The sequence below is a fragment of the Meriones unguiculatus genome, chromosome 10, assembly GCF_030254825.1.
Source record: "Meriones unguiculatus strain TT.TT164.6M chromosome 10, Bangor_MerUng_6.1, whole genome shotgun sequence".
Lineage (NCBI taxonomy): Eukaryota > Metazoa > Chordata > Mammalia > Rodentia > Muridae > Meriones > Meriones unguiculatus.
Window position 1 is genome coordinate 46,491,965 of NC_083358.1, and position 72,089 is coordinate 46,564,053.

The following is a 72,089-nucleotide window of genomic DNA, read 5'->3' on the forward strand; positions in this document are numbered from 1 at the left end:
GAATCTTCTATTTCCTCAATTCCAATTATTCTTAGGTTTTGTCTTTTCATATTGGATTTCTTGGATGATTTGTGTCAAGAATTTTTTGTTTTAACATTTTCATTTCTTCCATTGTATCTTCTACACCTGAGATTCTTTCTTCCATCTCTTGTAGTCTGTTGCTTATACTTACCTCTGTAGTTCCTGTTTTTTTCCTGAAATTCTTCCTCTCCATGATTTCCTCCATTTGTGTTTTTTTTTAATTTTTTCAATTTTATCTTCAGATCTTAAGTTTATTTTGTTTATTTCCTTCACCTGTCTGACTGTATTTGCCTGTTTTTATTTTAGTTCCTTCAACTATTTGAACATTCCTCTGTTTCTTTTATTTCTTTCAGTGATTTAATTATTTATTCTTTGAAGGCTACAAACTGTTTGGCTGCATCTTCCTGTATTTCTTTACAGATGGCCATAATCTGTTTGATTTTATTTTCCTCTATTTCTTTATGTATTTTATTTGTTTCCTCTACTAGCTTCTTCATCAGCATAGATGTAAGGTCATCTTCTTGAATTTCAATTATGCTGGGGTGTCCAGGCCTGCTCACCCCTGGATGGCTGTGTTCTGGAGATGTCATATTGTTCTGTCTTTTGTTGGTTGAGCTTTTAAGCTGACCTCTACCCACTGGGCTGTTTTAGGTGTTGGCTGTTAGTTTCTGGTGCTTTCTGGAATCCTGGGGTAGGGAGAATCCCCTTGGCAGGAAGATGATTTTTCCTGTAGGAGGCCTCTTTAGCTTTTTGGGTGTGGTCACTGTATGGCCAGTGTTTCCCAGGAATTGCCACTTTCACCTCAGGCATATAGACCTGTGTAGTAGCTGTTGTCTTTGTTAGTCAGGGGGGCTCTCTCTCACCTGTAGAAGTCCTGGAGACAGCTGCCCTGCTGCTGGTTTTCTCATTCTCAATTTAGTGAGCTGCTGCTGTTGTTACCCTGCTTTCCAGGTACAGTCCTCTTGAAGAACCTGCTGATTCCCTAACTGTGGGGTTTTCTCAAAATAGGGAAACCCTGGGGCACACAGTTCTGTTTGGGAAGGTGAGAGGAGCACCCAGCAAGTCTGTGGGCCAGAGGCTGAGAGCTCTGCTCTGGGCCGGGAGACTGTGTGCCCAAGTTTGAGATGGTGGCTGGGGGTGCTGCTCTGGTCCAGAGGTTGTGCACTCCTCTCTAGGCTGGCAACTGAGGGCTCTTCTCTGGTCTGGAGGCTGGGCGCCTCACTCTGGGCTGGAAGCTGTGTGTCCCTGTCTGGGATGGCAGCTGCAGGTGCCACTCTGTTCCAGAGGCTTTGCGCTCCAATCTGGGCTGGTGGGGTGTTTCCCCTTCTGGGCCAGAGGCTGTGCGCGCCTTTCTGGGCTGGCAACTAAGAGCTCTGCTCTGGGTCGGAGGCTTGGCGCCTCACTCTGGGCTAGAGGCTGTGCACCCCCCCTGGTCTGAGATGGTGGCTGTGCATGCCAATCTTGGCTGGCAGCTGTGCACCCAGCTTTGGGCCAGAGGCTGGTCACTCTGCTCTGGGCCGTCAATTGAGGGCTCCGCTCTGGTCTGGAGGCTGAGAGCCTCACTCTGGGCCAGAAGCTGTGCATTCAGGTCCTGGATGGTGGCTGGGGATGCTGCAGGAAGCTGTGTGTTCTGAGTTGGGCAGTGGGTTTGCCCGCCGGGCCCCAGGACCTTTTCCAAGTATTGATTGGGTGACCTGAGGTCAGTCCCAAATGATTTCCACAGCATAGGCTTTCTTCTCACCTGGAAATCACAAATGTTGGTGTTTTAGGTCACAGAGTTCAGTCTCCTGGTCACTGTGCCAACACTGCTGTCCTGCTTCTTAGATACAGTGTCCTCCTGGCACTGCCATCTTGTGTCCTTACATCTGTAATTCTGTTTTCTTTCCTAAGTTCTCCCTCTCCAAGATTTCCTTCATTTGTTTTCTTTAGTTTTCCTGTTCTATCTTCAGATCTTGAACTGTTCTGTTGATTTCCTTCACCGGTCTGTCTGTATTTTCCTTCAATTCCTTTACCTGTTTGCTTGAACATTCATTCTTTTATTTCTTTCAGTGATTTAATCATTTCCTCTCTGAAAGCCACAGACTGTTTGGCTGCATCTTCCTGTATATTTTTTACGGAAGGCTATAATCTGTTTTACTTTATCTTCCTCTAATTCTTTATGCATTTTATTTGTTTCCTCCATTATCCTCTTTATAAGTATAGATGTAAGGTCTTCTTTTTGAATTTCACTTATGTTAGGGTGTCCAGGGCTACTTGCCCCTGGATAACTGGGTTCTGGGGCTGCCATATTGCTTTGCCTTTTGTTGGTTGTACTTTTACGCTGGCCTCTACCCATCTGGCTGTCTCAGGTGATGTCTGGTAATTTCTGGTGTTTTCTGGGGTTCTGGGGTGGCGAGAATCCCCATGGCAGGGTTCTCAAAGAGATATCCTCAGCTTTTTGGGTATGGTCAACTGAATGCTGTTGCTTCTCAGGAATTGTCACAGTTCACCTCAGTCAGATGGACCTGTGTGCTAACTGTGATCTTTAGGAAGAGTCTCTTCTCACCAGAAGTCCTGGAGATAGCTGCCAGAAATACACAATGGGGAAACAAAGTAAGCATCTTCAACAATTGGAGAAACTTTGGAAAGGTGAGAAAAAGAAGGTATCTTCTCACCTTCCCCTGGGGTGTGTAGCCTTGACAGTTCACAGAGGAAGACAAGGCAACTAGCCCTGATGAGAACTGATAGGCTAGGGTCAAATAGATGGGGAGGAGGACCTATTAGTGGACTAGGGGAGGGACAAAGAGGGAATAGAGGGAGGAAGGGTGGGATTGAAAGGAGACAAGGGAGGAGGCCACAGCTGGGATACAAATTGAATACATTGTAATAAATGATAATATAAAAGTTTTAAAAAAGAACAGTGGAGGAAGGTTTCCTTTTCTCCACAACCTCTGTAGTATGTATTGTCACTTGAGTTTCTGATCTAGCCATTCTTATGGGTGTAAGGTGAAATCTCAGGGTAACTTTTATTAGCATTTCCATGATAACTAGGAATGTTGAGCATTTCTTTCAGTGTTTCTTTGCCATTCAATATTCCTCTACAGAGAATTCTCTATTTAGCTCTGTTCCCCATCTTTTAATTGGATTAATTGATTTGTTGCTTTTTAACTTCTTTAGTTCTTTATATATTCTGGATATTAGACCTCTGTCAGATATAGGGTTGATGAAGATCTTTTTCCAGTATGTAGGCTCTCATTTTGTTCTGACAACATTTTCTTGCTTTACAGAAGCATTTCAGTTTCATGAGGTCTCATTTATTTACTGTTGATGTTAGAGCCTGTGCTGTTGGTGTTCTGTTCAGAAAATTGTCTCCTGTACCAATGAGTTCTAAGGTCTTTCTCACTTTTTCTTCTAACAGGTTTAGTGTGTCTGGTTTTATATTGAGGTCTTTGATTCACTTGGACTTTAGTTTTGTGCAGGGTAATAAATATGGATCTATTTGCATTTTTCTACATGTAGACATCCAGTTGGACCAGCACCATTGTTGAAGATGCTGTCTTTTTTCCCTTGAATGGTATGGCATCTTTGTCAAAGATCAGGTGTCCATAAGTGTGTGGGTTTATTTCTGGGTCTTCAGGGATAGAGATACCTCCAGACAATCTGTTGTTGTACAGGATCATTTTGGAAATTCTGGAGTTTTTTTTTTTTTTTTTCTTCTCCATATGAATCTTTCTTTCAAGGTCTGTAAAGAATTGTGTTGGTATTTTGATGGGAATTGCACTGAATCTGTAGCTTGCTTTTGGCAGGAGGACCATTTTCACTATATTAATCCTACCAGTCCATATCTTCGATATCTTCTTCAATTTTTTTTCTTCAGAGACTTGAAGTTTTTTTCAAACAGGTCTTTCATGTGCTTCATTAGATTGACACCAAGGTACTTTATGTTATTAGTGGCTATTGTAAAGAGTGTTCTTTCCCTAATTTCTTTCTTGGCACTTTTGTCTTTGTATACATGAGGGATTCTTATTTTTTTGAGTTAATTTTTTATCCAACCACTTTGCTGAAGGTATTTATCAGCTGAATCAGTACTCTCGTTGAACTTTTGGGCTCAATCATGTATAGTATCATATCATCTGCAATTAGTGATACTTTGACTTCTTCTTTTCTGATTTGTATCCTCTAGATCTCCTTTAGTTGTCTTATTGCTATAGCTAGGACTTCAAGTACTATGTTGAAGAGATATGGAGAGAATGGGCAGACTTGCCTTGTCCCTGATTTCAGTGGGACTGATTTAAGTTTCTTTCCATTTAGTTTGATGTTGGTTATTGGCTTGCTATATATTGCCTTTACTATGTTTAGGTATGTGCCTTGCATCTCTGATCTCTCCAAGACTTTAAGCATAAATGGATGTTGGATTTTATCAAATACTTTTTCGGCATCTAACAAGGTGATTATGTGGTTTTTCTCCTTCAGTTTGTTTATTTGGTGGATTACATTAATGGATTTCTGTATATTGAAACACTCTTGCATGTCTGGGATGAGGCCTATTTGGTCATGGTGGATGATACCTTTTATATTTTCTTGTATTTGGTTTGTAAGTGTTTTGTTGAGTACTTTTGCATCAATATTCATAAGAGAGATAGGTCTGAAGTTCTCTTTTTTGTTGGGTCTTCCTGTGGTTTAGGTATCAAGGTGACTGTGGTGTCACAGAATGAGTTTGGTAATGTTCCTTTTGTTTCTGTTTTGTGAAATGTTTGAAAAGAATTGGATTTAGCTCTTCTTTGAAGGTCTGGTAGAATTCTGCAATGAAACCATCAGACCCTGGGCCTTTCTTGGAAGGGACACTCTTGATGACTATTTCTATTTCCTTGGGAGATATTGGACTGTTTAATCTTTCTGATTTACTGATTTAATTTTGGTTTGTGGACTCTACCAACAAAATTATCCACTTCATTTAGATTTTCAAATTTTGTGGCATAAACGCTTTTATAGTAAGACCTAATGATTGTATTTCCCCAGTGTCTGTTGTTTACGTCCCTGTTTTGGTTTCTGATTTTTCTGACAGGGACAATTTCCCTCTGCCTTTTAGTTAGTTTGGCTAAGGGTTTGTCTATCTTGTTGATTTTCTCAAAGAATCTGCTCTTGGTTTCATTAATTCTTTTATTGTTTTATTTGTTTCTAATTAATTGATTTCTGCTCTGAGCTTGAATATTTCCAGCAGTCTACTCCTCTTGTGTGTGTTTGCTTCTTTTTTAATAGGGCTTTCATGGAAGCTATTAAGTTGTTTGTATGTGATGTTTCAAATTTTTCTTGAAGGCACTTATTACTATGAACTTACCTCTTAGCACTGCTTTCATTGTGTCCCAGAAGTTTGGGTATGTTGTGCCTTCATTTTCTTTGAATTCTAGGAAGTCTTTAATTTCTTTCTTTATTTCTTCCCCAACTCAGCTGTCACTGAATAGCGAGTTGTTCAGTTTTTATGTGAATGTAGGCTTTTTGCTATTTTTGTTGTTGAGGTGCTGAAAAGAAGGTATACTCTTTTGAATTTGGGTGAAATTTTCTGTAGACATCTATTAGGTCCATTTGATTTAGGGCCTCTGTAAGTGTCATTATTTCCTAGTTTAGCTTCTGTCTGGATGATCTGTCCCTTGGTGAGAGTGGAGTGTTGGAGTCCCCCACTATTAAGGTGTTGGAATTGATGTGTGATTTCAGCTTTAATAATGTTTCATTTACAAATGTAGTTGGCCTTGTGTTTGGGGCATAGATGTTCAATATTGTGATGTCTTCCTGGTAGAATTTTCCTTTGATGAGAATGAAGTGCCCCTCCTCATCTTTTTGATGAGAGTATCCATTTTTCAGTGAGTACATACCATGAATGTCTTTCTGGGTCTGGGTTACCTCATTAAGGATGATCTTTTCTAGTTCCATCCATTTCCCTGCAGATGTCAAAATGTCTTTGTTTTTAATGGCTGAGTAATATTTCATTTTGCAAATGTACCACATTTTTCCATCTGTTTTTCAGTTGAGGGACATCTATGTTACTTCCAGATTCTAGCTGTTACGTATGGGCATAGTTAAGCAAGTAGCTTTGTGATATATTGGAGCATCTTTTAGGTAAATGCATAGGAATCGAATACCTGGGTAGATCTATTCTCAGTTTTCTGAGACACATCCAGATTGTTTTCCACAGTGGTTGTACAAGTTTGCACTCCCACAATTTCTGTGTCCATTTTTTAGTTGAGGGACATCTAGGTTGTTTACCGATTCTGGATATTATGAATAAACCTGCAATGAACATAGTTGAACAAATATCTTTGTTATATGGTTGAGCATCTTTTGGATATATGTCCAGGAATGGTACAGTGGGTCTTGAGGTAGCATTATTTCTCCTTTCTGTATGCTTATTTTCCACTCAAGTTTCAATATGCCTGCCATATTCATGCCTTCTCTAATTTCTCTTGAGAGTTAGTAACTTTCCCCTAATTTCACATGCTTTACTCTAAGAAATTAATAAAAGACAGGAAAACTATTAGGTCCTAACAAGGAAATTCATTCTATAAGCTTTCACTCATTAAAGTGGATTCACAAGATCAAGCATGGTTCCCTATATTTGTCTTATTATGAACTGAATGTTGACTATATATAGCATTGTTGCTTTTTACATCAACCTCAAGCATGGTTCTCTATATTTGTCTTATTATGAACTGAATGTTGATTATATATAGCATTGCTGCTTTTTACATCAACTATAATTAACAGGAAGCTCAATTAGTACAAATAACAACATATGTAATTATTGTGATGTTTGCTGACTATGGTCAGCAGTCTGTCACTTTATCTTTATTTTTATGATGAAGTAGACTACCATGGTTCTTTAAACTATATTTAGAGATCCTAGGTATGGATCCCCATACTTCTGCATTTTTCTTCTAGAAGGAGAGGGAATACAAACATTAATATTTTCATCTGATACTGTTTATTATATACTCAACAATAGTGTAGACATTTAAAAATTATATAATACATTGTCATACCAGCAATCATTTTTTTTCGTTAAAATATATAGATAACTTCACACATTTAAAAGAATCTGATTCTATATGGGAGGTGCCAGATATTTGAAAGTATTATTAATTTTGTGAGAATTTTATATATTGTATTTTGATTTTATTCAACTCCTCCCTCATATCCAAGATTCACCTCCTATTCCATAGCCTCTTATTTCTTTTTTCTTTCTTAAGCTGATCAAGTCCAATTAGTATCATCTTGATACTCTTGGGTACGTGGCCATTCACTGGAGCTTGTTAGATCCTAGATAAAACTAACTCTGCCTCTCTTAGTAACTATCAGTTATCAATAGCTCCTTACCTATTAATGAAACTTCATGCCCATCTCCTTATTCTATATTGGAGTTTTGTCTTGTTTGGGTTTGTTCAGATTGTGTGAATGATGTCAGAACCACTGTGAATTTATATGTGTAGCTTCCATGTGTCAGGAAAACAGCTTTTTTTGTAAACATCCAATACCTCAGGCTCTTACACAGTTTCTGCCTCATCTTCCACAAAGACTTCTGTCCCTTGGAAGAAAGATATAGATATCCATTTAAGACTGAGCACTTAGCACACTGACCAGTTTTTAGTCTCTGTGTTAGTTATCATTTAATTTAAAAAGTAGTGTCTCTGATAAGGTATGAGAGATGCAATAATCAATCTATGGTTATAACAAGAAACAGTTAACAGTTAAATCCTATGACCTATTAGCACAGCAATAGCAGAATGTTCTCACTTGAGGCCATGATCTGTCTAGCCATAGATTTTTTTTGTATATTTTTAAGAAAAGTAATTAATTTTTTAAATTAATTACAGTTTATTCACTTTGTATCCCAACTGTAGCCCCATCCATCTTTCCCTCCCAACCCTGTCCTTCCTCCATCTTCTTCACCCTATGGTCCTTCCCCAGTCTACTGATAGAAGAGGTCCTCCTCCCCTTCCATCTGATCCCAGTCTATCAGCTCTCATCAGGAGTGGCTGCATTGTCTTCTTCTGTGGCCTGGTAAGGCTGCACCCACCTCAGGAGGAGGTGATCAAAGAACCACAGATTCTTAGCCCTGGTAACTGGGCCATGTATGGGTTTCATCATGAGCCACAGCTTTAAATCCAATAAAAAATCTGGTCAGTCATCCCCATGACATTCATGTGGGCATATCTTAACGCGCAGGTCACAGGCTTATTTTAGCTCACGGGTTTCAAAGCTGGATAGAATTGATGATTAGTTTTCTTCCTTGATTGCATGCATAGCACATTCTAGCACTATAAAAGCTAGACAGTGGGGATGAAGGTTCCATAACAATAACAGCTTGATTGCTTCATGTTCTGTGGCTCAGTTATGTGATAAATTCTGCAATAGGATCTCACTGTCAAGTTCTGTAGTGTAGCCAACAAAAATGACAATATTCTGTAATATAAGAGACCTGACTGGCCATCATCAACAATAGAGGCAATCTGTTCCTGACACTGGGATTTTTCTTACATATTGTAGTATCTTGTAGGCATATTGTTGACCTGATCTAGGGAAATTCTATTTAAAAGCTTTATATTTATTTATGTTTATATTTTAGGAAGCTTCTGTAGTAGTAGTTTTTTTATGACTTTTTCAGAAAGTCTTTAGTGTTCATTATCCCATCCTATATTCCCTGTATTCTTAGATTTGTGTTCTCACTCCCATATGATTTAACATTTCCTGTTTCATTATTCTGACACTGTGCATCACTGTGTTCTGTCTTCCCACAGTAAATTCCCAATTATGAACTAGTATTAATTTCCTGACCTTTGTGTATATTCCAAATGAAATGCACATGTCTGAGGAGTCAAAGTTGGCATTCACAAATGAGAAAACAACAAAAACAAAAAGCAAACAAATATGAGAATTTTTGTCTTTTGGGCCTAGATAATCTCACTCAGAATGATTGTTTCCAGCTCTATTAATTTAACTGTGGAATTTATTTTTTCTTAACAACTAAATAATATTCCATTATATCAAGGCATAACACTTTTAATATCCATTCATCTAGCTTGTTTCCATTTTATTACTATTGTGAATAAAGCATCATGAACATATATAAGCAAATATCTCTATAGTAGCATATAGAGTCTTAAGGGTATATGCCCAAGAATTTTGTTGTTGTAGTATAACTATTTCTACATTTTTTAAAGAACAACCACACTAATTTCTAATTTTGTATTCTAAAAAGCAGTAATAAATATTCCTTTTATCCTACATCCTTGACAGTATTTGTCACCTTTTTCTGACTAAGATGAAATGCTCCAACCAAGGACTATACATGGAGATAACCTAAGACCCCTGCACAGATTTGGCCCATGGCAGTTCAGTATACAAGTGGATTCCATTGTAATAGAAACAGGAACTGTCTCTGACATGAACTGATTGGCCTGCTCTTTAATTACCTCCTCCGGAGGAGGAAGCAGCATTACCAGGCGACAGAAGAAGATAATACAGCCACTCCTGATGAGATCTAATTGACTAGGATCAGAAGGAAGAAAAAGAAGACCTCCCCTATCAGTGGACTTGGGGAGGGGCATGCATGTAGAGGGTAGAAGAAGGAAGGGACTGGGATGGGAGGAGGAAGGGAACCACAGGGGGGATAAAAAGTGAATAAAGTGTAATTAATAAAGAATTAAAAAAAGAGAAAGAGGAAAAGAAGACAAGAAGTTGGGAAGAAGTGGGTGTAGATCTGGGAGAAGTTAGGGGTAAGAATAGGAGGTGAATAACATAAAAATGCATTTCGTGTATACACAAAATTCTAAAATATTAACATGTTTTTAGAAGAGAAAATAAAAGGATCATAATCCAAAAAAATGAAATCTTAAACTTGTTTTCATTTGAATTCCTCTGATTCATAATGATCTTTAGTATTTTGAAAATTATTTCTCAGTCATATGTGTTTTCTCTATTGAGAATTCTTAGTTTAGTTACAGATCACATTTTTGATCGGGTTTTTTGTTTTTTTGATGAACAGTTTTCTGAGTTATTTGTGTACTGTCAGTACTAATTTCTTGCCAGATGTGTAATATGTAGAAAGTGCTCTTTATTCTTCAATAATCACTCATTTTAAAAAATTTTGATTTCTGTAAAATATATCATCCATATTTTACATCATTTTTCTCAGTTGTTTCAGTATTGTTCTAAAATACAAAATAAAATATCCTTTGAAAATGATTGATGAACCTCAATAGTAAACTATTATAAAATATGCCTTTTATATTGCTATATGGATAGGTTGATATTATCCCCAAATTATCTCCCCATTTTTTATTTTTATTTTTCTTAAGGTATAATAGAGGTTTGCTACACACAGTTTTGTTTGGTTTATATTCCCCATTGAGCAGTTCTCCGTAGCAGTTTCCTTTACATTTATCTAACATTCTGTTTTCACTTAAGCAAATCCGTTTTTAGCTATGTTACAAGCTTCTTGACTAACAAAGAGACACCTGTCAATTGACTATATTCTCTGCAGTACACAATGCCTGCCCAAAGTAGATGCTCTATTGATAATTTATTCTTCTTATCTTATAAGACTGTTTCTAGTCACACATCATTTAGTTTCATTTTTCTGAAGAATACTATTTGAAATTGAGTTTTCCCCAGAAGGCTGTGCCTCTACTGATTAGAACCTGTCTTTGGAATCAAGACACCTGATCCTGAATCCCAGCCTTAACACTTTAAAGCTCTGTAAATATTTTGCTCTTATTTCTCAGGTTCTTTGTCTTTAAAGTGATGGCATCGATAGTGTTTATTTATAGATTTGTGATGATTAAATGAGTTAAAATTTCCCACTTCTTTCATAAGATTCCATGCACTCTGCCCAACAGTTGGCCATAAGTTTCAGCATCTGCTTTGATAATCTTTAGGGCAGAGCCTTTCAGAGGCAGGTTCCTAATTTGTTTCCTATTTTCTTCTTCTTCTAATGTGCATGGAATCTTATGAAAGAAGTGGGAAATAGTAAGATCTGGAGAGGACAGGAACTCCACAAGGAAAGCAACAGAACCAGAAAATTTGGACACAGGGGTCTTTCCAGAGACTCATACTCCAACTAAGTACCATGCATGGAGATAACCTAGAACCTCTGCACAGATGTAGCCCATGGCAGTTCAGTGTCCAAGTGGGTTCCATAGTAATGGGAAGAGGAACTGCCTTTGACATAAACTGATTGGCCTGGTCTTTGATCACCTCCCACTGAAGGGGGAGCAGCCTTACCAGGCCACAGAAGATGACAATGTAGCCACTATTGATGAGATCTGACAGGCTAAGATCAGAAGGAAGGAGATGGGGACCTCCCCTATCAGTGGATTTGGGGAGGGGCATGCATGAAGAAGAGGGAGGGTAGATGGGTCAATAATACAATGTATTTCAGGCTTATGCATAGAAAAAAAATTGTGCAAGACCATGTGTTAAGTGCCCAAGCACAGCTAATCTGTTTGTTATCATCATTACCTACAAATAAAGAAGCTGAATTCTTGTTTATGATTTGGGCAAATTATTCCATTATTGTTTGTTCTACATTTTTAATGTGTTGCTGACTAGAGAGCTCAGCTACAAAGCAGTTACAAAGATGAAATGAGACAAAAGTGCCAAATTGTCGGCAAGCTACAAAGCAGTTACAAAGATGAAATGAGACAAAAGTACCAAATTGTCGGCAAGTCTATCAAGGTATCTATAAGTAATACATAGGAGTAAAGTTAGTTAATTTTCATCCTCATTCAACAAACTTTTGTAAAATAGTCTGTGCTTAATTTTAACTGTATTTGGGAGTAGTATTGTTAAAAAATTCTGCCATTTTTGTTAAAGTTTTTGATTAATACTTATTGGATATGTCTAAATGATAGTTAAGCAAAATGCATGTTAGGAAGATATCCTGATTTGGTTTTCTATGTTGACATACATCCTGCTTCAAGATTTGTGAAATCTATTGAGGGATTTTTTTGCTTGCTTTTTTTTTGTGCTTTTCAACTAATGTTATATGAATGGAAACCAACAAGCAAACACACTCTACATGCAGACCAAGACATGTAAGCAGAATTTGAAGTGGTTTCTTAGGTAAGGAGCACCTTTTAGGTTTTCCTATCACCATTTGCTCCTACTGGGATGAACTGTAAGGCTATTATGTAACAACTGAATTTTTAGTTTAAGGTGGTTTCCTGTTATCTGTTCAAATACTTCATCACAATGTCTAGCCTTGGTAGGACAATTTAAACTCAACAATTTTCTAACTAGAAGAAGCTATCAGTTGTGAGAGATTTTGTATGAGTGGCAAGAAGAGGTTGCTTTATATTTTTAATATGAATGATGAAGACTAATTCTTTTCCTTGAAAAGTCTAATTTAAGGCTGTTCTTTCATTTCTCCTTCCAACATCAAATCATTCTTCTTCTCAATACTTAGGAAATTTGGTAGGATTCATAATTAGCTTATAAATCAATGCATCATTAAGGAAGATATTAGTTCTGCTTTAAACCATACCTTGGCAAAATTTTGGCAGCAGCAAATATCTAAAATATATCTTGTCTACCATGTATATATATCTAATATACATCATTCATTTTCAGAATTATTTTTAATTCACTTTACATCCCTCCTTCCCTCCGAGTCCCACTCACACTCCCTTTCCTCTCCCCTACCATTTTCCTCAGAAAAGGGCAGCTCCTTTTCCTATCCAGCCCAGCTCATCAAGTTGCACCAGGACTGAGCATGTCCTCTTCCCCTGTAGCCTGGCAAAGCAGTCCTGCCAGTGGAAAATGATCAAAGATTTGGAAAGTGAGTCATTGTTCAATGCAGTCCCACTTTCATTGCTAGAGGACCCACGTGAGCCCTAAGCTACCCGTCTGCTACATCTTTGTAAGGGGCCTAGGTCCAGGTTGTGCATGGTCCTTAATTGATGCTACAGTCCCAGCAGGTCCCTCCAAGCCCTGGCCCTGTTGGTCTTCTTGTGGAGCTCCTGTCACCTCCAAGCCTTTTTCTCTTTCCTTGCATTTTTCCACAAGATGTCCTAGGCATCACCCAATGTTTGGCTGTGAGTCTTGCCATCTGTTTTGAAGTGCTACTGCATAGCACCTCTTAGACGACAACTCTGTCAGGCTTGTATCTCCAAGCTTAGCAGAGTATCATTTGTAGGGTTGGTACTCTCTGATGGGGTAGGACTTCTGTTGGGCCAGGTCTCTGTTCTATTTGTTCTATCTTTATTTCTGCACATCTTGTAGGCAGGGTAAATTTGGGGTTGAAGTTTTTGTGGATGGGCTGATGTTCCCTTCTTTTTATTAGAAGGAATCCTCTTCAGTCTCTATGGCCTCAGCAACTAGGAGTCTCTGCTTGAGTCCCCCTCATATCCTCCCAGGAGCCTACCCTGACTTAGGTCTCCAGATTGCCACAGAGATGTCCCACCCTCAGTTTTTATTTTCTTTACAAGCTTCTGTCCTTTTGCTCTCCACGTCTGTTCTCCACCTTCTTAACTCTCTGTATCCCCTCTCCTACCTTGTTCCCTTCTTTCAGCCACTACCTCTGTCTATTCTATTTCCCCTTCCAAGTGAAATTATGCATCCTTTCTTCAACATTCTATGTTACTTATTTTTTAGTAGTATGTTTATCCTGTACTATATGGCTTAAATCTTATAAGTGAGTACATACAATGTACTTTATCAGATCACTATTAATTAAGCTGGGCTTCAAAAACATAAATAACAAAAAGCCTACACACTCATGGAAACAGAACAATCCTCTATTCAATGACTACTGGGTCAGGGAAGAAATAAGAAAGAAATTAAGAGTTCCTAAAATTCAATGAAAATGAAGGCACAACATACCGAAACTTATGGGACACAATGATAGAGTGAGTGCTAAGAGGTAAGTTTGTAGTATAAAAGTGCATTCATAAAGAAATTTGGAAAATTTCATTCTAGCCACTTAACAGTTCAACTGAAAGCTCTAGAAAAGAAAGAAGCAAACATACCCAAGAGAAGTAGATGGCAGGAAATAATCAAATTCGAGGCTAAAGTTAATAAATCAGAAGCAAAAGAATAATACAAAGAATCATGAAACCAGGAACTCTTTCTTTGAGACAATAAAAAAAAATAGACAAACCCTTAGCTAAACTAACTAAAAGGCAGAGAGACACTAAGCAAATTAATACAATAGGATGTGCTTGAAATTAACAAAATCAGAATGGAAAAGGGGAACAAAGCTGTTGCTATGTTTTCTCAGAGCATTTATCAAGAAAAGGGTCAAAATGCTCGAGTCTCTGCATGTGCAGTGTTGCCATTGTGCATGTCATCTGTTCCTATGTCTCTGACTAATGAGAAGTGGCTCAATGTCTAAAATATTGGGTTTTCTCATCTTCAAACACAAAATAGCTAATTAATAACACTCTGTGACTAAAATGATGAGTGACATATTTAATAAAGACCTACATTTGCTAGTATGGATATCTACAACATACACTGAGGAAATCCAAAGAATCATTGGTTCTTACTTCAAAACCCTGCATTCTATGAAATTGGAAAATCTAAATGAAGTGGACAAATTTTTTGATAGAGTCCACTTACCAACGTGGAAAATCAAGATGAGATAAACGTGTAAACAACCTTATAGCCACTTAGGAAATAGAAGTAATCATTAAAAGTATCTCAACCCAAATCAGCTTGGGGCCAGAGAATTCTGGCATAGATTTCCACCATACTTTCAAAGAAAAGCCAATAGCAATAGTCCTCAAGCTATTCCACAAAATAGAAACAGAAGGAACATTGCCAACCTCATTCTATGAGGCCACAGTCACCCTGATATCTAAGATAGGCAAAGACTCAACAAAAATTATTTTTCAGACCAATTTCCTTTATGAAGATTGATGAACAAATACTCAACAAAATACTTCTAAACCGAATCCAGGAAAACATTCAAAATAAGAAAATACCAAGATTTCTTTCTGTCATTTGATTAATCTGTGCCAAATAGAGATTCAGTGCCTGAAGCACAACACAATAGGATGTGCTTGAAAGAGGAATACTGAGTAAGAACTCCAGTAACATTTCCATGAAGCTGAGAAAATACTGCAGCTAAGAGAGGCAGAGGCAGTGTGCCATGAAAATTCTTTATGCGACTTGGAAGAATCTTCAGAAGGCCTAAAAGAGAAAAGGTGGTTTTAGAAAAAAATATAAAACAATAGTAGATTGAGGGGTAAAATAATTAGAAGCTACGTGTAGGCAGATGTGTATGTCCAAGCTTACTCCAATGAGAGAAAGGAAGAGTTAGAAATAATAAATTCTAGATGCAGTACATTAGAGGTAAACTAGCAGACTTAGGTTGTAGGCTGTTTCTTTGGTGGTAGTCAATGTTAAATTTTTAACATACGGCACAAAGTTCTTCTTAGAAGCTCTTCTATGAATTTGTATCATACTTGAAGAGTGAGATATCTTGCCCTCATTTTTCCTTAAATGTTTCATTGATGCTATACAGAAAAAATCTAATGAAACTTGAAAAGCAAGTCTGGATTTTTCTTTTTACATCTTTTTTTTATTATGAAGGTACACCAAGAATAAAACTGGTTATGTTATTTGGAACTATTTTGGACAAGGGAATACTAACAAGGGATAAAATAATTGAGCCTTTATCATTTCATGCATTATGAATTTATTTACAGTTGACAGAATGGATATTGCACTGTCTCTAGATAAACACCAGAAGATTGATCAAATTGTTAAAATTATTGAACAGAATGAAGCTGTTGCTATGTTTTCTCAGAGCATTTATCAAGAAAAGGGTCAAAATGCTCGAGTCTCTGCATGTGCAGTGTTGCCATTGTGCATGTCATCTGTTCCTATGTCTCTGACTAATGAGAAGTGGCTCAATGTCTAAAATATTGGGTTTTCTCATCTTCAAACACAAAATAGCTAATTAATAACACTCTGTGACTAAAATGATGAGTGACATATTTAATAAAGACCTACATTTGCTAGTATGGATATCTACAAGTATATTAGAAATTCTATCATTCTCTTTATGCTGCCACCAATCTTATCTGATTTCTTTTCTGCCATAAGAAACCACTGTTAAGATCTGACCTCAGATTTCACAGAAATATCCTAAATTCATTGTTTGCTTGAACATTTTGGGTGGAGTCATGCTGTGTCACAGTATATTAGCCCCAACTCAACTTCTATCTCAAATTACACCAAGAATCTCCATTGTACCTACTGAATAGTAAACTGATAAGCAATTAATTCCATATTTTGAAGTGGTAGGCTTCATACTGTTTGAAATAATGCTTTGGTTGCATTTGCAATAATACTTTCATTGGACTACACATTTCATCTGCTAAGCCCTATTCTGGGAATTAGGTAGAACAGAGTCATTCTTACACCTGAGCCTTCTAGAAGCCCTTGCATCTAAGATGACCTTAATTAGAGAAAAGAGTTAATATTTCATGCTTAGAATCATGGCAAATATAGTTGAACACTGCTTTGAAGATTCAAGTCCTGTGAGACCCTGGGATTCTTGTGTGTGGTAGCTAATCGATTAATAATCAACTTGACTATTTTTGAATTCAACTAATAAGCAGGCTGCTAGATATACCTAAAGGTGACTTTTTTGATCAAATGATGTGATGTGGGGAGACCTACTTTGAATATAGGTAGCACCTCCAGGTGGCAGCCTAAATGAAAGAACATGGGAGAAGAAAATTTTGCTTTTTCTTCTCTCTTCTGGCAAATACATCTACCCATTATTGCTTGCCCTAAGCACAGAGCTTCATTGTTACTAGACTCAGTTTCTCTGGTCTTCTAATGAAGACTGAAGACTGGCAGGTCTTTGAGGATATTTCAGTCCTGGTTTGTCTGTGGTGTATATGCAAGATTAGAGTCTCACAACAGCGTAATGCAGCCATGATCATTCTTTACAGGCCTTTACAGCCATTGAAGCAGAACAGTCTCCCCAAGCATGGTTGGCTACCATAAAAAGCTAAAATTTAACGCTCAGGATGTGAGGCTAAGCACTGCACTCAGGGTCAGCCGCTTTGGACCCAGAGAAGAGCATGTCTATTGCATGCGGGTTGATGCCCCAGGTCCTGCCTCTGAGAAAAAGGTATCAGACGGGTCTGATGCTCTTTGGGTGGATGACACCTAAATGAACATTGATACAAAGTCCCAATTTATTTCTAATATCAGAGATCAGACCTCTACTCTTGCCTGATGCATCTAAAACAAAAAGGGGGAACTGTAAAGAGCTGTGTAATGCCGTGCCTTAAAGATGGAGCTGGTTTCTGCCTTCCACCTTCCCGATGGTGAGTGCTCTCTGTCACAAACAACTCTATATTCGGCTAAGGCTGAGGATCTGGCTTGCTTCCATGTATGTGGACCTATCTGCATTGCCCACGTAGCATGCTGGGGTTGGCTACCCAGAGGCTATTTTAAGCTGTGGGCTGGCTTTCCCCAGGGTCAGAAGATTGTTCAAGGTTCCTGAATAAACTGCATTGAGAAGAACAAAAAAAAAAAAAAAAAAAAAAAAAAAGATCAGAAAGAAGGAGAGGAGGACCTCCCCTATCAGTGGACTTGGGGAGAGGCATGCATGCAGAAAGAGGGGAGGGTGGGGCCGCGAGGGGAGGAGGAAGGGGCCTATGGGGGGATACAAAAGGAATAAAGTGTAATTAATAAAAGTTAAATAAAAATCTAAAAAAAGATTTTGAGTGCTCAGACTTCTAGCCTCATAGATTGAACAACAGTGAATTCTTGGCCTCTCTGTTTTGACACATCTATTATTGTACTGCTAAGACCATACTGTTTAGTTTAAGGAAATCTAATAAATTCCCTTTAAACATGTATTAGTTTCATTCCTTTAGAAAGCTATAACTAATACAATGTGCTTATTCTTATAAACTAAAAACTTTACACAGTAGAAACTGAGAAAGAACAAAGACTCTTCTAATTCACATCAGAATTGATCTTTGTGGTGGAATTCTTCTATGGTATTCTGTTTATGTTTTGCTTTTTTCCCCTTGAATGTATTTGGTTTATAAAGAAGTAGAAAAAATTGTCATTGTTCCAAATAATATAAATAAAATGTGATAAGATTGTAACATTTAAAATTAAAATTATCATTGTACAGATACACTCCCCTCCTCCCAACTTCAGCTGTGAATTGGATGGCAGACACTGTAGGTACTGAATGAATTTCTAACATGGAGGTCATTTTTAGTTTAGGAAGTGCTTCATGAATTATGGAAACAAAGCAGCTTAAAATAATGCCATCTCCTGAGCTCCATATTAGATAACTAAAAAAAAAAAAAAATAGGGAGAGATAACTTCCTGAACATAACATGAACAGCATGGGCTCTAAGATCAACACTCAATAAATGAGACAACATGAAACTGAAAAAAAAAGTTTCTGTTAAGCAAAGGACACTGTTGTCAGAACAAAATGATAGTCTACAGATTAGAACAGGATCTTCACCAATTTGACAGAGGGCTAATGTCCAGAATATATAAAGAACTCAAGAAATTAAAAAGAAGAAATCAAGTAATTCAATTAAAAATGGGATAAGAGCTAAACAGAGAATTCTCAATAGAAGAATATGGAATGGCAGAGAAACACTTAAAGAAATGTTCAACATCCTTAGTCATCAGGTAAATGGCTGATATAAAAAACTCAAGTGACAAAACATGCTGGAGAGGATGTGGAAAAAGGGGTAACCTCCTCCATTGTTGGTGGGAATGTAACCTTGTATAACCACTTTGGAAATCAAGCTAATGCTTTCTCAGACAATTAGGAATAGTACTACCTCAAGATCCAGCTATACTACTCCTAGGCATTATCCAAAATATGCTCAAGTATACAACAAGGATATTTGCTCAACCATGTTCATAGCAGCTTATTCGTAATAGCCAGGATCTGGAAACAACCAAGATGTCCCTCAGTTGAGAAATAGATATAGAAATTGTGGCACATCTACACAATGGAATATTACTCGCAATAAAAAACAAGGAAATCATGAAATTTGCAGGCAAATGGTGGGAACTGGAAAAGATCATCCTGAATGAGGTATCCCAGAAACAGAAAGACACACAGGGTATATACTCACTCATAAGTGAATATTGGACATATAATATAGGATAAACATACTAAAATCTATACACCTAAAGAAGCTAAGCTAGAAGGAGGACCCTCGTTAAGATGCTCAGTGTTCATTCAGAACGGCAAATGGGATCGGAAGAGGGCAAAAACAAGAAACAAGACAGAAGCCTACCACAGAAGACTTCTGAAAGACTAACCAGCAGGATATTAAAGCAGATTCTGTGACTCATTTTTTCCCGTCTTTTTTTTTCTTTTAAAAGATTTTATTTTGAAAGCTCTATCTGTATGTACACCTGCATGCGAGAAGATGGCAGTAGAAGGCATAGATGGTTGTGAGCTACCATGTGGTTGCTGGGAATTGAACGCAGGCCTCTGGAAGAGTAGACAGAGCTTTTAACCACTGAGCCATCTCTCCAGCCCCGATTCTGTGACTCATAACCAAACTTTGGGCAGAGTACAGGGAATCTTTTGAAAGAATGGGGAGACAGAAAGACCTGGAGGGAACTGGACTGCCACAAGGAGACCTACAGAATCAAAAAATATGGGCACAGGGGTCTTTACTGAGACTGATACTCCAACCAAGGACCATTCATGGAGATAACCTAGAACGCCTGCACAGATGTAGCTCATGGCAGCTCAGTGTACAAGTGGGTTCCCTAGTTATGGGAACAGAGACTGTCTCTGACATGAACTCAGTGACTGGCTCTTTGATCACCAACCCCTGGTTGGGAACAGCCTTACCAGGCCACAGAGGAAGACAATGCAGAGAGTCTTAATGAGACTTGATAGTCTAGGGTCAGATGGAAGGGGAGGAGGTCCTCCCCGATCAATGGACTGGGGAAGGGGCATGGAAGGAGAAGAGAGAGGGAGGATGGGATTGGGAGGGGACAAAGGAGGGGTCTACACCTGGAACACAAAGTGAATAAATTCAAATAAATAAAAAAATTATAAAAGAAAGAAAGGAAAAAAGAAAAAACAAGTAAACAAAATGTTTACTGAGAATGAATTATATAAATACACAAAAAACAACACAAAATAAATTATCTATTTGTGGTTCTCTTATGTATCAATTTAAAACTCTTACATATCCCACATATGCAGATTTTATAAATTTATTTATTTTCACTAAGGTGATCTTCTTTCCTTGATTGAATTATACCTTTGCTATTTCAAATTTTGTTTAAAGAATTTAAGGTACTGTCAGAATTTATAGAATATCTTTCATACATTCATCATTTTAATATTGGAAAACTCACCTCAGGATAGCTTGGTGTGTGGACATCTATCCAAACAGATCACAAGCTCTGATATTTCTTTTCACAACTATAAAATAAAAATGTGTTGTTGAAGACAGGTTTGTTTTTTTTTTTTTCTTTGATGAGTGGAGCTTTTTAAAATAGAAGCCTGAACTGAAAAAAAAAGAGGTAGAAATATTAGTTCTACAATTTAAAAAATTTCCAAACTAATTGTAGTGTATGAGGATTCTAAGCATGCTTTTGGGTTCTTTCGGGAAGCTTGAGCCAAGGAACTTGTCTGAGGAACATTACAGGTGCAGTATTTCTGTTGATTGGGATGTTCTTTCTCTGGCTATAACTCAGGTGTATTAGAATTAAAAATGAAGCTCTATTGTAAGTATTGAAAGTGAACAATTGTTGTTTCTTGTAGTACTCTGAGAAAATACTTAAAATTGTGTGTTTGTGCATGTACGTCGCAAGTGTGTGCATGTGTGTGTATGTTCTTGTTCCTGGAATAATTATAGCCTTGATGAGAAGTTCTTGTATTAGGATTATAACATAGGGTGTATGAAAAAATTCTCTAGGTAAATTTCCATTTTGCAAGCTTCTCAGTTTGAATAATTCAGCTGTGGAACAAGAATCCCTGTTAATTCTGCAGAGGAAAAATTTAGTGCTTCAGCATCTCCAGACGGCGGAATGGCTTGTTAAAAGAAAATTACTCCTTTCTCTGGAAAAGACACACAAGCCAGCTACAGAATGATCATACCAGGGTTCTGAGTGTGTATTCCATTTGAAGAGCACAGAGCTTGTGCTTTGGTCAACAAGAATCTCTGAAATATTAAGATATCACCTTGCTGGACTGGTGAGATGGCTCAGCCATTACAGTCTAGGCTGTCAATCAAAAAATATATCACTTAACTGGAAACTGCTATCTCAGCCAACTCCATTTAAGGAAGCTGACACTTTGGAATAATGCATTAGTCATTTAACTCTACGAAAAAAAATAACTGACAAATGCAAAATAAGGAATAATTTATTTTGGCTCACAGTTCCATCAGACATAGTACATCATGGCAGAAGAAGCAGTGTGTTAAAATTTACATTGAATTCATAACGAAGTTTCAGAAAGTAATGAATATTTGTGTACACTTGTGAACACTAAACAAGGGATATGGTGCTATTCACATTTAGGGTAAGTTTTTTTCACAGCAATTAACTTAATCTATATAAATCCTTATAGAAATGCTTAGAGGCCTGTCTCTGAGTTGAGTCTAAATCACATGACATTGATGATCAGGATTTGGCTTTTATGATTAGGCAAATGATGTTTACCTATTCTCACACTATTTTCTCTTTAAACGTTAGTGATAGATTTATGTAAGTTCATGTAATTGTTTTGCTGATTAAAGAGTAGGAAATCTCCATTTTTACAAAGGAAAAAGCAGGGGTTTACCTAAATTACCCCACAATTAAAAGAGTTTTTATGGGAACCAAGCTGCTAAAGAGCCTGGGAACTTCTCTTGAAACTACTTTTGAGTCATAGTCTGCTTTTAATTTTGATCAGGATGCTCAGTCCCCTAGGTTTCCTCTTGAAGGCTAGAAGAAAAGATAAGATAAGGAAAGGTCAGGACATTGATTTTGCCTCTGTACACATCCTTCAAGCAGTGACTTTTGTTAAACACATGTATCTGTGAGTCTTACATAAAGTCTTTTTACATAAGGTCTATAATCAGAAAAATGCTTAGAACTGTATCCTAGTCCCTATATCTCCACAGTTTCCAGCACCCATAACTATAAGAATACATTGATATTGTTTAAGCTGAATGGTCAGTGATGTCATTTTGTCATAACATCCCTGTAAATCAAATACATCAAATTCTACAGTGCATAGGTGTCACCTGGGAATTTTGCTAAAACCAGAAATTCCTCCAAGAATCCCTTGACTTTAGGCTTGACCAGGCTTGCTTTGTCAAGATTACAGAAGTCAGGGAAAACAACCTTCTAGGAAAAGCCCTTACATTTTTCTAAACTTAGAACTGTTGAAATTGGGTCTCAGAGAATAATTAGAGCAAGATGTCAGCATGGCGGCATTCTCTTTATCTTTGCAACTGTGGATGGACAGATCTATTGACTGAACATCAAATTTTGTGTTCTTATAAAGTTGCTAGTTAGATTAGATGTGGTCAGATGTGGTCTAGGGATAATATCCTCATTTTATCTTAATTATCTTTAAAAGTTCTTTCTCTAAGTACAGTTCTATACTGATGTATTGAGGGTTAGAATTTTAATATAAGAACCTTTGAGGTACACCATTCAGCTCATAAAAGCATAGTAGAGGACAATGCAGCCACTTTTGATGTGAACTGATAGACCAAGATCAGAAAGGAGAGGAGAACCTTCCCTATCAGTGGACTTGGGGAGTGGCATGCAAGCAGAGGGAGGAGGGAGGGTGGGATTGGGAGAGGAGGAGGAAGGGGCTTATGGGGGGATGCAGAATGAATAAAGTGTAATTGATGAAAAATAAAAAAATAAATAAATAAATAAATAAAAATCTAAGTTCTACTTCAAAAAAAAAAAAGAAAAATGTACTTTAAAGTAAAATGTAAAAATAAACTTGTGGTTTATGTAAATAAAAAAAAGAAGGCATTGTTATAGTGAGAGTTTTGGATTCACTAAAAACCCAGTTATGTTATGTGAATATGTTTTTGTTCTAATCCAAACTTTGGGATATGTGGCTGCTCAGATTATCCACAGTTGATAGCTATGATTTGTTTCATGCTCTAGGAGGGGTGTGATTTTTGCCAGCTTCAGAGAGTTTACATTTGGAATTGTGGGGACTTTTTATAGGATGTAAATATGAGAGACCTAACAGCGTGTATGGCAGTTGTTGCTCACCTGCTGCTGTCCTTGCTGCTGCTTTTGCTATTACTGGACGACTGGTTGCTGATATGCTGATAACAAAGATTGTACTTTCCCCAAGGAACTCAATGCCCATGATCATCAGGGAGTAGTCTAAAGAGATTCATGCTCTACTTCCTTTCTAACCTTCTTTCTTGCTTACCTAGTGTTTGGGGGTTGGAAGGGATTGGGGTTGAAAAGTGTGGCAAATGAGAACCCCACGACTGATACTCCAAGGTCTATGCATGGAGATAACCTAAGATCTCTGCACAGATGTAGCCCACGGCAGTTCAGTATCCAAGTGGGTTCCATTGAAATAGGAACAGGGACTGTCTCTGACATGAACTGATTGGCCTGCTCTTTAATTACCTCCCCCTGAGGAGGAAGCAGCATTACCAGACCACAGAAGAAGACAATGCAGCCACTCCTGATGAGACCTAATTGACTAGGAACAGAAGGAAGGAAAAGAAGACCTCCCCTATCAGTGGACTTGAATGCAGAGGGTAGAGGAAGGGAGGGGTTGAGACGGGAGGAGGGAGGGAACCACAGGGGGGGATACAAAGTGAATAAAGTGTTATTGATAAAGAAAAAAAAATTAAAAAAAAGAACCCGATAAAGGTAGCCTAAAAGCACAGTTACAAGTGGCACCCAGACATGTGGCTAGGTAGAATGAGAAACTTGATTTCAAATGACATAGAGGAAATGGCAAGGGAAGATGAGATGAATATTCTGTTTTAAAACATCAACAAAACAAAGTAAAACAAAACAAAACAAAAAACGTGTATTTAAGTTTCTGCCATTGTGTGCTCTCCAGTTTGCTTCCAGAAGGGATTTTCTATTTTCTCTTCTTATATTCTGTCTCAAAAAATGTTGGGAGAATGGTTGAAGAGTTTGAAAAATTGTGAGTAGAAATGAAGGGAACTGATACGCAACTGGAAAAATTGTGAGTAATGGTGGAAGCACTTGGAAAGCAGGTAGTGCCACAAGAGGGAGAACAAAAGAGCTCAGATATAATGACTAAGTAGGAGAATTCAAATTTCTCAAAAGATGAAGAAAAAAGAAAAACAGGCACCACAGTCCTTGGGTAGGGTGGGCAGCCAGGAGGAGGAGACAGTACAGGACAACAAGATTAAAAAATAATAACCCATTTTGAGAGCCAACTGAGCAGCCAAAGGAAGGGTGGCCTGACATTACAAAATCACTCTCTGTTTTTCCAAGAATTAACAGCACAACCCTGTTAATGGTGCTGATCATGATTATATGAAACAACATGACATCCTATAGAAATGATACAGGTTTAAGATATTTTAAAAAGGCTATTTTTTTTCCTAAAGAATGTAACCCTCTTATGTTAAACAAATATTAAATAACTTGGCTGCCCAAAATAGAATTATTTCCTAAGAATGGAAAGGTCTGAGTAACAGCTGTGCTAGAGTCCAGCCAGCAGTTACAATGGGTAATGTAGTGGAAGGAGGAAGCCACCGATATTGAGGAATAAAATAGCACAAGGGGAATGAATATTGTTAAAGATATTCATCTTAATGATGGTATTCTGATTTGTGCACCCCTGCTGTTAAGGTCAAAGTCTAGCATTTCTGGATAGGGCTTGGTAAAATATGATGGACACTTTTTCTCAGCTGGGTTCCCTGCTCTGGGGAATCCCTGATCTTCTAAGGAGCATCACATACCCCTCAGAGAGATTATAAAGCCTGATAAGAATCCTATTCAGCAAGCACCTGAGGATTTTTGGAAATACCCACTCTATGCTAAAGAGATGTCTTGGTGTCTTGTCTTTCAACCAATGACCTTTAACCCTACCTGAAGTTCTTCTACCACCCATAGGATAAGTAAATACAGTTTTTACCCTCTTCTGATGATTTGCCCCAGCAAATCAAACACATTCACCCTCAAAACCCGTCCCACTGCCCAATGTTTATAAGTCCCTGTTTCACACAACATGAAGGGACCAGTATCATGTATTTCACTATGATTGGCTGAGACTTATCATTCATTCTGGAGGAAGGATGGGCTTCCCTCTTTTATGAAGATTTCATTGCTGGATCCTTGGGGCTTCCTTGTCCTTCAGTCAGCCACTTGCTGCTGGCCATCACATACTTCCACCATTTACCTGGCATGTCAGAGAGGATCACTGCCACCATCTTTCAACCTCTGCTCTGCCCACTACAGTGCCTGTCTGTGGGAGCAAGTGGCTGGCTGTTCCTGAAGCAGCCATTTTGTCTACCCAGACAAAACAAAGCTCTTGCCTCTCTTGGTTTTGGAGCTATGAGTGAGCCTCTTTTACAGGTTGCTCATAAGGCAGCCACCAAAACAACCAAGTCAGGCTGGGCCCTCATTGCCACCTGGCTTGGGTTTCAGAACGCTGAGCTCCTTTGATTCTGCACTTTCCCCTTTTCTGACTTGAGCTTGCACTTCCATTTTCCACCAGACAGCAGTGGTGGGAAACACAGCTGAATCCCAGAACATCCCAGGCTTCCAAGAGATGTTGAACAGCACTGATTTACAAGATCAGATTAAACTTGATGGTGCTGTTATTGAACAGTGTTGCTTAGTGGCTTTGAGAGCTTGGGACAAAGTTGAGGAACTTGGGAAAAGGTCTGTCTTATTTGCTAAGATTGTACAAGGCTCTGTGGAAGCCTTCACAAAATTTTTGCAAAAGTTGCTTTCAATTGTAACCAAAGCCATATCAGATCCTGATGCAAGACAGGTCTTGATAAAATCCTTAATATTTGAGAATTTGAATACTGAATGTGAAAGGGTTGTTAGACCTTTAAGGCACAAGCAGTGCCAAGGGATGAGTGGATAAGAAACATGACTGATAATGGCTCTCATGAGCATCATAATACTATCATAGGGTAAGCTTTTGCTAGAGGTTTCAGATATCAAAATGCCCAGTGCTTTAGTTGCAGTGAATCTGGCCATTTACAAAGAAATTGTGACCAAGCTGCTATAAACGTCAGATCTCAAAATACCGATTGAATTAACTGTGAGAAATACAGTGCTTTCTGCCAGAAAAGTGAACAAGACATTTCTGGCTGCAATGAACATTCAGAAAGAACCCCTAGACTTTCTGGAGCTTGCAGATGTGGGTTAAGAAATATGATAGGAAAAAGTGAATGCAGGTCAAAGGAGATGGCCAAAAAATATCTTTCAGTTGGAAAATGAAACAGGCAACCTGCCAGCTTAAGGTCTAACAATGAAACATATGAGCCTTTTAGAAACAATTCATAGGCAATTTCCTCAATCTATTATTATTTTTTTCTTATAAAGGTTTTTAATTTTATTTAATATTCAAAATCTCAAAGGAAAAATTAAAATGTAACACATCACTAGAATGGATTTCATAACTTCACTCAGTTAAACATCGGGGCTAAGGTTTTACATAATAAGTATAGTAAACAATTAATATGGTGGAAAAATGAATTGTTATAGTTTAGTGATGCAGAGATATCATGATGACGTTTCTATTTGCTCCTTCTACCATACTGTACCTGGGTGGAAAAACAAACACACAAACAAAAAAGGGTTTGGAAGAAAATTTACAAGTAAGGCCATCAGTCAATATTCAGGTTTGGCCTTTGCTGTTGGCCAGGTACTTTAGAGTTTGTCTCATTAAATTATCTTGACTTTAACTCACTAACACAGATTTCCTAGATTTTACTGAGTGTTTCTTCATTGAATAACATGACAAACGTCTCATCCTCAATTTATTATTTGTCATTACATGGATAAAATTTTGTGGGTTGATGGAGATACTGCAGAGAAAATGTTTAAGAAAACACAAAGAATTCTGCCACAGTGAAGCTTACAAATTGCTCCTGAAAATATGTAGAAAGGAGATTATATTTGGGTTGTGAAATAAGTCAACAAATAGTTTTGACCACAAAAGGTACAGATCTGTAGAGATAAGTTGCAAACTCTTAATAATTTCCAAAAATTAACGGACAATAGTAATTAGCTGTGGTCTACAACTGGATTAACTACTCATGAGTTAAATAGTTTGTTTCAAAGGTTATGAGGAGATTCAGGCTTAAACAGTTAAAGATGTTTAATAGTTGAAGCAGAAAGAGATTTAACTCCGGTAGAACAGAGACTGCAAGATGCATTTGTGGATCAAATTGATCTTAACATTGACTGAATTTTGATTATTTTGCCTTCAACTCATTCTCCTATTAGACTCATTATACAAAGAAGGATATTATAGAATAGATTTCCTTTTCTTTTTTAAATTTTGTAGTTTTACATACTGACTGACTGGCCCTCTGGGTACTTCTTTACTTATACAGAACTTAGTAGGCAGGGTTATATGCATGTTGTCACAAAACATAGATCATATCATTTTTGTCCCTGGACACATGTTTAACTTCTGCTTGGACTAAGTTTAGTCATCGTTGATAAATCATGACAGAACAGAATCAATTTCCTTCACCAATCCCACAACTCAATTTTTAAACAATATTGCAGTTTCAAGGGCATATTTTGCCAAAGCATGACAGCCTGTTCTAAAGATGGTGGCTCTTGTGGTTTCAAGGATACTATATAGAAAGAAAACATACATGCCAACCTGGGAAGATTGTCATGTTCCAAGCAGTGTATTATCAACTTTTAATAGTCAGAGTGCTAATTGTCATTAGATGCAAGAAAAGTCTTCAGGACAAAGCTGCTGTAGGTATTATTTAATTTCTGCCATAGTACAATGTTTATACTTTATATATTTAGTTATATATAAAGATAAAATGTTTATAAAATACATAAGTATATATTTTATATATTTGTATTTTATATAATTATATGTGTAATGTTTATTTGTCTAATCTAATTTTTTGTTCCTTGGTTATATAATACAGCACACTGGCCCTGCATGAGTTAACTTTTCTAAGAAAAGAAGGCCTTAATATTTTATCTTTTATCATTTATACACACCATCAGTCCATCAGTAGTAGGAAGAGACTTTTAATTTGATCTGCTGTCAACTTCTCTAGTCCACCACATATTGTTTACCTTTTCAGGTTTACTTTGCTCTGATTGTTTTGTTTCTGAATAAGTTAGGGGCAGATGTGCCAAGAGTATCTATGGGTCAGAACCTCATAAGGATGTTTGAGTCATAACCTCCAGGGAAGACCTTCAAGTAGGCCCAGGTAAGGATATCTCCTTAAAAGTGTGTGTGTGTGGGTAGTCTAGTCAGGACATTCCTGCGAAAGCTTAGAAGCAATATTCTTGGGAGAGGGAGTAAATTATTCATAAGAAAATTTCCATCAATCCAATATCTGCATGTTGTACAAATTATAAAACACACCAAGCATGCAACACCTAGAGATTAAGGCCAAAGAATGGGAGACTGTATACGATGTTTGCATCAATAAGCTCAGCTTTACTGGATCTTTGTCAAGCAGTTATACTGGCTTTATAATTTTTGCTGTCCCAATAGATATGGCTGTGCCAGCAAAGGTTTTACAACATTGGTTAGAGTCATAGTTTTTTTTTTCTCCAGTATGTGTTCTCCAGGAGATGAGTGTTACTTGCAAAAACTTCATCACATTGATTACATTTATAAGGCTTCTCTCTAGCATATGTTCTTCCATGTATTAGCACATAAGTATGATGTGCAAAAACATTACCACATTGATAACATTCATGAGGTTCCTGTCTAGTATGAATTCTTTCATGCCTTTGAAGATGACTGTTACATGCAAAGGCTTTACCATATTGACTACATTCATACGGTTTCTCTCTAGTATGTGTTTTTTTATGTATTTGGAGACTAATGTGATATGCAAAGACTTTACCACATTGGTTACATTCATAGGGCTTTTCTCTAGTATATATTTTTATGTATGTGGAGATTACTGTGATGTGCAAAGACTTAATGATATTGAATGCCTTCATAGGGTTTTTCTCCAGTATGAACTCTTTCATGGCATTGAGGATGAGTGGAATATGAAAAAGCTTTATCACATAGAGTACATTTAGAGAGTTTCTCACCAGTATGGCTCTCATGCCTTCCATATCTTCTAGAACTTTGATGATGTTATTCAATATTACGATCTTCCCAAATGTAGCCTATAGCAGACAGGTTGTTGTCAGTCTGTAGCATCACTTTTTGTAGAGACTCTTCCAGGAAGGATACAGCAAAGCCCATTCTTCTCTAGTGGAGTTCACATGCATATTATTGTAGGTCATTGCATTCATGCCACAACTTCGGAGATTGCCTGAGCTCCCCTCACAGCACCCAGCATCAGTGCTCAGTTGCGACTTCAGAGCTTGCCCAAACTCCTCTCACAGCACTCCTCTCAGAGCACATTACACTGAATCATTCAAGCCTTCTCAGCAAAGGGAGCTGAACCTGCAGTATGGCATCCTCATAGAATGGATTTTCTTAGCACATAAATAAAGTAAAAAGTTAAAGGCTTATGTAGATATGTAGAAAAGGTTTCTAAACTAATCTTCAATGGTAGAACAAGACTACATCAACTGTCAGGAGCAGACCTGGCCAAAATTTTAGTGCCTCTTACTAATGTAGTAACTATTTGGGAGAAATTAATAACAAATATCCTAAAAGCAAGCCTCTGCAGTTTATAAAAATAACTAATTGGATTCTCCTACATACTGTAAAGGGAACACCAATTCCTGAATCACGTACTTTCTATACTGACTGCAAATAAGTTAGGAATAGCAGGCTATAAGTCAGACAAAATGACTAATTCAAAGCCCATATACTTAAATTTAAAAAAAAAAACAGATTTGTATGTAATCCTTATGATATTATTAGATTTTCCTGAATCTCTTAATATAATTACTGACTCTCAATATTCAGAAAGAGCTGATTTGCACATAGAAACTGCCGAGTTCATTACTAATAATTCAGAATTAACTTTGTTGTATATGCAACTGCAACAGGCAATCAGAAATATAAACTGTCCATTTACTCATATTACATTTGGTCTCCTACAGGTTATCCAATTCCATTGGCACAAGAAAAGGAGGCAGTTGACCAATTATTAATAAGAACTGTATTAGAAGCCTCATTTTTTCTCATGAAAAACACCACATTAACAGTAAAATTTTAAAGAAAAAAAATTTCTATCACTTAGCAATAATCCATGGAAATAATAAGAAAATCTCCTACTTGTCCTTTGTATAAGAAAACTCCATTGCATCTCATAAGTAGCCCCAGCAGTGCCAAAAGAAATGAAATCTGGCAGATGAATGTGTTTATTTTTACAGGATTTTGAAAACTAAAGTTTGTATACCACTACTATTGATACATATTTGGGGGTTCAATGGGCAACTCTTTTGAGTTCTGATAAAACTGATTGCAAAATTACACACTTATTGGAAATAAGGGCAATTATGTGGATATCTGCACGAATTAAGACAGATAATTCCCATACATATGTATCCAATAAAATGAAGCATTTCTTTGCATATTATAATGTAAAGCATATTACAGGATACCACACAATTTTACAGGACAAGCATTTGTAGATAGATCAAATTATACTTAAAAAATGCTTACAAAAGCAAAGGAAGAGAAAAGACTCCCCGGGACAGACTAAATAGTGTTTTGATAACTTTAAATTTTCTTAATGTTAATGAGAAAGTATCAGCAGCAGCTTGGAAACTGGATTGATTATAGGAAAAACTGTGTAATTAAAGCAGCCTCTACACTATAAGGATGTGCTCATATCAGAATGGAAACCTGTAATAGTTTTGCATTGGGGACATGATTTTGCTTATGTTTCTACAGGGAATGAAATGATATGGATACCATTAAAAGTTATAAAGATTAGCTTTGACCAAGGAAGAACTCCCGAAAATCTTGGCTCCAGGCTTGGAAGAAGAGACCCAGAAGAATAACAAAACAGATTGCACAAATGCTAATTAATTTTCTTACATTAAAACATATCAGGAGACTAGTGGAGAGACGAATGTCTCTACATAGCCAATAAATCTTTTTGGCTAGTTGGGCTTCATGATTTATTATTACATGCCATCCTTTCATATGAAATGGATAGAGATTTATATTACAGCTTGGTTATGTAGTCCAGATAGACTTATAATATTGATAGATGCCTTTACCTGCTCAAACACAGAGCAGAGAATCATCATTAAATAATTTGTGCATACCACAAATTCAAAATATCTGTTAATGCAGAAATGTCCCTACAATATTACCTTTAAACTTTGTGTGTTTACAGGGCAAACGAACCAGACACCAGTAAAAACAAATCAAGTAACCCAGGTTATCCAGCCTTGTAAACTGCCTGCTTCCCCAAAAATTGCATTCAGAACAAGTTCAAAGCAGCTACTTCAGATGATCCAACTTCTTAGACTGCTTCACCCAGAACTTCAATTGAACCCTGTACTTTCTTATCACACAGAGACTGGGCAGCAAATAAAACAGCTAGCTCTCCTAGAAATAGGCCAATATCCAATATTTTGGGGGTCCCTAAAATAATTTAGCCCCTAGAAAGCAGGAAATAATTTTAAAAGTATGAAGCCCTCATTCCTGAGAGGTGGAATGGGTAGTTTTTGGTCATTCAATGCATTATGATGATTGTTTTTTTAGGGGTGTTGGTTGCAAGTTGTTTATGGTTGCAAGTTGTTTTGGTCAGGGAGGATACAAAGTGAAGGATATATTCAGGGAACTCTTTCCCTCTTTCTCTTTCTCCCCTCTATCCTTATTTTCTCCTATGTAGTGTAAGTAAAAAATGGATCAAAGGAATAAAGGCTATAGGGATATAAGGACAAAAGGATATACAATTGTATCTCCTGGAAAAAGAAAAAAGAAAGGTGGATTACTGTATCTTTTACACTAAGAAAGCAACAACAAGTCAAATACTTTATGGTTGTATGGATTATTGTATATTGATAGAAATTTAAGGTTATATTTTCATACAATGTACTGTGAATGTTTCAACTCTTGTTTAAGGTATTGTACATATGTAATACATTTAAAAATGTAATATAAAGTTCTAGTCCTTGAAAACTACTATTGCAAACTGTTTAGGATACTTGAGAATTAGTTACTTATAAGTAATCAAACTTGTAGTGTTGTTAGATACTAGTTTAATTAATTACAGAAATAAGCTTTATTTAGTGTCCTGTATATATGTTTTCAAAGTTAAATAGTAAAAAGTATAGAGCTAGAAACAAGAAACCTTTGTCCATTTAGATATACTGAGATTTATAGGTGGTCATCAAACACTTCAGAGATCTACAGAATATGGCATGTAAGATGTTGTAAGAATAAAAGGCTTTTCTGACACATCAGCTCCTGGTGTCACCCCAAACTACTTCAAAGAAGATGATGGGCACCAAAGAACCTCCACATGAAGTTTGCTTTAAACAAAAACTTACTCTTACCTTGACTTCTGACGTCATGCTCTCCAAACTGTGGACAAGCAAGACAGTGGGAAGTCAACTGCCTGTCTTTGTCATAACAATGTAGGCCAGTCCTTCAAAATTCCTGCTTCACAGAAAAGCCTGTCAGATATTCTGGGCTTGTTGGCTGAAGATTAGATGCTCTGTCAATACAGAGGAACCTTGGCTGACTGTCCAGGTAGCTAGCAGGTGTAGAAGGAACATCTTATGTAATGTATGGATGTTGCACCTGTCAATAACAAATCTGATGGCCTATAGCTTAGGCAGGAAATAGAAAGTGGGACATCTGGTAGGCAGAAGGGATAAGAGGAAAAATGTCCTACAATATGATGGTGTTCCATTTGTGAAGCATAGAATTCAAACTAACTTGAGAAAAGTCTCAGGTAGAGGCATAAACCTTCCCCAGAATCAAAACAGCTTCAAGACTCTACCCAGAAGGGTATTAAAGTGGATGCTGAGACTCATAGCCAAACTTTGGCTAGAGTGCAGGGTATCTCATGAAAGAAGGGGGAGACAGAAAGACCTGGAAAGGTCTGGAGCTCCACAAGGAGAACAACAGAACCAAAAAATACGGGCCTAGGGGTCTCTTCTGAGACTGATACTCCAACCAAGAACCAAGGACCATTCATGGAGATAACCTGGACCCCTGCACAGAGGTGACCTGTGGCAGCTCAGTCTCCAACTGGGCTTCCTAATAAGGAGAACGGGGGCTGTTCCTGACATGAATTCAGTGGCTGGCTCTTTAATCACCTACTCCTGAGGGGGTAGCAGCCTGACCAGGCCACAGAGGAAGACTGTGAAAAACAATCCTGATGAAACTTGATAGGCCAGGGTCATAAGGAAGGGAAGGAGGTCTTCCACTATCAGTTGACTGGGGAAGGGGCATGGGAGGAGATGAGGGAGGGAGGGAAAGTGGGATGGGAGGGAATGAAGGTGAGGCTACAGCTTGGATACAAAGTGAATAAATTGTAATAAATAAAAAATTATATTTAAAAAATATGATTAAAAAAGAAAAAGAAAAGAGGTTGAGGGGTAAAAAAGCAGGGCTTTGAAAGCTCTGCTTTTACAAACATTATTGGTGGCTCTGCCAAGCACTGCATGTTTCCAGGGCGTCAAAGCTTGTGCTATCATTCAGCTGTGAACCCAGATTGGACCACATACCTGGCTTTGCTATGTTGCTGCCCAGAGCCAGGCTGACCACAGGGCCAGTGGCTGGCAGGAATCTGCTTGGGAGACAGAGCAGTGGCAAGGAGAAGTTGCGGGTTAGGCATCTGGTGAGCAGGGCCCCAGAAGCAAACAAAACACAAGGCTGGCTGGGACTGTGTACCCCAAGTACATGGCCCTTCTGGCTCTTCTGGGCCCTGGTGTTTTGGCTCTGTTGTCTCCTTGTGGACTTCCTGTCCCCTCCAGGTTTTTCTATCTCCCTCTTCTTTCATAAGGATTCTGGCACTCTGCCCAAAGATCATCCAGAGTGAGGTAACCCAGAAACAGAAAGACACATGTATAAGCTCACTTATAAGTGGAAATTAGCCATATAAAATAGGATAAAAATACTATAGTCCTATAGTCCTAAAGAAGCTAAACAACAAAGAGGAAGACGCTTAATTCTTATTCAAAAGGGCAAACATAGTAAACATTGGAAGGAGGAGAAGACAAGGAACAGGACAGGATCCTTCCATAGAGAACCTCTGAAAGACCCTACCAACCAGGGTATCGAAGGAGATACTGAGACTCATAGCCAGACTTTGAATTTTTGAAGGTCAGTGTGACAGGTAGTACAGCTACTAGAATGCACTGGAGTTTGGAGGGGACTGATAAATTGGATTAACATATAAAGATCCTAATTCATAAATGGAAGAAAGGAGGTATGTTACGCTGGAGAGATTTTACACCTGTTCCAACAGGGAAAAAAAGACATATTCTCCATCCAAATTAATAAAACTCAGATTTGAAAGAGGGAAATATCCTATGATTCTTGGCTACAGACAGAAAGAAATCAAGAGGAAAAACAATCAGATAACTTATATTGCTGACTCCACTATTTGGGAACAACTTTGAGATTGGCTGAGACATGAATATTTTTGTGTAGCTAATAAATCCTGTTGCCTACAGAATCTTCATGAGTTTTTAGTGATGCCATCCTTCCACATGATATGGATGGAGATTTATTTTGCATTTTGGTCACACTCCAAACTAGTTTATATTAAAAAAATAGATGTTTGTCTCTTGCTCAATGAAAAAAAAGTTCTTTAACTCATCTTTGCACATCCCCATGAATATGCAATTACAAAACTACATATTACTTGTATGAGCTTATATGTTTAAAGAACAAAAGGACAAACACAAATAGAATGAAGACAGATCTGACAAGACTCAACCTCAGGGAAGCTGAGATACATTTATTCCAGCATCCTGCATGACCCAGCCTCAGACTGCTTCAGTTGCTCTTCTATCAAAGCTTGCTTCCAGGATAGCTTCAAAAAAAGCTGCTGATTTGAACTTGCCCAGCTTTTCAGAATTTTCCAAATAGTACTTCATTTAAGCCTGCATTTTCTCAGTATTTTGAGACTGGACAACAAATATTATTGTGCTTAACCATTTTCCTCATTTTCCTTTGGGACCCCCAAAAGCCATCCCATGCCCCAAATCAGCAGGGAGCAATCTCAAGGAAGAACAGGATTCCATTCCCTTAGGTTGGGAAAGGTAGAATTTGGTTTTTCTATTGGATAATGGATGTTTGTCAAAGCTCCACAAGGACCAAATATATCTGGGCACAGGGTCTTTTCTGAGACTGACATTCAACCAAGGACCATGTATGGATATAACCTAGAACCTCCACTCAGATGTAGCCTGTGTTAGCTCAGTAACCAATTGGTTTCCCAAAGTGAGAGGAACAAGGACTATTTTTAACAGGAACTCAATGCCTGGCTCTTTGGCCTCCCCACCCCCCAAGGGAGGAGCAGTCCTGTTAGGCCACAGAGGAGGGCTTTGCAGCCAGTCCTGAAGATACCTGATAAAACAGGATCAGATGAATGGGGAGGAGGTCCCCCCCCCATCAGTGGACTTGGAAAGGGGCACAGTGGAGATGAGGGAGGGAGGGAGGGAGGGACTGGGAGGGAATGAGGGATCGGGACACAGCTGGGATACAGAGTTAATAAAATGTAACTGATAAGAAAAAAATAAAATTAAAAAAAAAAGATGTTATGCATTATTAGTTGTCTTAGTCAGAGAGAAAATAAGGTATAGGAACTCAGACTCAGGGGTTTCCTTCTTTCTCTCTTTCTTTCTTAGGGAAAGGGAAAGGGGTTGAGAACAAAACGGGGGACTATAATACTGTCATATAAAATAATATGGGAATAATAGGAGAAAAAGCATAGATTATTGAATCTACTTTCCAACTTAGAACTATTGTTATTTTCAGATAAGGATATTTTTGATGTATTGGTATAGACTTTTGTATATTTATTCAGAAATAAGGTTATTTCTTTATGTTAGTAAAGATTATTGTATATTGATACAAATTTAATGTTATTTAGATACACATATGTATATATGTTTCAACTCTTATGTAAGTTCCTTAATGGGAACAGGGACTGTCTTTGACATGAACTGCTCTTTGATCACCTTCCCCTCAGAAGGGTGCAGCCTTTCCAGGCCACAGTGGAAGAAAATGCAGTCATTGCTAATGAGACCTGATAGACTAGGATCAGAAGGAAGGAGAGGAAGACCTCCCCTATTAGTGAAGGGGGGAGGGCCATGGGTGGAGAAGAGGGAGAGAGGGTATGATTGGGAGGGGGGAAGGGAGAGAGCTACAAGTGGGATACAAAGTGAATAAACTGTAATTAATAAAACTAAAATAAAAAAGATATTGGGCCTATACAACTATACAAATTGAATAAATTTTAATAAATGAGAATAATACAAAATACACTGTTCACTATCAGTCCTTTCATAAGCTGGTATTAAAACTGTTTAGGATAGTTAAAAATGCAAGTTAATAGTCAATCACACTCATGATAATGTCAGATACTATTATACCTTACCACAAAAACATACATCTTAGGTTGAACAGATAGTAAAAAGCTAGAAACAATGTTTGCCAATTTAGATATACTATCGACTATAATCTTCCAATCTTACAATTATAGTTATAATCTTACAATTATAATCTAATTATAATCTTACAATTAATCTTAGTTGTTTAGGAGCTAAGAAGATATTTTTAGATAAGTAATACTTGTAAGGATAAAAAGAGATTTAGTGGAAGCTGGAGAAATAGCTCACCAGTTAAGATTCACTTGCTGCTCGTTCAGAGATCCTGAGTTCAATTCTCAGCATCCACATGGCAGCAAACAACTTTCTATAATTTCAGTTCTGGGAGGTGAGCACCCTCACAAATACATACATGCATGCAAAATGCCAATGCAATTACATAAAAAAGTAATAAATATAAAATTTTAAAAACAATGATTTAGGTACACCTAAATTAGGTACACTCTGTGTACACCAAGATAAAAGAATGGTAGAATACTTTCTCCTAAGTTACTAAATGAGTATGAACTGGACATTATGAGAACCATTATGAGAACTATTAGGTAACTATTAGGTAATTGTAAATCTTACCTAATAGTTCTCATAATGGTTTCATAATTATTATTATTGTATATTAGTTTATTATTGAGCCTTTTATTCAACTAGAAAGAGGATATGTAGAAGGAATATCTTGTGTTTTGAATGGATGTAGCACATGTCAATAATAAATCTGATGGCCTATAGCTTAGACAGGAAATTGAAGGTGGGGCATTTGATAGACAGAAGGGATTCTGAGAAAGAGCCAGGCATGATAGATTTCAGCCAAATAGATGTGAAGAAGACAGAACCCATGGTACCTGAGCACAGGTAATCAGTCACGTGGCAAAACGTAGATTAATATAATGGGTTATTTTAAGTTATATTTAAGTCAGAGAAGAGTCCATCGATATAGCCCATATATATATATATATATATATATATATATATATATTATATGGCAGCCACACATATATAATATATTATATATATGTATATGTAGCTCTTTGTAAATTATACATTTTGAGTCTCATCAGTCATTATTCTGGGAACAAGGGACAAGAGTAAAAACTTCATACAACAAATAGTTTCTGTTTTGGAAGATGCTAGCTCTGCACTGTTTGTTTACTCAGGTAAATTTATCCTACTCAGGTCACTGATGAAGCTGAAGACTAGATAGTTATAGTCGTACCATTTTTCTTGTTATTAGATACAAAAAGCCATAAAGAGGTGTAAGTTTATAAAAGCATAAATGCCTAAGTTGTGAAGGATCTAAGAAAGTGTTTTAAGGTCCAACAAGACATTTTAAAGGTGGTAAATGAAAGCTATGATAAGAGAGTGACTTAATATTCATAACCGTAGCAAACTTACAGTTAAGAAGTAGCAACAAAACAATTTTATGGTTGGCAGTCACCATGGCATGAAGAGTGGGGGGGTTGTCACAGCATTAGAAAGGTTGAGAAGAAACCATTGATCTAGAAGGAGCCCTTGCATTTTTCTAGACTTTTTTCTAGAAATGTTGTGACTCAGTCTTAGAGAGTAAGTAACCATATTTATGCAAAATGGAGACTCACTTTATACAGAGTTATTTAAACCATAGTTTTTTCAAATTTATTTATTTATTATTAATTACATTCTATTCATTTTATATCCCAGCAGTACCCTCTGCCCTCCCTTGTCCCCTCCCAACAGCAATCTCCCTTCCTCATACTCTTTCATGCCCCTCCCCATTTCCATTGATATAGAAACTCCACCTCATTTTCCCTCTGACCACAGCCTATCAGGTCTCATGAGGACTGGCTGCATTGTCTTCCTCTGTGGCTTGGTAAGGCTGATCCCCACTCAGGGGGAGGTGATTAAAGAGCCAGCCACTGAGTTCATATCAGAGAGAGTCCCTGTTCCCATTACTAGGGTACCCACTTGGACACTGAGCTACCATGGGCTTCAGCTGTGCAGGGTTGTAAGTTATCTCCACACATGGTCCTTGGTTGGAGTATCAGTCTCAGAAAAGACCCTGGGGCACAGATGTTTTGGTTCCATTGCTCTCCTTGTGGATATCCTGTTCCCTCCAGGTCTTTCTATCGCCGCATTTTTTTCATAAGATTTCTTGCCCTCTGTCCAAAGTTTGGCTATGAGTCTCAGCATCTGCTTTAATACCCTGAAGGTAGAGACTTTCAGAGGTCCTCTGTAGTAGACTCCTGTCTTGTTCCTTGTTTTTGCCCTCTTCTGATGTCCATCCTATTGGCCTTTCTGAATGAGTATATAAGTGGTGCTATTGGCCATAGAGCCTTGTGGAAGGGGGCTGGCTTGTTCTAGTTTTAGAGAAGAGAAATTGGAGAGGTGGATTAGGGCTGAGGGGCCAAAATAGTTCATAATCTGCTGATCTTTGGACTTCAGCTCACACAGTTAATGAAGATTCAGTTTCTTTTTGGAGCTGTGAGGACCAAGGCCAATCAAAAGCAGCAGCATTTATTTCTCCATGATATGTGGAGACTGTCCCAGTAAAGCTCTTGTCTCAGAAGCCCTCCCTCAAAGAAGCACCTTACTCTTCTTTTAATATAATTTTTCTTCACAATTTATTTATTATATATCCCAACTGATGCCTCCTTCCTCAACTACCCCGGTCCTACTCTCCTCCTTCTTTCCCCCATCCCCTTCCCCTAGTCCACTGAAAGGGGGAGTTCTCCACTATTGCCCATAGCTTGTTAATTCTCATCAGGACTGCCTGGATCCTTTTCCTCTGTGGCCTGGCAAGACCGCATCATCAGGGGAGAGTGATCAAAGAACAGTCAACTGAGTTCATGCTAGAGGCAGCCCCTAATCTCCTCACTCAGAGATCCACATGGAGACTGAGCTTCTGAATCCTGTCCTCAATCCTATAGCACATCTTTTATTTCATCTCCTCAAGCTCAGTCCTCCTTAGAATGATCCTTAAAGTCATACTTACACTTATCTCCAGTACAAATCCAATAGATTTTGCCTTTACTACTCACAGATTCTTTGCTGTTGTCCTCCTCCTGAAAATAATTTAAATTTATTCTGGATGGTTTCCTTCCAACCTTAGACATACATATTCTTACCTTCCTCATCTGAAACTGCATTGCAGTGCTTTGCCCTTTTATGTCATGTTCAGTTGGTGAGTGTAGTGAACTTTTTTGAATAGTTGACAATGTTTAAACATGTGGTGGGCAGTTCTCTAGATTAACATGATATCATTATTTGCTGATGCCCCTCCTCTGTTTCTTTTTGTCCTCTAAAGTGTTAGTGACTCTGAAAATCTCCCCCATGCTTTTTACCTTCTCTTCTTATAGCTTTACCTCTAGAGACCTCATTACTTCTCACCGCACAGCACTACTGATGACTCCGTGTTCTGCGTATATGTGTTTGACTACAGTGTAGAGAATCAATTGCTTCTCTTCTTGCTCTGGGTTTTCTTGTTTTTGTCACTATTCTGATGTGAGCTCTTATGAGAGGACTGCCTTGATGTTGCAATAAACACCTACTTCCTAAATGTGTAATTACCTTATTCGCTTTTTTTAAAAGGTTGTCTCATCACCTGTCTTGTTTTCTTGTTTATTTCTTTGGGTTTGTTTATATGTTTGTTTTTATTCTAAATGAATGTTTCAGGAGAGAGGTACACTACAATAGCTTAGAATACAAATTTCAAAGCAAGCTGCTTAAGTTTGAATTTCAACCTTCTCACATACAATATTTTGAATTTGGACAGGTTACTAAATTCTGTATCTTATTCCACGTTTATTTAATGAGGATAAACCTAAGGCTGTTATTTATCATTAAATATCAAGTACCTTCTCTTTTCAGTGCTTTTCTAGATGTAGGAGAAGCAAAAGGCCACAGAGAGTTGTCAATTGATAATAAATATGAGAAGAAAATGAAGTGGAAAGAACATAAAAATTTAGCTCAGTTAAGATGCTTCATAATGGAAGCTAAGGCTGAGGATCTGGCTTGCTTCCATGTATGTGGACCTATCTGCATTGCCCACATGGCACGCCTGGGTTGGCTACCCAGAGGCTATTTAAGCTGTGGGCTGGCTTTCCCCAGGGTCCGAGGGTTGTTCAAGGTTCCTGAATAAACTGCATTGAAAAAAAAAAGAAAGAAAACCAGACCATAAGAAAAAAAAGAAGAAACTCACTAATCTAAAGTAAAACCCAGCTTCTTGATATGTTTAGAGATGTGTAATTCAGAACATAGCTGTTGGCTGCTGCTGTTGCTTGTTGTTTAATTCATCTATGGAGCTTAGACTTCAAGGTTACAAACTTCATTTTTTTTTCAAACTTACACATCAGTAGAGCAAGAAATAAACTATATGCATCAATATCAAAAACTGTCAGCATTTCACTATGTGGCTTCATCTATAGACTTCCTCCTGCTTAACTCTCAAAGTAAGTTTCAGCAACACTGAGCATGCTTTCTTATAGAATCCAGTTTATCAGCCCAGGTATGCCATAATTCACAATGGGATGGACTCTTACCTATCAGCCACAAATAAAGAAAATTTCCTACAGCCAGAAAAAAAAAAGATGCTTCATAATGGATCACAATGAGGGCTCCCTCACAAGAAAGCCCACATGGAGCCTTTAGGTATCTCTAAGCAGAGAATACTACTAAAGGCATTCTCTCATCTTCACCCATGCTTCCTTTTCCTTCCTTTGTTTTTTTAAGTAGAGAAAAGAATAATTGGATAAACTTCAAGAATGTGATACTTGTAATTTATATGTATGTGATGATTAATTCTATGTGATAGCTTGACTAATAGGAATCCAGATATTTTGTCTCCATTATTCTGGTTGTTTTACCTAAGGAATTTTTGAATGATATTAGCATGTGAAATAGAAGTCATTGGTATTAAATTAGACTAACATTTAAATTTATTTTAACATTTATTTATTCATTTTGTGGAATTGAAACATATGTCATGACATGCATGTTGTAGTTAGAGAACCAACCTGTGGGAGTTGGTTCTCTTCTTCCACCACATGAGTTCTAGAGATGACATTTAGGTCCTCAGGTTTTAACAATGAGTTTTTCTCCAGCCCTAGATCAACAGTTTAATCATTAGGATAGAGTAAGTCACTATCTTACTCTATAAATTTCATTCAAACCACCAAATAGCTTAATAAAACTTCTAAAATAATTTTTTCTTACAAAAATATAAAATTCTCAAGAAGCCTGCCTTCAGACCTGACCTGAATCATTGGCTTTCCTGGATACTCTTCATTGGCTTTTTAGACTATAACTGGAATACCAAGTTGTTTTTTGTTGTTGTTGTTTCTGAGTCTCAAGTGAATCCATCAGTTTACTCTATAAGTTGGGACACACCAGTGCTTATAATTACATGAGTCAGTTCCTTATATGAAATGTTTCCCACCCTTTCATTTGTGTTTCTCTGGAGAATCCTGATAAATACAACAAAGTAAAAAGTAACTGACAAACAAAAAGAGACATATCGGCTCTTCTTATCAAGATATAAATACCAGCCCAGGATCAGATGGTTTCAGTGCAGAATTCTACCAGACCTTCAAAGAAGAGCTAATTCCAGTTCACTTCAAACTATTCAACAAAATAGAAACAAAGGAAATACTACTAAACTCATTCTATGAAGTCACAGTCACCTTGGTACATAACACTCACAAACACCCAACAAAGACAGAGAATTTCAGGCCAAGCTCCCTTATGAACATTGATGCAAAAATTCTCAACAAAATACTTGCAAACCGAATACAAGAACACATCAGAGATATGATCTACTATGACAAAGTAGGTTTCATCCCGGGTATACAGGGATGGTTCAATATACAGAAATCCATGTATGTTCCACCATATTAACAAACTGAAAGAAAAAAAATACATGATAATCTCCTTAGACGCTGAAAAAGCATTTGACATAATCCAACATCCAATAATGTTTAAAGTATGAGAGAGATCAGGGATACAAGGCACATATCTAAACATAGTAAAGGCAATATACAGCAAGCCTATAGCCAACATCAAACTAAATGGAGAGAAACTTAAATCAATCCAACTGAAATCAGGGACAAGGCAAGGCTGCCCACTCTCTCCATATCTTTTCAACAAAGTTCTGGAAGTCCTTGCTAGAGCAATAAAACAGTTGAAGGAGATCAAGGAGTTACAAATTGGAAAGGAAGAAGTCAAAGTAACACTATTCACAGATGATATAGTAGTATACATGAGTGACCCCAAAATCTCTACCAGAGAACTCCTACAGCTGATAAACACCTTCAGCAAAGTGGCCAGATAAAAAAAATCAACTAAAAAAAAACAAAAACAAAAACCAAAAAAAAACAAAACATCAGTAGCCTTCCTGTATACAATAGACAAAAGGGCTGAGAAAGAAATTAGGGAAACAACACCCTTCACAATAGAAACAAATGACATAAAGTACCTGGTGTAACCCGAACCAACCAAGTCAAAACTTCTATGAAAAAAAATTCCAATCTCTGAAGAAAGAATTAGAAGAAGATATCAGAACATAGAAAGATCTCCCATGCTCATGGCTTGGCAGGATTAACATAGTAAAAATGGCCATCTTACCAAAAGCAATCTACAGATTCGATGCAATTGCCATCAAATTACCAACAATTTTTTTTTACAGATTTTGAAAGAAAAATTCTCAACTTCATATGGAATAACAAGAAACCCAGAATTGCTAATACAATCCTCTACAATAAAAAATCTTCATTTCTGTTCTTATGCTGTACTATAGAGCAACGGTAATAAAAACTGCATAGTACCGGTGTAGAAACAGAATGGTGGATAAATGGAACTGAAAAGAAGACCCAGAAATAAACCCACACACTTTGGACATCTGATCTTTGACAAAGATGCCAAAACCATACAATGGAAATAAAGATAGCATCTTCAACAAATGGTGATGGTCTAACTGGATATCTACATGTAGAAAAATGAAAATAGATCCATACTTATCCCCCTGCACAAAACTCAAGTCCAAATGGATCAAAGACCTCAACATAAAACCAGACACATTAAATCAGTTAGAAGAAAAAGTGGGGAAGACCCTAGAACTCATTGGTACAGGAGACAACTTCCTGAAGAGAACACCAATAGTACAGGCTCTAAGAGCAACAATCAATAAATGGAACCTCATGAAACTAAAAACCTTCTGTAAAGCAAAGGACACTGTCATCAAAACAAAATGAATGCCTACAGATTGGGAAAGAATCTTCACCAATCCTTTATCTGATAGAGGGCTAATATCCAGTGTATATATAAAGAACTAAAGAAGCTGAAAAGCAACAAACCAAGTAATCCAATTAAAAAAATGGGGAACAGAGCTGAACAGAGAATTCTTAACAGAGGAATATTGAATGGCAGAGAAACACTTAAAGAAATGCTCAACCTCATTAGCCATCAGGGAAATGCAAATCAAAACAACCCTGAGATTTCGCCTTACACCCATCAGAATGGCCAAGATCAAAAACTCAACTGACAACAGATGCTGGAGAGGTTGTCTACAAAGAGGAACCCTCCTCCACTGCTGGTGGGAATGTAAACTTGTACAACCACTCTGGAAATCCATCTGGGCTTTCTCAGACAACTAGGAATAGGGCTTCCTCAAGATCCAGCCATACCACTCTTAGGCATATATCCAAAAGAAGCTCAAGTACACAACAAGGACATATGTTCAAAAATGTTTGTAGCAGCTTTATTTGTAATAGCCAGAAGCTGGAAACAGCCCAGATGCCCCTCAACTGAAGAATGAATACAGAAATTGTGGTACATCTACACAATGGAATATTACTCAGCAATGAAAAACAACGAAATCATGAAATTTGCAGGTAAATGATGGAAACTGGAAAGGATCATCCTGAGTGAGCTGTCCCAGAAGCAGAAAGACACACACATTATATGCTCACTCATATAGAAATATAATATGGAATAAACCTACTAAAATTTCTACATCTGAAGAAACAAATTAAGAGGGAGGACCCTGACTAAAATGCTCAATCCCCATCCCGAAAGACAAAGAGGATGGACATCAGAAGAAGAAGAAAACAGGAAACAAGTTAGAAACCTGCCACAGAGGGCCTCTGAAAGGCTTAGCCCTGCAGACTATCAAAGCAGATGCTGAGACTTATGGCCAACTGTTGGGCAGAGTGCATGAAATCTTATGAAAGAAGTGGGAAATAGTAAGATCTGGAGAGGACAGGAACTCCACAAAGAGAGCAACAGAACCAGAAAATTTGAACACAGGGGTCATTCCAGAGACTCATACTCCAATCATGTACCATGCATGGAGATAAACTAGAACGCCTGCACAGATGTATCCCATGGCAGTTCAGTGTCCAAGTGGGTTCCATAGTAATGGGAAGAGGGACTGCCTATGACATGAACTGATTGGCCTGTTCTTTGATCACCTTCCCCCAAGGGGGGAGTAGCCTTACCAGGCCACAGAAGATGACAATGCAGCCAGTCCTGATGAGATCTGATAGACTAAGATCAGAAGGAAGGAGATGGGGACCTCCCTTATCAGTGGACTTGGGGAGGGGCATTCGTGAAGAAGGGGGAGGGAAGGTAGGATTAGGAGGGAGGGGTTTATGGTGGAATACAAAGTGAATAAAGTATAATCAATAAAAGTTTAAAAATGATATAAATACCAATCATTTATTCCTCAATATGGCTCCTAGGCCAATAACATTATGCTTACCTAATTCATTAATATCCCTGAGCTCTACATTCTGAAACAATGCCTGTGTCACATAGTCCCTGTCCATTCTTCCAAACTCTGCTTACCATAAAGGTATGTGACTTTTTGGTTATTTACTGTGCTTCAATATGAAATGAAAGCTCTTTGGGAGTAGATACTGATTTGAGTCACTGTTATATCCCTAGCACCAATTCTGTATTATACATGATAATAACTAAATAAATATTTATTGTTGAATAAATTATTAGATAAAAAATACTTTAATGAAAGTACTATTAAATTACCTTCTATGAGCGACATTTGAAACTAGTTGACCTACCATTTTATCTCCAGTATACAAATAGAGGAGTACATTTTGAGTCTTGGACTGTCACATTTTAATACAGATATAAAAGCCAAGTTTTTGGAATGGTCATGTGTTGGTATAATGTTCTTTTAAAATGTATATGCGTTACCCTTATAATTCAAATGCTGGTTTCCCCACCCCCATCTCTCTGGTTTCAATCTGGATATTGCATTGTGATACTCACTATAAGCATCCTGTCTCAACTCTTGTGTAAACAGGACACAAATAAAGCAACTAGATACAATGTTGTGCAATGGGAGGAGCCAGAGGACAGGAAAGAGGGGAGAAGCTAGAGAACAGGAAGGGGCAAGAAGGAGGAGGAGCTCGAGGAGAGGAGAGCAGGAGGAGAGTAGAGCGGGAGGAGAGAGCTTGGAGGACTTGGAGCAGAACCAGACCTAAGATTTCACAAAAAGCAAGTATAACGTGGGAAATCTAAGTGTTAAGAAACTGAGGGCTTGGAGGTTTAGGAGGGAGTAAATATTGCCCAGCATTGTTTTCTAGGTTAACTAAAACCCAGTCTCTGTGTGGTGATTTGGTTATACAGCTGCTGAGGATTAACAGCAGCCTTATCAGAAGTTAAACCCATAGTAAATTTTAATAACCGCGTACAACAGCCATGCCACAGCTGTGCACCAATGGCATAGTTGTACACTTTGAGCTAGTAGTTGGAGTAGGAATATGTCCTGATTGTGGGACACAGCTTGCTATTTCTTTTCTCTCAGAATTGAAGAATCTCATTTCAGGCACAATTTCATTAAAAGCATTGATGTATGGATTGTTAGAAAATATTTTTTTGTGCACTCAGGTTCATTTTGCTTATGATAATCCTTGCCGAACTTTAAGCCAAGCAGACTGAAATTGTTATTGCCATCCTGAAATGTGATTACACCAGTTGCAGAAATTAAACTCTATTAATCTCTGTATGTTGACACAGAAAATGCTAAAACAAAACAACAACAAAAACAAAAGCACATAGCATAATATTGAATGAATAAAAATCTATCTAAAAACAGTTACCCTCTTAATTACTTTCTTTTGCTAATTGTATCTCTCCAGTTTTTAAGAGAAGGTGCATCAACAGTGCAAAGAATAAGGATCAAAAAATAAATCAAAGATCAAAGAATAAGGACTCCAAAGGCAAAATGAGGTAAAGTGGATGACCACTCACTACTTGCTGGCTGATGGTTTTGGGCAAATCATTAAGTTTCAACAAGATGAGCTTGGGAGACTTGATGCACAGTACTCCCATGAGACTGTCTGGAGGTTTACTGAGGTAACCTTTATAGAGAACAGCATGGTATTTAACATGTCAGATGATATAAATGACATTCCTGGCCATTGTCTGCTGGGCTTTGACATATTATAAAATTGTTCTCAGGAGTGAGGCAAGGCAATGAATACTAATGAGTAATATTCTTTGAACATATGTGGTCCACGTTATGCTTGGACATGATTTTGCTCATATCACATGTTATAGTAACTTATTTGTTCTAATAATTTCTTTTTTTTATTTTTATGAATTAGACTTTATTCACTTTGTATCTCCCCATAAACCCCACCCTCATCCCCTCCTAATCCCACCTTTCCTCCCCCTTTTTCCCCCAAGCCCCTCCCCAAGTCCACTGATAGAGGAGGTCCCTCTCTCCTACTTTCTGATCTTAGTTGATCAGATCTCATAAGGAGTTGCTGCATTGTCTTCCTCTGTGACCTGGTTGCTCCCCCCTCAGAGGGAAGTGATCAAAGAGCAGGCCAATCAGTCCATGTCATCAGCGGTCCCTGTTCTCATTACTAGGGAACCCACTTGGACACTGAACTTCTATGGGCTACATCTGTGCAGGGGTAATAGGTTATCTCCATGCATGGTACTTGGTTGGAGTATCAGTCTCTGGAAAGACACCTGTGTTCAAACCAGAGTATAGTTTTCTTCATAGAGGATTCTCTTCATTGCCATGTGACCTTTAGCTCTGATTATCATATTATCTTACATGTAATTCATCCATGTCTATTTCATTGACTATAAACACATTCTCATTTTTTGCAATATAAAAAATGAAGACAAATAAGTTTTATGCCTCCTGTTCTTTCTAAACATTCCAAAGTTGAAATGGTTCATTCATTATTCATTTTGTAGTTTTCTCTAAGAACTAAGACGCTTCTTTTTATTGTACTAAATATACTCAATACACCATCCTATTTGCATCTTATTCTACATGTACACTTTTCTTTTTTTTTCTTTTTTATTTTTTTTATCAGTTACATTTTATTAACTCTGTATCCCAGCCGTGTCCCGATCCCTTATTTCCTCCCAGTCCCTCCCACCCTCCCTCATCTCCACCATGCCCCTTTCCAAGTCCACTGATAGGGGGGACCTCCTCCCCATTCATCTGATCCTGTTTTATCAGGTATCTTCAGGACTGGCTGCAAAGCCCTCCTCTGTGGCCTAACAGGACTGCTCCTCCCTGCGGGGGTGGGGAGACCAAAGAGCCAGTCATTGAGTTCCTGTTAGAAATAGTCCCTGTTCCCTTCACTTTGGGAAACCAATTGGTTACTGAGCTACAACAGGCTACATCTGAGTGGAGGTTGTAGGTTATATCCATACATGGTCCTTGGTTGAATGTCAGTCTCAGAAAAGACCCTGTGCCCAGATATATTTGGTCCTTGTGGAGCTCCTATCCTTTCCCCATCAGACTAACTCCCCTTCTTTCTTATGATTCCCTGTACTCTGCCAAAGGTTTGGTCATGAATCTTTGCTTTGAAAACACTGCTAGTTAGAGTCTTTCAGATGCGCTCAGTAGACTCCTGTCATACGTTCAATGCACATCCCATCTGTCTTTCTAAACGATGATTGATCATCTTACCCCATGTCCGCTCAATTGATTATCTTTTATAGGTGTATAGATTTCATTATGTTTATCATATCTTATAGGTCTACATAAGTGAGTATATCCCATGTTTCTCTTTCTCCTTCTGGGATATTTCACTCAGAATGATCTTTTCTAGATCCCACCATTTGCCTGCAAATTTCATGATTTCCTCCTTTTTGATTGCTGAGTAGTATTCCATTGTATAAAAATACCACAATTTCTGTACCCATTCCACCGTTGATGGACATCTGGGTTGTTTCCAGGTTCTGGCTATTACAAATAGAGCTGCTATAAACATGGTTGAGCAAGTGTCCTTTTTGTGTACTTGAACAAACTTTGAGTATATACCTAGCAGTGGTATAGCTGGGTCTTGAGGAAGCACTATTCCTATTTGTCTTAGAAAGCGCCAGATAGCTTTCCAGAGTGTTTGTACCAGTTTACATTCCCACCAGCAGTGGAGGAGGGTTCCCCTTTCTCCACAACCTCTCCAGCATGTGTTATCGCTTGAGTTTTTCATCTTGGCCATTCTGATGGGTGTAAGGTGATATCTCAGGGTCGTTTTGATTTGCATTTCCCTGACGGCTAATGAGGATGAGCATTTCTTTAAGTGTTTTTCTGCCATGTGATATTCCTCTGTCGAGAATTCTCTGTTTAGCTCTGTTCCCCATTTTTTAATTGGATTACTTGGATTGCTGCTTTTCAGCTTCTTTAGTTATTTGTATATACTGGATATTAGTCCTCTGTCAGATAAAGGGTTAGTGAAGATTCTTTCCCAATCTGTAGGCAGTTGTTCTGTTTTGATGATGGTATCCTTTGCTTTACAGAAACTTTTCAGTTTCATGATGTCCCATTTATTGATTGTTGCTCTTAGAGCCTGTGCTGTTGGTGTTCTGTTCAGGAAGTTGTCTCCTGTGCCAATGAGTTCTAGGCTGTTCCCCACTTTTTTTTCCAATTGATTTAGGGTATGTGGTTTTATGTTGAGGTCCTTGATCCACTTTGACTTTAGTTTTGTGCAGGGTGATAAATATGGATCTATTTTCATTTTTCTGCATGTAGGCATCCAGTTGGTCCAGCACCATTTGTTGAAGATGCTGTCTTTTTTCCATTGAATGGAATTGGCTTCTTTGTCGAATATCGAGTATTCATTGGTGTGTGCATTTATTTCTGGATCTTCTATGCGGTTCCATTGATCCTCCTTTCTGTTTCTATGCCAATATCATGCAGTTTTTATTACTGTTGCCCTGTAGTACAGCTTGAGATCAGGAATGGAGATACCTCCAGATGATCTGTTGTCGTACAGGATCGTTTTGGAGATTCTGGGTTTTTTGTTTCTCCATATGAAGCTGAGCATCTTTTTTTCAAGGTCTGTAAAGAATTGAGTTGGTATTTTGATGGGAATTGCATTGAATCTGTAGATTGCTTTTGGCAGTATGGCCATTTTCACAATGTTAATCCTACCAATCCATGAGCACGGGAGATCTTTCCATCTTCTGATATCTTCTTCGATTTCTTTCTTCAGAGACTTGAAGTTTTTCTCAAACAGGTCTTTCACTTGCTTGGTTGGAGTCACACCAAGATACTTTATGTTATTAGTGGCTATTGTGAAGGGTGTTGTTTCCCTAATTTCTTTCTCAGCCTTTTTGTCTTTGGTATATAGGAGGGCTTCTGATTTTTTTGAGTTGATTTTGTATTCTGCCACTTTGCTGAAGGTGCTTATCAGCTGAAGGAGTTCTCTGGTTGAATTTTTGGGGTCGCTCATGTATACTATCATATCATCTGCAAATAGTGACACTTTGACCTCTTCCTTTCTGATTTGTATCCCCTTGATCTCCTTTAGTTGTCTTATTGCTCTGGCTAGGACTTCAAGTACTATGTTGAAGAGATATGGGGACAATGGACAGCCTTGTCTTGTCCCTGATTTCAGTGGGATTGATTTAAGTTTCTCTCCATTGAGTTTGATGTTAGCTATAGGCTTGCTATATATTGCCTTTACTATGTTTAGGTATGTGCCTTGTATCCCTGATCTCTCCAAGACTTTAAACATGAATGGGTGTTGGACTTTGTCAAATGCTTTTTCGGCATCTAAGGAGATGATCATGTGGTATTTCTCCTTCAGTTTGTTTATGTAGTGGATTACATTGATGGATTTCCGTATGTTGAACCACCCTTGCATGCCTGGGATGAAGCCTACTTGGTCATGGTGGATGATATCTATGATGTGTTCTTGGATACGGTTTGCAAGTATTTTACTGAGTATTTTTGCGTCAATGTTCATAAGAGAGATAGGCCTGAAGTTCTCTTTTTTTGTTGGGTCTTTGTGTGGTTTAGATATGAAAGTGACTGTGGCTTCATAGAATGAGTTTGGTAGTGTTCCTTCTGTTTCTATTTTGTGGAATACCTTGAGGAGAATTGGAGTTAGCACTTCTTTGAAGGTCTTGTAGAATTCTGCGCTGAGGCCATCTGGTCCAGGGCTTTTTTTGGAGGGGAGACTGTTAATGACTGCTTCTATTTCCTTGGGAGATATAGGGCTATTCAGTCTTTCTACCTGATCTTGACTTACTTTTGGTAGATGGAATCTTTCAAGAAAATTATCCATTTCATTTAGATTCTCAAATTTTGTGGCATATAGGCTTTTGTAGTATGACCTAATAATTGTTTGGATTTCCTCAATGTCTGTGGTTATGTCCCCATTTTCATTTCTGATTTTGCTGATCTGGATAGTTTCTCTCTGCTTTTTAGTTAGTTTGGCTAAGGGTTTGTCTATCTTGTTGATTTTCTCAAAGGACCAGCTTTTTGTTTCATTGATTCTTTGGATAGTTTTATTTGTTTCTAGTTGATTGATTTCAGCCCTTAGTTTGATTATTTACAGCCGTCTGCTCCTCTTGGGTGTATCTGCTTCTTTTTTTTTTCTAGGGTTTTCAGTTGGGCCATTAAGTTGTTTGTATGTGATGTTACGAATTTCTTCTTGCAGGCACTTAGTGCTATAAATTTTCCTCTGAGCACTGCTTTCAATGTGTCCCATAAATTTGGGTATGTTGTGCCTTCCTTTTCATTGAATTCTAGGAAGTCTTTAATTTCTTTCTTTATTTCTTCCTCAACCCAGCTGTCATTGAGTAGTAAGTTGTTCAGTTTCCATGTGCGTGTCGGCTTTTTGTTGTTTCTGTTGTTGCTGAGGTTGAGCTTTAGTCCATGGTGGTCAGATAGTATACAAGGGATTATTTCAATCCTTTTGTATCTGTTGAGGCTTGCTTTGTGGCCCACTATATGGTCTATTTTGGAAAAGGTTCTGTGCGGTGCTGAAAAGAAGGTGTACTCTTTTGAGTTTGGGTGAAATGATCTGTAGACGTCTATTAGGTCCATTTGATTTAGGGATTCTGTGAGTGCTTTTATTTCCCTATTTGGTGTCTGTCTAGTTGATCTGTCCCTTGGTGAGAGTGGAGTGTTGAAGTCTCCCACTATTAAGGTATTAGGATCAATGTATGATTTAAGCTTTAATAATGTTTCATTTACGAACGTCGGTGCTCTTGTATTTGGGGCATAGATATTCAAGATTGTGATGTCCTCTTGGTGGATTTTTCCTTTGATGAGAATATAGAGGCCCTCCTTATGTTTTTTGATTAACTTGGGTTGAAAGTCTATTTCATTAGATATTAGGATGGCTACTCCAGCTTGTTTTCTGGAACCATTTGCTTGAAAAACAGTTTTCCAGCCCTTTACTCTGAGGTAGTGTTTGTCTTTGTTGCATAGGTGTGTTTCTTGGATGCAACAGAATGTTGGATCCTGTTTCCTTAACCATTCTGTTAGCCTGTGTCTTTTTATTGGTGAGTTGAGTCCATTGATATTGATAGATAATAGTGACCAATGCATGTTAGTTCCTTTTGTAATGGAGTCGATGATCTAACCCTGTTTCATTGCTTGTTTTCTTTTCATTTTTGTTGGGACATTATCTGTATGCCCTGTTTTCTTGGGTGAATTTGTTTTCATTAGATTGGAGTTTTCCTTCTAGTATCTTCTGTAGGGATGGTTTGCTGTGTAGATATTGTGTAAATTTAGTTTTGTCATGGAATATTTTGTTTTCTCCATCTATGTTGATTGAAAGCTTTGCAGGGTATAGTAGTCTGGGTTGACATTTGTGATCTCTTAGAGTCTCCATGATACTTGCCCAGGCCCTTCTGGCTTTCATAGTTTCTGATGAGAAGTCCGGTGTGATTCTGATAGGTCTACCTTCATATGTTACTTGGCCTTTTTCCTTTGCTGCTTTTAATATCTTTTCTTTGTTCTGTAGATTTAGTGTTTTGACTATGATGTGACGTGATGTGTTTCTTTTCTGGTCTAGTCTATTTGGAGTTCTGTAGGCCTCTTGTATATTTATGGACATCTCTTTCTTTAAGTTGGGAGAATTTTCTTCTATGATTTTCTTGAAAATATTTTCTGGACCTTGGAGTCTGGCGTCTTCTTTTTCGTGAATTCCTATTATTCTTAGATTTTGTCTTTTCATAGCATCCTTGATTTCTTGGATATTTTGTGATTGGAACTTTTCTGATTTTACTTTTTCTTTGAGAGAAGTATCCATTTCTGCAAGTGTGTCTTCAGCTCCAGAGATTCTCTCTTCCATCTCTTGTATTCTGTTGGTGATGCTTACTTTTGTGGTTCCTGATCTTTTCTCCAAGTTCTCCAGCTCAAGGGTTTTCTCATTTTGTGTTTTCTTTATTGATTCTAATTCTGTTTTCATGCCTTGCACCATTTCTTTCATGTGTTTGAATTTGGATTCCTGTCTCTCTACGATGGCCTCTATTTCTTTTTTCATTTCCTTCTTATATGCCACTAATTTTTCCTCTACTTGTGTGTCTATTTGTTTGGCTATGTTTGCCTGTGTTTCTTTAAGGATATTGTCTATTTCTTCTTTCTTTGCCTCCAATTGACTGGCCATCTCTTTGAAAGACTTGTTCATTTCCTCCTTATGAGCCTCAAATAATTGGGCAAGCATGGCTTTAAAATCATTTTCCTGTGCTTCTGCTGAATTGGTGTATCCATCGATTTTGGGGTTTGCTGGTGAAGTCATGATGTCCTGATTTATGTTGGAAGTGTTCTTTCGCCTACCTCTGGCCATTGGCTTATCTGAAACCTTCCCTGTTTGTTTTTGGATTCTGCAGATCAGACTGGTGCTGTCTCTCTCTGGTGTCTGGAGAGTTCTTCAGGAAGCTGAGCACTCTCAGCGTGTGCTGAGGACTAGCTGTACCTGTGGGAGGAAAGTATGCAGGCACAAATGGGGCAAATGCAAGCGTGTGTGCGCACGCGCGTGTGTGTGTCTGTGTGTGTAAGTGTGCGTGGATGAGTTTCTCGAGGGACAGAGTGATGGCTAATGTTGAACCCTTGAGTGTGTGGGAGGGGCTCTGCACTGTATATGTCGCAGGCGCTAATGATGATCACAGTGCAATTTCTGGCATTAACTGTCTTAACTCCTCAATCAGGCCCACAGGGCAGGAACTTCAATATCCCTAGTGCCCCTCTGTTTCCCAATGTGGGTATGTGGGTGGGAGGGGGGTTCGATGCCTGGCTTCTGTTTTAGAAGGACCCAGGATCTGGGAAACTGCAGATTCTCAAGGGTGCACTCACTTACAGGCAGGTCTCTTGGCAGAGATCTTGGTATCCGGGGCTCTCTGCTCTCTGGTTTGGCCCTGCTTCTTTGATGTGTTCCGCCAGTTCTGTGCTGCTGTCACTGCCAGGTTCTGAGGTCTTGCTGCAGCTGGAGATTCCAGGGTGGTCACTTCAGCAGGGATGGGGTAACCAGGCTGTCTGTTCTCTGGTTTGGCCCTGGTTAGTCTTAAACTGGAGGGCTGTGGTGCCCTGCCAGGTCAGTGCTGCTCTGCTGCCACGTCCCGCTGTAACTGGAGACTGGGTTGCTAGTCCCAATGCTTTCTGGGAAGTCCTGGGATCTCTTCCTTGTGCTCTCCAAGTTTGGGAGGCCCAGCGCCTGGTGTGTCCAGGTTGTATGATGTTTCTGCCTGGTTTTGGTGAGTATATAGCATATTCTCTGTCACTGTGGGATTGGGCGGGCCGTACCATCAGTGATGGCGATCCTGCGGAGCTAGTATGGTGTCTAGCAGATTTGCGCCCTGGGAGGATGGTGCAGCGGCTGCGCGAATCTGGGACTCCGGGACACGTACTGCTGGCTTTTGTCTGCCGCTAAAGGGCTTGGGGCTCCGTCTCAGCGGCTGTATACCCCAGGCAGTTAGGTCTGCATTGAGAAAGATGAGTCCGCTGTGCCACTGTGCCGAGGAGGAAGGAGGTTTGGGGGAAGGGAGTGCGGCAAGAACAAAGGATCGTTTCTCTCCTTCCCCAAGCAACTCTCCGGGTGACCAGAGGCCAAAGTTTTCACCTCCTGCGATGTTCCCTGGTGTTCAGAAAGCCTCGCTGTGGTTTTCCTGGGTTGGGGGTCCTTCCATTCTTCAACTCAGAAGATCAGGTATCCCACCGCTCAGAAACTGTGTGTGCTAGTCGCCATCTTGGCCTCTAATAATTTCTTAATGGAAATCATACATATCTTACTAGAGTTGAGAACTGGACCCAAAGCCACTGGAAAGATTTCTTGATCTCAGTTTATGCCTCCATATTACAGCAATGATCTTTTGGTTGCCATTTTATAGAAGTGTTCGCACTTTTACTAAATTTCAGCTATTTACAGGACTAACAGAAATCTTAAAACAAATTATTAAGCTGAGCTATTCTTTTACTATATATAATCTCACGAACTTTATATTCCAATCTGTGAGGCTACATGTATTCAGCTGTAAATATTCAGCTCTGTTGTTTTTGTAGGTACTGAAATTTAGCCATCACTATAGTTATCAGTAGTAGTACCAGGTAACTGAAAATATATACATTTCTCATAGGAGTGCTTCATACTAGAGTTATTCATAGTCTCCTCTTACAATTGAACAAGCTATATCAAATGAAGGACATTTTTTTTCCATATCACCTCCTTTCTCCAGACAGATTACAAAAGTAAATGAAGCTCTAGAGCTTGGGTTACCTTCATACTCCTCTCACCTTTGGAGAATTTGAACTACCTCCACCATTTTCCATACTCCATCTTCCTACCTCAGAGAATCTGACCTATGTCTACCACCCTTTCCACCTCAGAGAATCTGACCAAGTGGTAGAACTGAGACTTGAGTATGGAACCATTTGTCCAAAGAGAGTAATGTTATGATACTTAAAATTATCTGAGGGACTAGTGCTGTACTGAGTTGGCATTTGAAATAGTCTCTTCTGTTGTTCTTATTTCTAGATGAGAAATTCTTTTCTACTATGTCTGTTGCTCTTTTCATCCATTATTAGAATATAAATTTAGTTTGAATTGTGCTTTGTCTACGTCATGTTTTAGTATACATCCAGAGACTTCTATGGTATGTGGTGTAGTTAGTTGGTACCACATTCCCCAGTAGACTTGATAAACATAAAAACATTTTGTTTTGTCTATAGCTGCAAATTCAAGCAGTAAAAGTCTTTGAATTTTATTTTTTATTTAATTTTTTCAAAAGGTCTGAATTGGGACTCATAGTCCCCTTGCCTTAGCTTCACAAGAATTGGGATTATAGACTTGTGCCCCTTATCTGGTTAAGCTTGTGTGCATGGTGACTGTATTGTTGGTATAATGTCCTCGTGGAAAATATACAATTTACCCTTGTTCATTCTAATGCTAAATTCTCTACTCCACTGCCTGGTTTCAATCTAGATATTGCATTGTGATGTTTATTCTAAGCATCACCTGTCTCAAGTTTGTGTAAACATTTGTTCTCTGTATTGTCAATAAAACAACCAGCCAGTGTTGAGCAATGGAAAGAATAGGGTGGGACATCCTGGTCCAGAGGGGAGGATAAAGAGGGGAGCAAGAGGAGTCGGGAAGAGAGGTTGGGAGGAGAGGACTTGGAACCACCAGGAGAGATGAACTAGACCTAAGATATGATTAAAAGCAAGTATAATGTGGGATATCTGAATGGGAGGAAACTATGCGGGTTTGGATGTTTAGGATGGAGTAACTATTGCCCATCATTCTGCTCTAGGTTAATTAAATAAATCTTAGTCTCTGTGTGGTGATTTGGGTATACAGCTGGCTTAGTAATAACCATTGTTTAACAAAAAGATAAACCAACAATAAATATTAATAACAACAATGTATCAATAGCCTCACTTCTTTCTTTAGCATACTTTTTAGCACTTGAACTTGTTTTCTCACTTCATTATTTTGAGTTCAGTTACATGATTTGTTTTTTGTCAGCAGAATGATAGCAATATGGTGTCTTCTTTGTGATTAAATATCAAGATGTCTTGTATGTTTCTTTCCTTCTTTTTTATGCTAATGAGCAGAAAATTCCCTGGATAGCCCAGCATTCTGGAGGAGATGACAGATACAAAGAGGTGACAAGAACTGCATGCCTAGATTCTATTAGCCAGATAATAAGCTCAAAGACAGCTGAGTGATCCAGAAAATAGCCCCAGATAAGTCCAGTTCCATCTTGATCTCCACATACGTGCTCCTTGTTTACTAGCCACAGATTTTGGGATTTCACTATTATAAGGTATTTTCACAGTAATATTTAACCAACATGACTGACAGGTCATAATGCTTCTGTAACTATAAAGCATTACATTTTGTGATGTGCATATACCACCTGATTCCACAAATTCTAGCATAAAGGCTTAAAATTAAACACAGGTACAATTAGCTGTGTGTGTGTAGTCCAAGCACAACTGACACTGATGAACTGATTGTGCAGAAGGTAAAGCTATAGAAAAAACAAGCTCAAATTTAATCTGCTGTTACTGGCATAACGTCATGAAACATGGCTTATACTGTAATGATTTAATATTTATTTGGGAAGAAGATGAATATAATAAAACAATAATATACATATCAATGTACAATGATTTTGCTTAAATTTTGGAAAATTATGTGATAAGTGCTGAATTCTATCCAAAATTGAATAGTAGAATTTTGAAGAAATAGACTATTTTAAAATATAGAGGTGCATTTTTAAAAAATATACTGATACAGTTCAGAGATTTATTTTACCATACAACCACTGGAGTGGAGTTCACCATTCTTGGGAGCAGCAAAAGACAGGGACCAAGATATAGGCAGAAGGCTGCTAAAAGTGGGCACTACCTCCAAGAAATCCTCATAATCCCATTTTAGGTGACTAAAAGTCTGTACTTCTGTATAGAAAACAGCTTTTACAGAACCACAATAGTCAGGTGGTAACTATTGAGACTTAGCAGACATGACTCTTTGCTACAGATTAAAACAAACAAGCAAACTGATCAGCCTGAGCCATGGCTGTCAAGTTTTTAGATATGAAAGCTAATGAAATTGTTCTTACCTCTATCCCAATTGATCTGTGATCTTATTTTTTCAAATGTTCCTTAGCTAAAGTGTGTTTATCCAGGTCATGAGTTGCTACTCTCCAAATTAGTATTTATTTCATTTGCTTTTACAATGATAATGCTTATAAGGCTGCCACAACTGTGTACAAGAGGTACTGGATTTTCATAGCTATACTGGTGCAATGCTCTTGATATTTTGTTTTATCAGCCTACTGTTATGACGTGGCTAGCCAAGTTATTCTGAGATAGCTTCCTGGTTGGCAATAAAAAGTAAGGATTAAAAGAATGACTCCAGGGGACAAGATGGCGGGGCCAGGAGAACACTGCATTTGAGGAGCAGGACAACATTTTCTGAACAGGGACCAAGAGACTGAAATCTGGGCCCTAAAACAAAAGGGATCGTGTTTCCCAGGTGAAAGGAAACTCCATGGTATGGGAATCAGTCGGGTCCACTCTCAGGTCACCCAGCCAGAACCCGGAAGAGATCCCAGGTCGCTCAGCTACTAGATTGCCAGACCAGAGCAACACGCCTGCGTGTCCTGTTTACCTTCTCAGGCTGAATGGTGAGCACAAAAACAAGACTGGGAGTCCCAGTAGCGAGAAAAACCCACAGGGAAGGAAGGAAATGGGACTGACCTTAGGTCACCCAGTCTTTCCCTGGAAAAAGGCCAGCAGAATGGTGGGTGCATGCTGCCAGTACTGAACTGGGCTCCAGCTGTGAGCACATAGACTTGCTGTGTGCCCAACTCTCTGTCATAGACAGACCTGTGCGCTCCAGGGCATCAGAGACTGGGAGTTCCTGTCATGAGAAAACCCCACAGGGAAGGAAGCAAACGGGGACTGAATTAGGTCATTCACTATATCCCTAGAAAAGGTCCACAGGCCAGTGTGCCTGCCAACCCAAAGACCTGTTGTGTACCAAAAAGCCTGCTGCTACAAGGAGAGCAGTACTCACCTGCCACTGATTACTGCTTGGGTATTGGAGCACAGAGCCTCAACCTCAGACATACAAAAGCCTGGGATCCCCAAGAACAACCCCCAGATACTACTCCAAGGGGCAACCAGTTATCCCAAACAAAACTGACTAAACCATGGGGCACCCAGGTTACAGCAGCAGCTCACTAAATTTACGGCAAGAAATACAGAAACAGGGCAGCTGTCTCCAGGACTTCTCCAGGTGAGAGGAAAGCACTCTTGACTAACAAGGGCCACAGTTAACATTCAGGTCTGTATGCCAGAGGTGAGCTATAGCAATTCCTGAAAAATACCAGCCATTCCATAACCAAAAGGCTAAGGAGGCTTCCTTCAGGAAAAAACATCTTACTGCCAAAGGGATTCTCTCTACCAGAGGAATCCAGGAACCACCAGAAACTAACACCCAACACCTAAGATAGCCCAATGGGTAAGGGACAGCATAAAAGCTCAACAACAAAAGACAGAACAAGATGGCATCTCCAGAAACCAGTTTTCCAGGGGCAAGCAGCCATGGACACCCAAGTATAGTTGAAATTCAAGAAGATGACCTAACATCTATGCTTATAAAGAGGATAATAGAGGAAAAAACTGGTTAAAGAACTAGAGGAAGATAAACTCAAACAGAGTATGGGCATCCGTAAAGAGAGAGGATGTACACATCCAGTTGGACCAGCACCATTTGTTGAAGATGCTATCTTTTTTCCATTGTATGGTTTTGGCATATTTGTCAAAGATCAGGGGTCCATAACTGTGTGGATTTATTTATGGGTCCTCTGTTTGGTTCCATTGATCCACCATTCTGTTTCTATGCCAGTACAATGCAGTTTTTAAAACTGTTGCTCTATAGTACAACTTAAGATCAGGGATGGAGATACCTCCAGAAGATCTTTTATTGTAGAGGATTGTTTTAGCAATTCCGGGTTTCTTGTTATTCCATATGAAGTTGAGAATTTTTCTTTCCAGGTCTGTAAAGAATTGTGTTGGTAATTTGATGGGAATTGCATTGAATCTGTGGATTGCTTTTGGTAAGATGGCCATTTTTACTATGTTACCCTGCCAAGCCATCAGCATGGGAGATCTTTCAATCTTCTGATATCTTCTTCTAAATCTTTCTTCAGAGACTTGAAATTTTTTTTAAACAAGTCTTTGATTTGCTTGGTTATGGTTACAGCAAGGTACTTTATGTCATTTGTGGCTATTGTGAAGGGTGTTGTTTCTCTAATTTCTTTCTCAGCCCTTTTGTCTTTTGTATACAGGAGGGCTACTGATTTTTTCGAGTTAATTTTGTATCCAGCCACTTTGCTGAAGGTGTTTATCAGCTGTAGGACTTCCCTAGTAGAGTTTTTGGGATTACTCACATATACTATCATATCATCTGCAAATAATGATAATTTGACTTCTTCTTTTCCAATTTGTATCCACTTGATCTCCTTCAACTGTCTTATTGCTCTAGCAAGGACTTCCAGAACTATGTTGAAGAGATATGGAGAGGGTGGGCAGCCTTGTCTTGTCCCTGATTTAAGTGGGATTGCTTTAAGTTTCTTTCCGTTCAGTTTGATGTTGGCTATAGGTTTGCTGTATATCGCCTTTACTATGTTTAGATATGTGATTTGTATCCCTGATCTCTCCAATACTTTAAATATGAATGGATGTTGGATTTTGTCAAATGCTTTTTCAGCATCTAGGGAGATTATCATGTGGTTTTTTTCTTTCAGTTTGTTAATATGGTGGATCACATTGATGGATTTCCGTATATTGAACCACCCCTGCATACGTGGGATGGAGCTTACTTGGTTATGCTGGATGATATCTTTGATGTGTTCTTGTATTCGGTTTGTGAGTATTTTGTTGAGTATTTTTGTGTCAATGTTCATGAGGGAGATTGGACTGAAGTTCTCTTTTTTTGTTGGGTCTTTGTGAGGTTTAGGTACCAAGGTGACTGTGGCTTCATAGAATGAGTCTGGTAATGTTACGTCTGTTTCGATTTTGTGGAATAGTTTGAAGAGAACTGGAGTTAGCTCTTTTTTGAATGTCTGGTAGAATTCTGCACCGAAACCATCAGGTCCTGGGCTTTTTTTGGATGGGAGAATTTCGATGACTGCTTCTATTTCGTTGGGGGATATAGGATTATTTAATTGATTTACCTCATCCTGATTTAGCTTTGGTAAGTGGAATTGATCAAGAAAATTGTCCATTTCATTTACATTTTCAAATTTTGTTGCGTATAGTCTTTTGAAGTAAGTCCTAGCTGGTTCAACTTGATGTGTACATGTAGAAAAATGAAAATAGATCCATACTTATCACCTTGTATAAAACTGAAGTCCAACTGGATCAAAGACCTCAACATAAAACCAGACATATTAAATCGGCTAGAAAAAAAAAAGTGGGGAATACCCTAGAAGTCATCGGTACAGGAGAAAACTTTCTGTACAGAACACCAACAACACAGGCTCTAAGAGCAACAATCAATAAATGGGACCTCATGAAACTGAAGAGCTTCTGTAAAGCAAAGGACACCATCATCAAAACAAAGTGACTGCCTACAGATTGGGAAAGAATCTTCACCAACCCTTTATCTGACAGAGGACTCATATCCAGTATATATAAAGAACTAAAGAAGCTGAAAAGCAAGAAACCAAGTTATCCACTTAAAAAATGGGGAACAGAGCTAAACAGAGAATTCTCAATAGAAGAATATCGAATGGCAGAGAAGAACTTGAAGAAATGCTCAACATCATTAGCCATCAGGGAAATGCAAGTCAAAACAACCCTGAGATTTCACCTTACACCGATCAGAATGGCCAAGATAAAAAACTCAAATGACAACACATGCTGGAGAGGTTGTGGAGAAAGGGGAACCCTACTCCACTGCTGGTGGGAATGTAAACTTGTACAACCACTCTGGAAATCAATCTGGTGCTTTCTCAGACAAGTAGGAATAGGGCTTCCTCAGAATCCAGCCATACCACTCCTAGGCATACATCCAAAAGAGGCTCAAGTACATAAAAAGGACATTTGCTCAACCATGTTTGTAGCAGCTTTATTTGGAATAGCCAGAAGCTGGAAACAATCCAGATGCCGCTCAACTGAAGAATGGATGCAGAAATTGTGGTATATCTATACAATGGAATAATACTCAGCAATGAAAAATAAGGAAATCATGAAATTTGAAGGCAAATGGTGGGACCTGGAAAGGATCATCCTGAGTGAGCTGTCCCAGAAGCAGAAAGACACACACATTATATGCTCACTCATATAGACATACAATATAGGACAAACCCACTAAAATCTGTGAATCTACAGAAACCAAGCAAGAGAGTGGAACCTAACTAAAACGCTCAATCCCCATCCTGAAAGACAAAAAGGATGGACATCAGAAGAAGAAGAAAACAGGAAACAAACTAGGAACCTGCCACAGAGGGTCTCTAAAAGCCTCTGCCCTGCAGACTATCAAAGCAGATGCTGAGCTTGATGGCTAACTGTTGGGCAGAGTGAATGGAATTTTATGTAAGAAGTAGGAAAGAGCTCTTAGAAGAGCTGGAGAGGACAGAAACTCCACAAAGAGAGCAACAGAACCAGAAAATTTGAACACAGGGGTCATTCCATAGACTCATACTCCAGCCAAATACCGTTCGTGGAGATAAACTAGAACCCCTGCACAGATGTAGCCCATGGCAGTTCAGTGTCCAAGTGGGTTACATACTAATGAGAAGAGGAACTGCCTCTGACATAATCGGATTGGCCTGCTCTTTGATCAACTCCCCCTGAGGTGGGAGCAGCCTTACCAGGCCACAGAAGGGGACAATGCAGCCACTTTTGATGAGAACTGATAGACTAAGATCAGAAAGAAGGAGAGGAGAACCTCCCCTATCAATGGACTTGGGGAGGGGCATGTATGCAGAAAGGGGAGGGAGGGTGGGATCAGGAGGGGAGGAAGGAGGGGCTTATGGGGGATACAAAATGAATAAAGTAATTAATAAAAAAATTCTGAAAAAAAGAGATAGAGGATGATAAATGCAAACAGATTATGACCATCGGTAAAGAAATATAGGAAGTTGCAGCCAAACAGTTTGGGGCCTTTAGAGAGGAAATACTTAAATTTATGAAAGAAATAAAAGAAAAAGGATTGTCCAAACAAGCACCTGAAAGAATTGAAGGAAAAACAAGAAAATCATTCAGACAAGTGAAAGAAATCAACAAAATGGCTCAAGATCTGAAGATAGAATTGGGAAAATTAAAGAAAAGAAAATGGAGGAAATTGTGGAGAGAAAGAACTTAGGGAAGAAAACAGTAGCTACAGAGGTTAGCATAACCAATAGACTACAAGAGATGGAAGAAAGGATCTCAGGTATGGAAGATTCAATGGAAGAAATTGATGTATCTGTCAAAGAAAATGTTAAATCTAAAAAATTCTTGACACAGACCGTCAAAGAAAATCAAGACAACATAAAAAGACAAAACCTAAGAATAACAGGAATAGAGGAAAAAGAAGATTCCCTGCTCCAAGACCAGAACATATTTTCAACAAAATCATTGAAGAAAATTACCCCAACTTAAAGGAAAAGACTATAAAATACAAGAGGCCTACAGAAATAAATTAGACCAGAAAAGAAAATGCTCCCGCCACATAATAATCAAAACAGTAAGTATACAGAAAATACTAAAAACTGCAAGGTGAAAAGGCCAAGTAACATATAATGGCAAATACATCAGAATCACACCTGAATTCTCAACAGAGACTGTGAAATCCAGAAGGGTTTGGATGGATATCATGCAGGAACTAAGAGAACACAGATGTCAGTCCAGTCTACTATACCCAGCAAAACTCTCAGTCCTCATAGACAGAGAAAACAAGATATTCAATGACAAAAACAAATTTCAACACACAAATCCAGCATTACAGAAGATACTAGAAGGAAAAATATAACCCAAGAAAACTAGTTACTTTCAAGAAAACACAGGAAATAAATAATCTCACTACAGTAAAACAAAAAGCAACCAAGCAACAAACATTAACACAGCCAACATCAAAATCAAAGGATCTAACAGCCAGAGGTCATTAATCTCTCTCAATTCTCCAATAAAAAGACACAGACTAACAGAATGGATGCATAAACAAGACCTAGCAATCTGTTGCATACAAGAAACACACCTAAGTCACAAAGATAGACATTACCTGAGGGTAAAAGGTTGGAAGACTGCTTTCCAAGACCCAAGAATCAAGCAGGAGGGGCCATTCTAATATCTGATAAAATAGACTTTCAACCAAAGTTAATCAAAGATATGGGGAAGGACACTTCATACTCATAAAGGAAAAATTCCACCAGGAAGACAGCACAATCCAGAATATCTATGCCCTAAATACATGTGCACTACCATTTGTAAAAGAAACAATGCTAAAACTTAAACCACACATAGATCCCCACACGTTAATAATGGGAGACTTCAACACCCCATTCGCAACAAAGGGCAGGTCAACAAAACAGAAATTAAACAATGAAACAATAACTCTAACAGAGGTCATGAATCAAATGGACCTAACAGACATTTAAAACATTACACCCAAACAAAAAATAATTTACCTTCTCCACAGCACCTCATGGAACCTTCTCCAAAATAGACCATATAGTTGGTCATGAAGGGAGCCCCAATAAATACAAAAAGATTGAAATAATCCCTTGTTTCCTATCTGATCACCATCGAATAAAGCTGGACCTCAACAACAACAGAAATAGCAAAAAGCCTACACACACATGGAAAATGAACAACTTGCTACTAAATGACAGCTGGATCAGGGAAGAAATAAAGAAATTAAAATCTTCCTAGAATTCAATGAAAATGAAGGCACAACATACCAAAACTTGTGGGACAAAATGAAATCAGTGCTAAGAGGAAAGTTCATAGCACTAAGTGCTTTCAAGAAGAAATTGGAGACAGTTCATTCAAGCAACTTAATGGCTCACCTGAAAACCCTAAAAAAAAAAAGAAGTCGACACACCAAACAGGGGTAGATAGCTGGAAATAATCAAACTCAGGGATGAAATGAATGAATTAGGAATAAATAAAACAATTCAAAGAATCAATGAAACTACGAACTGATTCTTTGAGAAAATCACCAAGATAGCCAAACCCTTAGCCAAGCTAACTAACAGGCAGAGCGACACCATCCAACGCAATAAAATCAGAAATGAAAAGGGGGGACATAACTACAGACACTGAGGAAATCCAAACAATCATTAGGACTTACTTTAAAAGTGTACAGCCATTGAAGCAGGACATTCTCCCCAAGCATGGTTGGATACCATAAAAAGCTAAAATGATATGCTCAGGATGCGAGGCTAAGCACTGCACTCAGGGTCAGCCGCTTTCGACCCAGAGAAGAGCATGTCTGATTGCATGCTGGTTGATGCCCCAGGTCCTGCCTCTGAGAAAAAGGTAATGGACGGGTCTGATGCTCTTTGGGTGGATGACACCTAAATGAACATTAGTACAAAGTCCCAATTTATTTCTAATATCAGAGATCAGACCTCTACTCTTGCCTGATGCGTCTAAAACAAAAAGGGGGAACTGTAGAGAGCTGCGGAATGCTATGCCTTAAAGATGGAGCTGGTTTCCGCCTTCCACCTTCCCGATGGTGAGTGCTCTCTGTCACGAACAACTCCACATTTGGCTAAGGCCGAGGATCTGGCTTGCTTCCATGTATGTGGACCTATCTGCATTGCCCCCGTGGCACGCCTGGGTTGGCTACCCAGAGGCTATTTAAGCTGTGGGCTGGCTTTCCCCGGGGTCCGAGGATTGTTCAATGTTCCTGAATAAACTGCATTGAAAAAAAAAAAAGAAAAAACAAACAAACAAACAAAAATGCTGCCCTAGGCCACCTAAAACTAGAAAGTCAATTGATGAATTGCCTATCTGCTCTTAATTTTAATTTTTATTAATTACAGTTTATTACCTTTGTATCCCCCTTGTAGCTCCCTCCCTCTTCCCCTCCCCAAGTCCACTGATGGGGGAGGTCTTCCTCAACTTTCCTCTGGCCCTACCCTATCAGGTCTCATCAGGAGTGCCTGCATTGTCTTCCTCTGTGGCCTGGTAAGGCTTTTCCCCCCTTGGGGGGAGGTAATCAAAGAGCAGGCAAATCAGTTCATGTCAGAGACAGTCCCAGTTCCCATTACTATGGAACCCATTTGGACACTGAACTGCCATTGGCTACATCTGTACATGATGGGTTCTAGGTTATCTCCATGAATGGTCCTTGGCTAGAGTATCAGTCTAAGAAAATACACCTGTGCTCAGATTTTTTGGATCTATTGCTCTCCTTGTGGAGCTCCTGTCCTCTCCAGGTCTTACTATCTCCCCCTACTTTCATAAGATTCCCTGCACTCTGCCTAGATTTTGGCTGTAAGCCTTAGCATCTGCCCTGATACCCTGCAGGGGAGAGCCTTTCAGAGGCCATCTGTGGCAGGCTCCTGTCCTATTCCCTGTTTTCTCCCTCTTCTAATGTCCATCCTCTTTGCCTTTCTGAAAGAGAATTTAGCATCTTAGGCAGAGTCCTCCTTGATTAGTTTCTTTAGGTGTACAGATTTTAGTATGTTTATTTTGGTATAGTGTTCTTTAGGAATGTATACACCTTACTCATGTTCATTCAAATGCTGATTTCTCTCCCCCATTCTCTGGTTTCAATGAGGACATAGCATTGTGATATTTGTTCTAAGCATCACCTGTCTCAACTTTGTGTAAACATGCCAAAATAAAACAACCAGCCACATTGTTGAGCAATGGAGAGGAAGGAGTAGGCTGGAGAGGGGAAGAGCCAGAGGACAGGAAGGAGTAGGAGGAGAGGAGGAGAGAAAGGCTGGGAGAGCAGAGGCAGGAGGAGAGATCTTGGAATGACGTGTCGAAAAGGACTGGACCTAATATATCACTAAAAGCAAGTATAATGTGGGAAAGCTGAATGGTAGAAACAATGTGGGTTTGGAGGTTTAGGATGGAACAACTTTTGCCCAGCATTGTGATATAGGTTAATTAAATAAATCCCTGTTTTTGTGTGGTGATTTCTTATACAGATGTTTAGCTTTTCTAAAAGATATATCAATTGTAAATATTAAAACATATACAACAGTTTATCCTATATTATATATCTAATATCCACATATAAGTGAGTATATACCCTGTGTGTTATGCTTCTGGGATACCTCACTAAGGATGATCTTTTTTTAGTTAATTTTGTTTCCAACCACTTTGCTGAAGGTGTTTATGAACTGTAGGAGTTCCCTGGTAGAATTTTTGGAGTCACTCAGGTATACTATCATATCATCTGCAAACAGTGATACTTTGACTTCTTCCTTTCCAGTTTGTTTCCCTTTGATCTCCTTTATTTTCTTTTTGGTCTAGCAAGGATTTCCAGCACTATGTTGAAGAGATATGCAGAGAGTGGGCATCCTTGCCTTGTCCCTGATTTCAGTGGGATTGATTTAAGTTTCTCTCTGTTCAGTTTGATGTTGGCTATCGGCTTGCTGTATAGTGCCTTTACTATGTTTAGATAACATAACTCTAACAGAGGTCCTAAATCAAATGGACCTAATAGATGTCTACTGAAATTTTCACCCAAACTCAAAAGAGTATACCTTCTTTCAGCACCTCATGGAACGTTCTCCAAAATACACCATATAGTTGGTCACAAAGCAAGCCCCAACAGGTACAAGAAGATTGAAATGATCCCTTGTATACTATCTGACCACCATGGACTAAAGCTGGACCTCAACAACAATAGAAATGGCAAAAAGCCTACATGCACATGGAAACTTAACAACGTACTGCTCAATGAAAGCTGGGTTAAGGATGAAATAAAGAAAGAAATTAAAGACTTCTTAGAATTCAGTGAAAATGAAGGCACAACATACCCAAATTTATGGGACACAATAAAAGTAGTACTTAGAGGAAAACTCACAGCACTAAGTGCCTTTAAGAAGAAATTTGTAACATCTCATACAAACAACTTAATGGCACAACTGAAAGCCCTAGAGAAAAAAAAAAAGAAGCAGAAACACCCAAGAGGAGCAGATGGCTGGAAATAAACTCAGAGCTGAAATCAACCAATTAGAAACAAATAAAACAATTCAAAGAATTAATGAAGCCAAGAGCTGGTTCTTTTAGAAAATTTACAAGATAGACCAACCCTTAGCCAAACTAACTAAAAGGCAGAGAGAAACTATCCAAATAAGCAAAATCAGAAATGAAAAAGGGGACATAATTACAATGAGGAAATCCAAACAATCATTAGGTAGTACTACAAAAGCCTATATGCCACAAAGTTCGAAAATCTAAAAGAAATGGACAATTTTCTTGATAGATTCCGTCTACCAAAATTGAGTCAAGACCAGGTAGAAAGATTGAACAGCCCTATATCCCCCAAGGAAATTGAAGCAGCCATCAAAAACCTCCCTGATTAAAAAAAAAAAAAAAAAAAAAAAGCCCAGGGCCAGATGGTTTTAGCACAGAATTCTTCTTTGAAGGTCTGGTAGAATTCTGTGCTGAAACCATCTCGTCCTTGGCTTTTTTTGCATGGGACACTTTTGATAACCACTTCTATTTCCTTAGGGGATATACGACCATTTAATTGATTTACCTGGTCTTGATTCAGCTTTAGCAAGTGAAATTTTGTGCCATATAGCATTTTGAAGTAAGACCTAATGATTGTTTGGATTTCCTCAGTGTCTGTTGTTATATCCCCATTTTCATTTCTGATTTAGTTCATTTGGATAGTTTCTCTCTGCCTTTTAGTTAGTTTGATCAAGGTTTTGTCTCTCTTGTTGATTTTCTCAAAGAACCAGCTCTTGGTTTCATTGATTCTTTGAATTGCTTTGTTTCTAATTGATTGATTTTAGCCCTGAGTTTGATTATTTCCAGCTGTCTAGTCCTCTCTGGTGTGTCTGCTTCCCCTCCCCAACCCCCCAGCTCTTTTAGGTGAGCCATTAAGTTCTAGAATGAGATGTTTTGAATTTCTTCTTAAAGGCACTCAGTGCTATGAACTTTCCTCTTAGCACTGCTTTCATTGTGTCCCATAAATTTGGGTATTGTGCCTTCATTTTCATTGAATTCTAGGAAGACTTTAAGTTCTCTGTTTATTTCTTCCATTACCTAGCTATCATTTAGTAGTGAGTTGTTCATTTCCATGTGTGTGTAGGCTTTTTGATATTTCTGTTGTTGAGGTCTGGCTTTAGTCCATGATTGTCAGATAGGATATACGTGATTATTTCAGTCTTCTTGTACCTGTGAGACTTGTATTGTGACCAACTATATGGTCTATTTTGGAGAACATTCCATGAGGTCCTGAGAAGACAGTAAATTCTTTTGTGTTTGGGTGAAAGCTTCTGCAGATGTCTGTTTGATTCATGACCTATGTTAGAGTTATTGTTTCTTTATTTAATTTCTGTTTTGTTGACCTGCCCTTTGTTGAGAGTGGGGTGTTGAAGTCTCCCACTTTTATTGTGTGGGGATCTATGTATGATTTAAGTTTTATTAATGTTTGTTTTACAAATGTGGGTGCCCTTATATTTGGGGCAAAGATGTTCAGGATTGTGCTGTCTTCCTGGTGGAATTTTCCCTTGATGAGTATGAAGTGTCCTTCCCCATCTCTTTTGATTAATTTTGGTTGAAAGTCTATTTTATCAGATATTAGAATGGCTACTCCTGCTTGCTTCCTGGGTCCATTTCCTTGGAAAACTGTCTTCCACAGCCCTTTACTCTCAGGTAATGTCTATCTTTGTGACTTAACTGTGTTTCTTGTATACAATAGATTTCTAGGTCTTGCTTATGCTTCCATTCTGTTAGTCTGTATCCTTGTAAATGTTAGGAGAGTCCACCACAGACTGACCTTGGTGGTCCTACAGCAGACTGCTCTGACTGTGAGAAACTCTGTGCAACCATAGTAACCAGACAGCAGGCTCTGTGTAACCTTGATTGAGCTCTCCTATGTTTTGACCAAGTAAAGCTCCTAAGTGGGAAACTGCTTGTACTTTTTTGCCTACTTAAGTGTTAACTTGATGTCCATTAAATCGACACCTGGATCAGCATGTAGACTTGGTGTCCTTCTCTGTGTCGCCCTGTCTCTCTCTCTCTCTCTCTCTCTCTCTCTCTCTCTCTCTCCCAGCCCTCTCTCAGGTGGAATTCAGGTGTCACTGCTGGCCAGTGACAGACTGGGATAGTGATCAGAGCATGCTGGCATGTGGCTGTGGGCTGGCGATCAAGCACCTGGTGGAACTAGGAACTCTTTTGCAGTTTAGCTGGGTAACCCGAAGCTGTTTGAATACACACTGAAGGGTTTCCTCTCACCTGGGAAACACAATCGCTGGTGTTTTAAGACCCAGAGTTCTGTTGGCTGGTCACTGTGCAGATCCTGCTGTGCTACTGGTCAGAAAGAGTGTCCTCCTGGTGCTGCCGTCTTGGATCCCCTCCAGAACTGCCTATCTTAAGTTGGTGTATGTCTGTGGTAGACTGTCCTAACATTTAACTTATACAAGTAGATTCGACCATTTGTTTACAGAACCATTTCCTAGTCAGGGGTTCCTGAATAATATAGAACAGAAAAAAAGCATTACAAAAGAAAGTAGCACCGGGATCTCTGCTCTTGATTATGGATATTATATGGCTAGATGCTTTTGTTTCTTGCCTTCACTTTCCCTCAGTGATATACTGTAATCTGGAATTAAACTGCCTTCTTACTTATGCTACGTTTCTTCAGGTATTTATCATAGTACCAGAAATCACCAAACAATGAAAGACAGGAATCAGTTTTCCCATTTCCAAATTATTTACATATACTTCAAAATAATTGTGAAAAACTGGCTAAGGCTTGTATTTAGATATTTGGGGATTACTAGCTTCAGGGATATATATATATATATATATATATATATATATATATATATATATTTTAAGTAAGTAGGCAAATGTACTCCTTGACCTACAAGCCCATAATTTTCACTTTTTATTTTATAGAAAAGTCCCACTATGTTATGCAACTTGGTCTGTAACACCCAGCAGCATAAGAATGCCATGAACAACTCCACATTTGGCTAAGGCCGAGGATCTGGCTTGCTTCCATGTATGTGGACCTATCTGCATTGCCCCCATGGCACGCCTGGGTTGGCTACCCAGAGGCTATTTAAGCTGTGGGCTGGCTTTCCCCGGGGTCCGAGGAGGATTGTTCAATGTTCCTGAATAAACTGCATTGAAGAAAAAAAAAAAAAAAAAAAAAAGAATGCCATGAGCTTGCTGTCCTATTGTGTTAGCTTCCTGCCTAGATAGCTTTTAAATCTAGAATTTTTATGGGTATTCTCTGAGACTGTAGTTTTGTATCCTTAAGATGAGATTTGACTGTAAGTTATAGCACCCAATAAATATGTAGCTATAGATTATTTTAAAAAATAAAATAGTTTTTCTGTCTAGCTGTCAATCATTGTCAGAGATACTAACTATCAGTTTGCTGAACTTTTCCAATGTATCATGTTGAGAGCCATGCAGGAGGAACAGCAAAACAGCTCTAGAATTCATGGAATGAAGTTCACCTGTTATCACAACCATGATGAGTTTGTCTCGGTGTGGCATAACACAGAGGACTAACTATATGTCCTGAGGACTTTGTGACGTTTTGGAGCATAGCTCTTCTTGTTGCCTTTATGCTCATCACATCTTTCGTATTATATGAGATGCGTGAAAACTCTAAGGTGGCTTTTAGCCCCTCACTGGGCAGTATCACTGGCATTCACAACAATAATGCCTGATCTCATTCAGGCAGTGCTGCTGGAGTAGATTAATGATTTAACCACCATCCTTGAAAAGAACCTACAGATGTAGATTGTTAGCAATGGCCACTACTTTTAGAAAGAATTTGCAAAAATAGATTGTTTAGCAAAAGGATAGGTAAAGATATTTTTCGCTATTAGTTCTGACGTAGAAAATCTTAGAGAACAATTTGACATTCAGAAAAGTACACGCTTAGTAGTAAGTAGTCCAAAGTAACACTAGCTGATGTGACATGCTCAAGCTGGGCAGTGACTGAGATGACAATTAATTTTCTTAT

At 38.4% G+C, this 72,089-nt stretch overlaps 1 pseudogene; it reads right to left on the reverse strand.

Moving 5' to 3' along the window:
* Window positions 1-14,998: 14,998 nt before the first annotated feature.
* LOC110564847 (zinc finger protein 120-like) lies at window positions 14,999-29,466 on the reverse strand (annotated as a pseudogene).
* Window positions 29,467-72,089: the final 42,623 nt, after the last annotated feature.